This window comes from Eretmochelys imbricata, chromosome 14, assembly GCF_965152235.1.
Source record: "Eretmochelys imbricata isolate rEreImb1 chromosome 14, rEreImb1.hap1, whole genome shotgun sequence".
Classification (NCBI taxonomy): Eukaryota; Metazoa; Chordata; order Testudines; family Cheloniidae; genus Eretmochelys; species Eretmochelys imbricata.
The window spans coordinates 32,580,565-32,639,108 of NC_135585.1; the positions used below are offsets into that span (position 1 = coordinate 32,580,565).

General features: G+C 48.9%; 2 protein-coding genes across 2 annotated transcripts; both read right to left on the bottom strand.

Annotated features, from left to right (window-relative positions):
- Positions 1–16,368: 16,368 nt before the first annotated feature.
- LOC144273976 (uncharacterized) lies at positions 16,369–48,014 on the bottom strand. The gene is made up of 4 exons (XM_077832704.1): positions 47,839–48,014; positions 46,750–46,873; positions 28,714–29,733; positions 16,369–17,431 (listed from the first exon to the last, which is right to left on the bottom strand). The coding sequence occupies exons 3-4, from the start codon at positions 29,665–29,667 to the stop codon at positions 16,385–16,387; spliced, it is 2,001 nt and encodes a 666-aa protein (XP_077688830.1). The 5' UTR covers positions 29,668–29,733; positions 46,750–46,873; positions 47,839–48,014; the 3' UTR covers positions 16,369–16,384.
- Positions 43,252–46,711, bottom strand: LOC144274250 (uncharacterized). Its single transcript, XM_077832910.1, has one exon. It carries the CDS (start codon positions 44,573–44,575, stop codon positions 43,559–43,561), a length of 1,017 nt encoding a protein of 338 aa, XP_077689036.1. The 5' UTR covers positions 44,576–46,711; the 3' UTR covers positions 43,252–43,558.
- Positions 48,015–58,544: the final 10,530 nt, after the last annotated feature.

Sequence of the window (58,544 nt, forward strand, 5' to 3'; positions counted from 1 at the left end):
ACCAAGGGGCTTTGATTGTTTCTACACACACTGAGCTGGGCTTCCTTAGGGTGGCAGCTGTTCATGAGATGTCAACACACCAAGGGTGTCCTAAGATGACACTGAAGGAGGTCTATGGCAGGAGGGTCGGAGGGTATTTGGGGGTCTGTGCCAGGGGGCTAAGAGCTAGGGGAAGGGATTATTTGGGATCTATGATGGGGGGTTAGGGGCTGTAGGAGGGGGTTACTTGGGGTCTATGGCAGGGGGTTATTTGGAGTTTATGGCAGGGGGCTAGAGGCTGTGGGAGGGGGTTATTTGGGGGTCTATGGCAAGGGTTAGAGGCTGTTGGAGGGGGTTATTTGGCATGTGTGGTGGGTGGGGTTAGAGGCTGTGGGAAGGGGTTATTTGGGGGTCTATAGTGGAGGGTTGGTGGCTAGGGGAGGGGGTTACTTGGGGGACTATGACAGGGGGGTTTAAGGGCTGTGGGTGGGGGGTTATTTGGGGTCTATGGTGGGGGGTTGGAGGGTGATGGGAGAGGGGCTGGGACTGCAGAGATCCGTTGGCTGCAGCTGGCTCTGCCTGTGTCTGTGTCTGTCTCCCTCCACCACAGCCCCCTTTCTCCTCTCTTCCCTCGCACTGCTCAGTCCTCGCCCGCCCTCCCTCCCTTGCAGGCACCAGCAGGGTGGACCAGAGCTGACTCGCTGGGCGCTGGCTGCACTGGGGATGGACTCTGCCTGCAGCACCATGCCAGGGCCTCATGGCCTCACCTCACTGCTGTGGCCATGTTCCAGGGACTCTCCATGCTTCTCTTGTAGCTCTCGGCTATGCACAAGGGCAGTGGTGGTGGTGGTGGTGGGGGGGGGGAGCTCAGATCTGGGGGTTGGGGGGTGGTGGGTCCCCTTTAGCCCAATGCACCCAAGATCCTGCCAACCAACATAGTTTTATGGAATTGGGCCAGATTCAGCATCCCTGCGCCTGACAGCCTGGGTGGTGGCTGGTTAACATCTACCACCAGAAGCTGCTCAGCTGATGTTCCAATATTTTAGACAAACCCTAGGGCTCCAATCCTGCACCCTCTTTAAGCACATACATATCTTGACTCTTGTGAGAAGCCCCATGGGATAAACTGGCCTACTCCCCTGTGTAAAGTGACTTGTGTTACAGAGAATTCACCATTTACATTAGTTTAAACTTGCATGTCACCCATGCTTCAGAGGAAGGCAAAAAAACCCCAGGGTCTTTGCCAATCTGACTCAGGGGAAAATTCCTTCATGACTCCAAATACAGTGATCAGTTAGACCCTGAGCTTGTGAGACGACCAGCAGGAGGCCCCGCTGGTGAGTCTACACCTGGTTACAAAGTGGTGGAGAATGCAGGCATGAGCGGTCCACCCCGATACAAAGGGCAAGGACACAGACTGTGGGACGATTGCCCGAATCAGAATGCATCCGATGAAGTGAGCTGTAGCTCACAAAAGCTTATGCTCAAATAAATCTGTTAGTCTTTAAGATGCCACAAGTACTCCTTTTCTTTTTGCGAATCAGAAAGGAGAACTTGAAGGTGGAGAAGCAGGGACAATGTATCCCAGGTCTTCTACGGGGAGTCCCCGGCTGTTGTCCCTGGGTGGGGCCCGGTGTCAGCAGCCCAGTGGAAGGGGGCTGACAGCCTGAAGGAGGACCGGGAGACCCAGGATTGTTTATGGGAGGTGCAGTGGGCCCTCCAAGGACAGATGGCCCAGCTGGAGGGTGAACAATGGGCCTTGCGGAAGCTCCTCCGGCACGTGTTCAGGAGGAACCGCCAAGGCCAGAGGGAGGAGCCCGGCGCTAGGGCCTGGTGCAGAAACAAGGACTTGTTACGCCTGTGCCAGGCGCGGGCACATAGGACAGGACTGTCCCGATGGGGCTGGATGCCTCAACCTGGGACAGGAATGCAGCAGTTCCCTCAAGCCGTCCGCTGGGTAAAGGAACCCAGGCAGCTCCGGGCATGATGTTACCGTGGGCAGTGGGGACACCTTTGGTGAGAGTGCCCTGGCCAAAGGAACACGACCCAGGGCAACCCAGGAAGGGCTGGTCCAGTGAGGGACAACGGGAAGAAGCAGGAGGCCCGGGCAACACAGAGGCGGGGAACCTGTTTGTGTTGCCGGGAGCAGGGACACCTACGGAAAGACTGCCCACTAGGGCAAATGCAGCTGGAGGTGGCTGAGAGAGTGGCTAACCAGCCAGTGGGCCACCCAGGGGAGGTGGCGAAGATTGAATCATAGAATCATAGAATATCAGGGTTGGAAGGGACCTCAGGAGGTCATCTAGTCCAACCCCCTGCTCAAAGCAGGACCAATCCCCAATTATTGCCCCTGATCCCTAAATGGCCCTTCAAGGATTGAACTCACAACCCTAGGTTTAGCAGGCCAATGCTCAAACCACTGAGCTATCCCTCCCCACCCCGACTGCAACCAGGACGGCGGGGATCCTGCGACCAGGTGGGACCCAGACCGTCACCGGGGAGGTCTGTGACAGGGAAACCCAAACGGACTGGGCCCAGCAGGAGGCCGGGACCCAGGTTGGGGTAGGACAGGGAATAGCGGAGACTCAGACAGATAGAGAAGAGACTCTGGGGGACCCGGACCTAAGGGCACGACTTGGGGCTGCGGAACGGGCCCGCCAGAGGGCGGAGACCCAGGTCCGGGAGATGGCCTGGGCCTGGGAGGCCTCAGAGAGAATCATAGAATCATAGAATATCAGAGTTGGAAGGGACCTCTGGAGGTCATCTAGTCCAACCCCCTGCCCAGAGCAGGACCAATCCCCAACTAAATCATCCCAGTCAGGGCTTTGTCAAGCCTGACCTTAAAAACTTCTAAGGAAGGGGATTCCACCACCTCCCTAGGTAGCGCATTCCAGTGTTTCACCACCCTCCTAGTGAAAAAGTTTTTCCTAATATCCATCCTAAATCTCCCCCACTGCAACTTGAGACCATTACTCCTTGTTCTGTCATCTGCTACTACTGAGAACAGTCTAGAGCCATCCTCTTTGGAACCCCATTTCAGGTAGTTGAAAGCAACTATCAAATCCCCCCCGCATTCTTCTCTTCCGTAGACTAAACAATCTCAGTTCCCTCAGCCTCTCCTCATAAAGTCATGTGTTCCAGACCCCTAATCATTTTTGTTGCCCTTCGCTGGACTCTCTCCAATTTTTCCACATCCTCCTTGTAGTGTGAGGCCCAAAACTGGACACAGTACTCCACATGAGGCCTCACCAATGTTGAATAGAGGGGAACGATCACGTCCCTTGATCTGCTGGCAATGCCCCTACTTATACACCCCAAAATGCCATTGGCCTTCTTGGAAACAAGGGCACACTGTTGACTCATATCCAGCTTCTCGTCCACTGTCACCCCTAGGTCCTTCTCTGCAGAACTGCTGCCTAGCCATTCGGTCCCTACTCTGTAGCGGTGCATTGGATTCTTCCGTCTTAAGTGCAGGACTCTGCACTTGCCCTTGTTGAACCTCATCAGATTTCTTTTGGCCCAATCCTCCAATTTGTCTAGGTCCCTCTGTATCCTATCCCTACCCTCCAGCATATCTACCACTCCTCCCAGTTTAGTGTCATCCGCAAACTTGCTGAGGGTGCAATCCACATCATCCTCCAGATCGTTAATGAAGACATTGAACAAAACTGGCCCCAGGACTGACCCTTGGGGCACTCCGCTAGATACCAGCTGCCAACTAGACATGGAGCCATTGATCACTACCACTTTCCCTTGGTGAATCCATGCTGACTGTTCCTGATCACTTTCCTCTCCTCTAAGTGCTTCAGAATTGATTCCTTGAGGACATGCTCCAGGATTTTTCCGGGGACTGAGGTGAGGCTGACTGGCCTGTAGTTCCCAGGATCCTCCTTCTTCCCTTTTTTAAAGATTGGCACTACATTAGCCTTTTTCCAGTCTTCCGGGACTTCCCCTGATCGCCAGGAGTTTTCAAAGATAATGGCCAATGGCTCTGCAATCACATCCGCCAATTCCTTCAGCACTCTCAGATGCAACGCATCCGGCCCCATGGACTTGTGCACGTCCAGCTTTTCTAAATAGTCCCAAACCACGTCTTCCTTCACACAGGGCTGGCCACCTCCTCCCCATGTTGTGCTGCCCAGTGCAGTTGTCTGGGAGCTGACCTTGTTCGTGAAGACAGAGGCAAAAAAAGCATTGAGTTCATTAGCTTTTTCCACATCCTCTGTCACTAGGTTGCCTCCCTCATTCAGTAAGGGGCCCACACTTTCCTTGGTTTTCTTCTTGTTGCCAACATACCTGAAGAAACCCTGCTTGTTACTCTTAACATCTCTCGCTAGCTGCAACTCCAGGTGTGATTTAGCCTTCCTGATTTCACTCCTACATGCCCAAGCAATATTTTTATACTCATCCCTGGTCATTTGTCCAATCTTCCACTTCTTGTAAGCCTCTTTTTTGTGTTTAAGATCAGCAAGGATTTCACTGTTAAGCCAAGCTGGTCACCTGCCATATTTACTATTCTTTCTACACATCGGGATGGTTTGTCCCTGTAACCACAATAAGGATTCTTTAAAATACAGCCAGCTCTCCTGGACTCCTTTCCCCGTCATGTTATTCTCCCAGGGGATCCTGCCCATCAGTTCCCGGAGGGAGTCAAAGTCTGCTTTTCTGAAGTCCAGGGTCCGTATTCTGCTGCTTTCCTTTCTTCCTTGTGTCAGGATCCTGAACTTGACCATCTCATGGTCACTGCCTCCCAGATTCCCATCCACTTTTGCTTCCCCTACTAATTCTTCCTGATTTGTGAGCAGCAGGTCAAGAAGAGCTCCACCCCTAGTTGGTTCCTCCAGCACTTGCACCAGGAAACTGTCCCCTACATTTTCCAAAAACTTCCTGGATTGTCTGTGCACCGCTGTATTGCTCTCCCAGCAGATATCAGGGTGCTTGAAGTCTCCCATGAGAACTAGGGCGTGCGATCTAGTAGCTTCTGCGAGTTGCCGGAAGAAAGCCTCGTCCACCTCATCCCCCTGGTCTGGTGGTCTATAGCAGACTCCCACCACGACATCACCCTTGTTGCTCACGCTTCTAAACTTAATCTAGAGATTCTCAGGTTTTTCTGTAATTTCATACTTGAGCTCTGAGCAGTCATACTCCTCCCTTACATACAGTGCAACTCCCCCACCTTTTCTGGCTTCCCTGTCCTTCCTGAACAGTTTATACCCATCCGTGACAGTACTCCAATCATGCAAGTTATCTCACCAACTCTCTGTTATTCCAATCCCATCATAATTCCCTGACTTTGCCAGGACCTCCAGTTCTCCCTGCTTGTTTCCCAGGCTTTGTGCATGTGTATATAGGCACTTGAGATAACCCGCTGATTGCCCCTCATTCTCAGTATGAGGCAGGAGCCCTCCCCTCTCACACGCTACTGCTCTTGCTTCCTCCCGGTATCCCGCTTCCCCACCTACCTCAGGGCTTTGGTCTCCTTTCCCCGGTGAACCTAGTTTAAAGCCCTCCTCACTAGGTTAGCCAGCCTGCTCGCGAAGATGCTCTTCCCTCTCTTTGTTAGGTGGAGCCCGTCTCTGCTCAGCACTCCTCCTTCTTGGAACACCATCTCATGGTCAAAGAATCCAAAGCCTTCTCTCCAACATCACCTGCGTAGCCTTTCATTGACTTCCACGGTTTGACGATCTCTACCCTGGGCTTTTCCCTCCACAGAGAAGGTGTGCGAGCCTGGCGGGGCGACCAGGCTGAGAGGCCCCCCTTCCCCCAGGCATGGGGGTTTTGAGGTGGGGGGTGTAGCGGGGTGGACACCCGCTTGGGCACAGAAGGGTTTAAGATAGCCCTGGGAGAGGGCTGGGGCAGGGGAAGAGCTGGGCTGATTGGCAGAGCAGCCGCAGCTCGGGGCCACGCCCCAAACATACCCAGTGGGCCTTATGAAGAAAGCCAGGAGCAGAAGAGACACTCTCTCTAGCTTCTGAGAGGGCGGGACCTGGCTACAGGGACCTAAGCAGAGTACCTAGATTGGAGCAGGGCTGGCGAAGGGCCTGAGGAGCTCCAGCCAGGAAAGCCCCAGGCTGCGGCCTAGCATTAGGCCCAGCAGGTACAGGGGTTGCAGGGGACAGCCCAAGGTTAGACAGAGGCAGCAGGTCCAAACCCAACCTTGCCTGTGATGAGTGGCTCATACTGCAGTCTGCCCCAGGGCATGGGGGCTAGCTGGTGACTGGCAGGAGCCTATGACTAAGGCAAGGTAGGGACAGTGGGTGGGGGGTTCCCCTGGGAGCAGGAGACCCAGAACTGTGGGGTATTGCCAGGGGGCAGCACCCAGTGAAAGGGGCACCGGGGTCCTGGGAGGGACATGGGAGCCAGCAGCAAGGCAAGATGCTGGCCTGAAGAGGGCGCTCCGGAGGCTGGAATGCTAATTCCCTGAGACGACCAGCAGGAGGTGCCGCTGGTGAGTCTCCAGTTACACTCCCCTTCAACTAATTTCTTATCCACCTTTCAGTTCTCATATTGATCCCCATCTTCTCCAATTTAACTAGTAATTTCCCATGTGAAACTGTATCAAATGCCTTACTGACATCCTGATATATTAGATCTACTGCATTTTCTTTGTCTAAAAAATCAGTTATCTTCTCAAAGAAATCAGGTTGGTCTGGCAACAGCATTACCTGTGTTACAGATGGAGATGCTGCGGCACCAGGTAGAGAGGTGAACTGGCTGGTTCAGCAAGCACTGAGGTGAAGCCTGAGTTCTAACTTGGCATCTTGCACTCAAGCGACTGTAGCGCTCTGCTTGCTTGGCTGAAAATCAGGGGTGATGCTTCAGAGCGGAACTTTGAGGCTCAGCTAAACAGCTTGTAAGGTTTTATTACAGCCCGTCAGAAGTAGGGAGGAGCTAATCACCTCAGGGCCTCTGCCTATCCATTGGCCACACAGCATTCAACAGCATCAGGAGCCGTTTAAAAAGAAGTCCTTTGCATGTCCCCATGAACTCAACTGAGCAGTGTAACCTGCGTTCATTCTGTTACATATCTTCTGCTGTGCCCGAGCCCACAGGCAATGGGTCTACGACAGGGTGGTGTTAGGCCCATAGCTCACGCTGTGTATGGTCATATTTTTAGCTCTGGAGGCCCACGGTTCAATCCCTGGTGGCGACCAAGATGGCTCTGTTTACAAAATGTACAATCTGCCTCAGAAAAATCCTCCATATCTTTTGGCCCAGAACAATCTCAAACCAAGATCTATTGACACAGTGCAGCCAAGAGGATCTGAGTACCATCATTGCCAGGAGGCATTGGACATGGATCGGTCACATGCTTCGGATGGAAACTGATTCCATCACCAGAGTAGCAATAAGATGGACACCTGAAGGCAAGTGAAAATGAGGCCGCCCAAAAACAACATGGCGAAGAGCTGTGGAAGCCGAGCTGAAAAACCTGGGGTACAGCTGGGGAGCCACTGAAAGGCTTGCCAGAAAGAGACCAGAAGTGGAGGTGCGTCATCACTGCCCTATATGCCAGAGGCGTAAAAGGAACATGATGATGATGCATCCAACTACTCATGCCAATGCACTGACCTGGTGCATAGGACTGTAGCTAGTTCCAGATAATTGATGGGGCCAGGTTCATTGTATACTTGGTTTTAATGCAATGTTCTGCAAAATAAGAAAAGTGTGGGGAAACTAGCCACATTTCATATTGGAGCTGGGCACCATTTTTTTTCAAATGGATTTTTTTTCATACAAAAATTGCCTTTTTTCTCAACTGAAATTTTTCATGAAAAATTTTCAACATCAACGTTTTTCATTTTCTATGCAAAAAATGAAACACGTTGATATTTTTATTGAAAATACTACTGAAAACATAATGTTAAGGCTTTTTTTTTAAAATGAAAACGCAGTTTTCGGTAAACAAAACATTTCAATAAATTTTTGCTAAAAAAAGTATTAAAAAAATTGCAAAAAAATTCACTAAAAGAAAAAAAAATCAATTTTAAGTCCTTTAAAATGAAAACAACATAGACATTTAGTCATTTTTGACAAAACTAGTTTTCCTTTTCTTGGCCAACTCTGTTTCAGATGTTCGTTGGTTCTCCCTCTGTCTCTCTCCTTTTAGTTGTCCCACATTAACAAAAAGCCACAACAATTGTTTTTGAAACAGTGGGGAAAATGTATTTTTTTTTCACTCTTGCATAACTCCAAAGTAGTTGAACGGATCCAGCTAAAACTTAAAAAAAAAAAAAAAAACCCAAACCAAAAAAACCCAGGGAGATGCAAAGCTTTGAAAATGTCAAAAGCTACTTGTGTTGCAGTGGTTATAATGGAAACTTAATAAAGGATTACAATCCTAACTACAGTGGCTGCAGCCAGACTTCACAATTATTAACTACTATCATTAATAATAAACATTTATATAGCACCATAACACAGCATGGTGCTTTAGAGATTAAAAACTCTATATGCTTCCTGCCCCAAAGAGTTTACAATCTATGGGCTTGATTTTAACAGTCCCATTGACTTTTTAACAGCACAGGATTAGGACCTATTTGAGCCATACCTAGGACATGAAGATAGTCACAGTAAGAAGGCAGGGAACGGAAGGATGGGCATTAAGACAAATATAAAAGAATAACATGATCACATAATAACAATACCCACTCGTATACACGCTGATATTTCTAAATAGAGACCAGGGCAGGAAAGAACAGCTCAGGGTGTAGCAGTTGCTAGTTTGACATGTGGTGGTGACATCAACACGATACACTGAATTTATTGTGCATTCTGCCCACAAATCCATCTAACAGTCGAACCCCCGGATGCCTCAGGATGCCAGAGAAACATGTCCCTCTTTCCTCCCGGAGCTGAATTTCCTCGCAGTTTCACTGAATGGGCAATAGTCTCCTCCTGTACCGAGGAGACTGGGGAAGGAGCTCGTTGACTTTGGACTTTGTTTCACTTTGCTAACAACTGTTCCTGGCCAGAATTCAGAGCTTCCTAGTGGTTCTAGCCCTGAACTGTTCCCATTATTACTCTTCATAATTGAGCCCCAGCAATGGCCCAGGACCCCATCTTGCTAGGTGCTCTACAGACACAGAACAAAGAGACAGTCTCTGACCCACGTGAACTGACAATATGAGCTATCCCAAGGAATTGGACTTTAAAATCATGGCAGTAGGATGTAGGAACAAGCTGTTTACAGAGAGTTTTAAAAGTAAGATGTATTAACGCAGCTTTCCTGTCCTAGTGAGCCTTGCACAGTTACTCTCAAGGTACTAAGGCAGCCTAGTTTTAAAGGCAGAGGGATATGAAAAATAGCATTCATACAATCGTTTAAAAGACTGTTTTTAAGAGCAATATAAGTCAAAAGACCGGTCTTTTGTGTTACAATTAAGATATTATTTACAAAAACATAAGAACTGGAGACTGATAAAAGTAGATTTCTCCCCAGTAGAAAATCCATATAAGGAAATTACAAGATAATCAGATCTCTGGTTAAATGAAAACAAAATCAAATAGCGACATTGTCTGAACTAGTTTCTACATAGTTACAGGGACATGATAATGGAAGATTAGGTTGGGGAAAGGAAATGACCTAGCAAATTTCCCTAGATAATTGGAAGGCTATAATGCTGTGCTACTAGAAATAGAGCGTGCTTCTCCTTTTGTAGAAATGATATTTTCACACAAAACAATACAAAACAAAACAGAGACAGAGTTCTGATCCAAATGCTGGAGGGGACACCAGAATGCAGGGGAGTGTCTCTGTATCATCTGGGATCGCCTCAAGTCAAAAAGCTTCTGGTCCGATGTTGGAGAATTGATGCACAAGTTATTTCAGAAACACATTCCCAAAATCTTGAACACTCTGGTGTCAAGGAAAGGTTCAGGGTTACTGAAATGACACAAAGGCAGGACCCTGTTTAAGATTCTTGTCACTGCTGCCAAGGGGTGCAGAACAAAATGGTGTCTGTGGAAAGAGGAATGATCAGAAGAGCCATGGAGAGTCTCACTATCCGTGTGAGATTATCCGTGATCTCTCCAAGGGAAGATGGGGCAAATGGGTTGAACTGATGAAAAAGGAAAATTGATATAACTTTTACCAAAGCAATTTGTCTGCCTACTGAAATGCAGAATGTGTTCTGTCTCTGCTCGGCTGTATTCCTTCCCCTTTTGTATCAGTCACCCTAAAACAGTGCCCCTTTGGAAAGCCCAGCCATGACATGTATCCCACACCACTGCATTGTATGTTCTGCACTCTCTCTCTCTCGGTGAGAGGAACCTACTTCTAACAAAACCGTATTTTCCACAGCTTGATTTCCTTATGAGCAGTTTCATTATCACTCGCCCTGAGAGAGAGCCAAAGAAGTCTGCACCGAGAAGATGCTTCTGCAGACAGTGATGTGAACTCCGCTGGCTCCCAGAGAAAACCTCTCCTATGGGCAGGCTATTCCATAACTGCCCACTGCACAGTTTCTGGCACCTTCCTGTTAAGTGTCTAGTTCTGGCCACTGTTGGAGATGGGAGACTGAGCTGGAGGGACCATGTGTAAGAGCCAGTCTGACAATTACTGTTCTGATGTCTTCAGCTCAGTAGCTCTTGCAGCCCCCACAAGCTGGAGTTTTGTTGCAATACAGGCAGAGTTTCATTAGACACATGTGCCTTTCCAGTGCATTCAACTATACTTCACCTGTGTATTTTATTTTGACCCAAAATAATGAATAGCATCTTTAATTAGACTAAAGCAGACTGAGTAGTGTAAAAACCAGGCGAACAGTTCCTCGAACTTTGAAGACCAGCTTTCAAATTGTTTTGTTCATGCCCTGTTATTTGTGAACAGTTCTCCAAATAGAGCTTTGCCCAAACCAGTGTTCATGGCCAGAAGCCTTTAGCTGAGATTTGTTCAAGGAACGAACAAAATTTGTTTTGCAATGAAAGAAAATGAATGGTGGATGGAAGCACTTTATAAAAGTCAAGTCAGTCTGCCAATCAGGGAGCAGAATCTATACCATGGGATATTCCATACCTCTATATTGAAACACTGTGGAGGTACTCATACACTATGGTGACAAGGGCCATAGATAGATAGATGATCCAGACAGACAAATGGCACAGCTCAAAGCAGGAAATCACAACTACTGAATAACCGATGGAAAACTTCTACATTTTGCGAACAATCCCAATTTCAAATATGTTCATAAAAACTACTCTAACCATTTCAAATAATAAACATTTTCTTATAAATTGTCACCCGGTGGCAGATAATTTGCTCACAGAGAAAACAGCTAACTCTGCAGAACCGCTGCTTTCAGCCAGTTCTGTGAAGTATCAGCCTCCTTCCCGCACTGCTGGCCAGCAGTTCTGCTAAACGCTGCACAGCCACGAAGCCCAGCACTTTGGACAGGACACAAAGGAGAGCCCTGTATCCACCTGGAAACGCTGCAGGCGTTTTCGGGGGACAGAAGCTGATAGTGCCAATCCTTCCAAGAGTGCTGCTCACCAGGGTCATTCTGCAGCCCAGTGAGCTCCAGATGCATAGCGCCCCTTCCTGCATGCTGAGGTTCTAGGCGCCACACAGTCTCAGCAAATGGACTCCCTGCAGCTCTGCCCTCCTCAGACTGGCCCTGCCATGTGTCGGTGGATCTGCTTAGGCTGAAAGGAGCTCTGCTGTAGCTGCTCCTAGCCTAGGCCAACAGAGATGTGCTGGGCAAGCCCAGAGAGGGAGCTTCACAGGTACTGTCTGATTGGGCAGCTGCCACCACTCATCTTGCATCACTGCAGGTTTCTTATGAAGAAAAGCAAATGCTCCCAAAGGGGCTACAAATGCCCAGTCAAAAGTCAGGGCCAGAGTCTGGCTAGGACATGCCCAGGCCTCTATGGCTGCATGATGTCAGGGAAGCCTTGATTTGTCTTTGTCCCTCTGCTCTGGAGACACTGCCAAGGAGGAGACATGCAGCCCAGCCGGGAGGGTCCATGCACCCAGCCTCCCTGGGAGAAGTTGCTCTACCTCTGAGCAGCCTCCCACACACCCCTTGGGCTCCAGGACTCTGCTGGTGCAGCTGTGAGTCCCCTGAACTGACCCAAGCTCCAGGGGAGGAACAAACTCTGGAGACTGAGGCCCTGGTAGTCGGAACCAGGGGAGCAGAACCACGGCAGCACCCAGCTCTCCATTCTGGGGCAGAGATGTCAATTAACGGGCTGGTTGTGATGTGGGGAGCAGGGTAACAATGGATGGACTGAAGGGAATGTAACCCACCCCTGGGCACTTTGCCTCCAGCTGCAGAACCAGGGAATCGCCAGCCCCTGGCTCTTGCCTCTCATCAGCTCAGCTCTGACACCAAGACAAACTGAGCTGGAGGTGATGTTTGGTTCAAAGGTTTTGTTAATGACAATCCATGTCCTGTGTGTCACGGATGAGCTGGGGGGGGGCCAGCACAGAGAGACAGTGACATTAACTGGGGGGAGGGGCTATTTACACAGGAAAGCAGGAGCGACAACCCCCCTTTTCTAAATGTATCAGCCCATGGGGATCTGCTGGATCCGTGTCGGATCCAACCAACTGTATGAGAGAGAGACGGGGATCAGTGCTGGGGAGAGGAGCCAGGCTCAGCAGAGTCCTGTGTGATGCACAGCACTGGCAGTGCAGTCCAAACTGTGCGTGCACGCACACACACACACACACACACCTGCATGCTCTCTCGCTCTCATCCACACACCTGCACACTCCCAAGCAGACACACAACTCACACTCATTCACACACGTGCACTGCACATACACATGTATATGCACACACGCATGCATATACACACACAAACCACTCTCACACACATGCATACACGTACACACACACACTTACGCTCACACACACAACCACTCATTCTCTTTCTCTCTCTCACACACACACACACACACACACACACACACACACTCTCTCTCTCTCTCTCTCTCTCTCTCTCTTCTCTCCTGGTCTGCAGGAATCGGTTCCAGGAAGAAGACAGAAGTTCAGTTTCTTCCCCATAAAAGACTTCACCTCCCAGATGACACTGTCCCCAGGGGACCAGCTAGTTCTGATCTTGATGCTGGTGGTGTTTTTTTGATGTAAATACCTGAGCTGCTAGAGACAGGGCTGAGACCCTGGAACTCATATCATACAGGCGTTAAAACAAAAGGTCTGAGTCTCACAGACACCAAAGCCTCTGTTCATAGCTCAGGCAATGGGAAGGAGCTTTAAAAGCTAACAGAATGTTAGGAACCATCAGGAAAGGGATAGATAAGACAGAAAATATCATAATGCCACTATATGAATCCATGGTATGCCCGCACCTTCAATACCCTGTGCAGGTCAGATCACCCCATCTCAAAAAAGATTATTGAAAAAATTACAGAGAAGGGCAACAAAAATGATTAGGGGAATGGAACAGCTTCCATCCGAGGAGAGATTAAAAAGACTGGGATAGTGCAGCTTGGAAAAGAGACAACTGAGGGGAGATGTGATAGATATAAATAAAATGATGACTGGTGTAGAGAAAATGAATAGGGAAGTATTTTTTACTTGTTCACATAACACAAGAACCAGGGGTCACCCAATGAAATTAATAGGCAACAGGTTGAAAACAACATAAGGAAGTACTTCAACATGCTCCGTGTGCATTGTGTGAAGAACTCTTTTCCAGACGATGTTGTGAAGGCCAGAACTATAACTGGGTTCAATAAAGAACTAGATAAGTTCATGGAAGATAGGTCCATCAATGGCTATTAGCCAAGATGGGCAGGGATGGAAACCCCATGCTCTGGGTGTCCCTAAAAGTAACTGCTAGATGCTGTGGCTGGATGATGGGGGTGGATCCCTTGAAAACTGCCCTGTTCATTCCCTCTGAAGCATCTGGCACAGGCCACTGTCAGAAGACAAAATACTAGGCTAGATGGACCATTGGCCTGACCTCATATGGCCATTCTTATGTTTTTATGTTCAGGGAGGAACTGGTTAGAATCTGAAGGTGGAAGGCAACTTGTGTGAAAGTGAACATGACATATTTTATGATTCTAGGGGCACGAAGGAGTGAGAGCTACAGAACACAGACAATGCACTTCAAAAAAAGCAAATTTCAATAACTCAGAGAATTGATAGGTAAGGTCCCACTGGAAGGAAATCTAAGGGAAAAAGGAGTTATAGAGGCAGTTTCTAAAACAGACAATATTAAAGACTCAACAGCAACCTCTAGGTAGAATAGTAAGATACCAACATAGCTGCATCAGGAGTTATTTAATAACCTGAAAATCAAAAAGGAATGGTACAAAAAGTAGAAACAAGGACAAATTGCTACAGATTAGTACAAAAGAATAGCATAAGCATGTAGGGACAAAATCAGAAAGACTAAGACACAAAATGAGTTACACCTAGCAAGAGACATAAAGGGCAATAAGAAGAAGTTCTGTAAATACATTAGAAGAGTAAGAAGGTAGAAAGGGCAGGTCCAGTATTCGACGGGAAAAAAGAGCAATAATGGATGACACATAAAAGGCTGAAGTGTTTAATGCCATTTTTGCTTCAGTCTTCCTTAAAATGGTGGACTGTGACCAGGTGATTAACACTGTTAATATTTACAAGGGGGAAGGAACATGAGCCAGAATAGGGGAAAATGGGTTAAAGAACATTTAGATAAGATAGATGAAGTATTCAAGTTGCCAGGGTCTGGTGAAATTCACCCTAGGGTACTTAAGGAAATAGCTGAAGTAATTTAAGGAACAAGCTGAAGCAATCTCTGAACTGTTAGAATTATCTTTGAGAACTCACGGAGAATGGGTGCGGTCCCAGAAGACTGGAGAAGGGTGAACATAGCACTTATCTTTAAAAAGGGGGGAAAGACTAATCAGCCTAACTTCAATATCCAGAAAGATATGGAACAAATTATTAAACAAACAATTTGTAAGCACCTAGAGGATAATAGGATGATAAGTGACAGCCAGCATGGATTTGTCAACAACAAATCATGCCAAACCAACTTAATTTCCCTTTTTGATAGGGTTACTGGCCTAGTGGCTGGGGGGAGAAAGTAGACATAATAAATCTTGACTAGCAAAGCTTTTGATGCATTGCCACATGACATTCTCATAAGCAAACTAGGAAAATGGGGTCTAGATGAAATTACTACAAAATGAGTGCACAACTGGTTAAAGACGTATTCAAAGAGTAGTTATCAATAATTTGATATCAGACTAGGAATATGTATCAAGTGGGGTCCCACAGGTCTGTCCTCAGTCCAGTACTATTCAATGTTTCTGTTAATGACTTGCATGATGACTTATAAAATCTATGGATGATACCAAGCTGGGAGGGGTTGCAAGCACTACGGAGGAAAGAATTAGACTTCAAATGACCTTGACAAATTTGAGAATTGGTCCAAAATCAATAAGATGAAACTCAATAAAAACAAGTGCAAAGAACTACACTTCGGAAGAAAAAAATGAAATGCACAAAGACAAAATGAGGAATAACTGTCTAGGCAACCGTACAGCAAGAAAAGATCTGGAGCTCAGGCTGGATCACAAATTGAATAAGAGTCAACGTGATGCAGTTGAAAAAAAAGGAAATTTCACTCTGGGATGTATTAATAGAAGGATCATACCAAAGACAGAGGAGGTGTTTGTCCTTCTCTATTCGGCACTGGTGAGGCCTCAGCTGGAATACTGTGTCCAGTTTTGGGTACCACACTTTGAAAAGGAGGTGATCAAATTGGAGAGAGTTGAGAGGAGAGCAACAAAAGTGGTAAGAGGCTTAGAAAACTTGGCCTGTGAAGATAGGTTGCAAGAACTGGGCATGTTTAACCCAGAGATCAGAGGACCAAGGGGGAACCTGATAAGTCTTCAGATATGTTAATGACTGTTTTAAAGAGGAAGGCCATCCATTGTTCTCCATTCCCTCTGCAGGTGGGATAAGAATAGGCTGTTTGCAGCAATGGAGATTTAGGTCCGATATTAGGAAAAACTTTGCAACTATAAGGCTAGTTTAGCACTGGAACAGGTTATTAAGAGACTGTGGAGTTCCCGTCACTGGAAGTTTTAAAGAAGAGGTCAGACAAACACCTGTCAGGGATGGTCTAGGCCTCGGCACAGGGAGATAGACTAGATGGCCTCTTGAGATCCCTTCCAACCCTACATTGTTATGATTCTATAAAGCACACATGAAGCACATACACAAAACACACAGTCACAGATGCGCACACACACACCTCTTTCTTAAGCCACCAAATTTCCATGTCCCCAGGGTCCTGAACAATCAGTTCTCCTACGAGCCAGCTGTACCCCGACAAGCAAGCCAGTCCGCTCCCTCCCCTGTCCCCATAACCCAGACAATCATACAGCCCTCCCCACCCCACCCCTGTCTCTGGGGCCCTGCCAGAGGGGTCGGCAACTCTAGAAGTTCTGGCTGGGGTAGTGCCACAAGGGCAGGAAGGTGTCAGGATTCTCGCCAGAGTGGGTTCTCTCATGTCTCTTGTGGTGGGAGCTGCGGCTGAAGCTCTTCCCACAGTAGATGCAGATGTAGGGCTTCTCGCCCGTGTGGATGCGCTGGTGCTGGGTCAGGGTGGATTTGTCAGTGAAGCTCTTCCCGCAATCGGGGCACTTGTAGGGTTTCTCCCCGGTGTGGATGCGCTGGTGCCGGGTCAGGTTGGAGCTGACGCTGAAGCGCTTCCCGCAGTGGGTGCATTTGAAGGGTTTCTCTCCCGTGTGGATCCGCATGTGTTTGACCAGGTCCGAGTTCTGGCTGAAGCTCTGCCAGCACTCAGCGCACGTGTTGGGAATCTCGATGGTCGGCGTCCTCTTCTTGACCTTGATCTCCTTGGCCTTGGCCACGGTGGCTTCCCCGCTCCGGTGGGAGCACTTGCCCCGGCCTTTGGCGGGCGGGTTCCGCAGGTGCCGCTTGCGGTGTGAGCTGCGGCTGAAGCTCTTCCCACAGTCAGCACATTTGTATGGCTTCTCGCCAGTGTGGGTGCGCTGGTGCTGGGTCAGAGTCGACTTGTCTGTGAAGCTCTTCCCGCAGATGGGGCACTTGTAGGGCTTCTCGCCCGTGTGGATGCGCTGGTGCCGCACAAAGTTGGAGCTGACGCGGAAGCTCTTCCCGCAGTAGCTGCACTCGTAGGGGGTCTCACCGGTGTGGATGCGCTGGTGGGTGATGAGTGTGGAGCTCTGCCGGAAGCTCTTGCCACAGTCAGTGCAGATGAAAGGCTTGTCACCCGTGTGGATGCGCTGGTGGTTCACCAGATCCGAGCTGTGCAGGAAGCTCTTCCCACACTCGGAGCACAGGTTGGGCCTGTCACCCTTGGGCAGTGGCTGGTAGACCAGGGTCTCCTCCTCTGGGGGGCTGCGCTTTGGCTTCTCCAACTTACGCTTGTTCTTGGGCTTCTTCTTCTCCAGGGTCTTGGCCACATTCCCTTTGGACTTTTTGGGTGACATTTCGGGTGGCTACTTGCACTCAACCCCTGGGGCCAGCAGGAGAAATATTCACTTCCTTGTGCTCCCTCACAGCGCTGTCATCTGCTGGAACAGAGAGAGAGAGCCCAGGCATGGGCCATTACTTCAGGGCAGGGACTGTCTACTACTTTGTGTTCGTACAGCACCCAGCATCATGGGGCCCACTCTTGGTTGGTCCTGAGGCCCTGTGTAATAAACCCCTGATTAATAAAAATAATTCATATCCCAGCAGGGCCTAGAGATTTTTGCTGAGATCAGGGCCCCATTGTGCCAGGTACTCCACAGACACACAGCGAGAGAGAGTCCCTGTCCCAAAAAGCTTCATCTAAATAGACAAGACAAAAGCGGTGTGGGGGGGGAAACAGAGGCAAAGGGATCAGCCCCCATGCCACCGGTTTGTGTTGCCTCCGGCTGTTTAGCTAGGTATTTATATGGCCCGCATCACTGCAGTATCTCAGCACCTCATACTCTTTAATGTATTTCCCCTCACATAACCCCGTGAGGCAGGCCCCTGCCACTGCCCCCACAGTACAGGTGGGAACAGAGACTCCGATGCCCAGGGTCACACAGGGAGTCGTCCATGCTGGAAACTTAAATCAAGAATGAGTGTCGCTTTCAAAAATTCCTGCTGTGGTTCAACCACGAGTCACTGAGCTTGATTACCGGGGAGGGTCCCTGGCCTGCATGGTGCAGGAGGTCAGACTAGATCAGTGGTCTCCAACCTTTTTATGCCCAAGATCACTTTTTGACTCTAAGGGCAACCCGGGATCTAACCTGCCCCTTCCCCAAGGCCCCATCCCTTCCCCAAAGCCCTGCCCCACTCACTCCATCCCCCGCTCTCTCCGTCGCTCCCTTTCCCCCACCCTCACTCACTTTCACTGGGCTGGGTTAGGGGTTCGGGAGGGGGTGTGGGCTCTGGGCTGAGCCTGGGGCAGGGGGTTGGGGTGCAGGAGGGGGTGAGGGGTGCAAGCTCTGGGAGGGAGTTTGGGTGCAGGAGGGGGCTCTGGGCTGGGGCAGAGTGTTGGGGTGAAGGAGGGGGTACGGGGTGCTGGCTCTGGGTGGTGGGTCAGGGCTGGGGGTGCAGCCTCCCACTGAGCAGCACTGGTCACTCCTGGTTAGTGGTGCAGCATGGCGGCCACTAAGTCAGGCTCCCTGCCTACCCTGGCCCCACGCCGCTCCCACAAGGGCCCAATGCGCCCCTGCAGCCCCGGGGGGGCAGGGGGGGCATGCAGCTCCCATTGGCCACAGCTCCCTGTTCCCAGCCAATGGGAGCTGCGGGGGTGGTGCTTGCAGGCAGGATCAGCGTGTGGAGGGAGATCCCTGCCCCCGGGGCCACGGCAGACAGCCGGGGCAGGCAGGGAGCCTGCCTTAGCGACAGCCCACTACAACACTAGAGGTCACAATCAACTGGGAGATCCTCTAGGATCGACCAGTCAATCGCGATCGACCAGTTAGTGACCACTGGACTAGATGAACACAGTGGTCCTTTCTGCCTTAACATCAATAAGCTGAACACAGTCTATTCCCAGTCCACAGCCCTCCACTAGTCTGGCCCCTCTACCCAGAACTGGAGGACAGGAATCTGAGAGAGAGGAATGGGAAATGTAAAAACAAATTATAATAATTTGTTTTAGCATTTCCTATGGTTTTCCCAGCATCCAGCACAAGATAGAAAATCACCAAGAAATTTTTAACACCCCTTCTCCCCCGAATAAGGGAGTCTGAATCAAAGGAGCACTTTGGGGGATTCCTCTGACACTGTCCTCAGGACAGCACACTCCCACAACAGCGCAGGGACTAGGCAGAGGCAGGACCAATTAAACCTATCTGTTTGAGCTGAGCAAGTCATTTACAGTTTCTCATTTCACAGGGCTTGGATACCACACTGATGGGTGCAATCCACGAACCTGAACAGAACAGTGTATTTTCCCAGTTTTTATGTTCACAAATTGTCCTTGGACAGGCACAAAAATTCTCAAACCTGATTGTTCTTCAGATTTAGGAGCACACTGCAGATCGGACCAATGGGCCCATCTAGAATGGTATACCACCCTTTGTGCTGCACCAGTTCAGACTAGTGGTCCCTCTGGAGCAGTATCCCCATCTCCCAACTACCTCACCTCAGACCAGGATCATGTCAGTGTCAAGTACCAGATAGTTCGGAGGAAGGTGTGAGGAATCCAGTCTTGGGCAATTACAGAATAACCTGCACATACAAATACAGTCTCACTAAGCCCAGGCAGTCAGAGGTTGATTTATGCCTTAAAGCAAGAGCACAGATAGCCCTTATATACTCTAGCTAATTATGCGTGTTCTTCAGTGAGTAGCTCTGGACCAATGGATTGTTTTGAATAGTGAGTAATGTCCGTGCAAGTCATACCAATTTTGGTTACTTTGATAAAAATAATAATTAAAAAATGCTTACCTCTTAGAGCACACAAGTCACATGGTGTTGCTTCAATTTTTTGATTGGATGATAAGGCTTTTCAAAGCAGGGACCATGTATTTCTCTGTGTGTGTACAGCACCCAGCAGATTCCAGCAGAATATTATGGCCAATGCTATGAGATGAAATTGACGTGGTGTAGGTTAGATTCATGAATCGTCCAATCAGAGAGAAGAGACAATACTACCTGACCCCTGTAAGTAACCAGTTATGAACTGCACAATGCACAGTTACCTTTGTGATGGCCCTCTCTATCTAAGTACCTCTACAGCACCTATCAGCAAAGAATGTGAGCGCCCCAATGTAGCCTGCCACTCCTGCTGAGGTAGGGAAATGTTATTGTCTCTGCTTTACAGATGGAGAAACTGAGGCACAGAGAAATGTAAGGCCAGTAATTTCTAAGGTGATGAATGACTTTGGGTGGCCAACTTGAGACCCCTTTAAGGGGCCTGATTTTCATACAGTGCTGAGCACCCACCTCCTGAAAATCAGGCCCTTTTGTGGGGTCGCAAGCTGGGTACTCAAAAATCACTAGTCACCTCCAAAACTCTTGGTGTAAGTGAAGTGCCATGGTAGTAGGGCGAACCTCGGACAGAGCTGGACCCAGCCCATCTGAGAGCCCTCCAGAGTCTTAACCCATCCCTCCTCCAACTATACAACAGAACAAAACTGCAAATTACACAGTCAAACAAACCTTTCCCAAACGCGCTCGGGTTAATACCCAGACTGAGAACTCGCCTTTCAGAAGCACTGAGCACTCCCTGAGCGCCGGGGAGGGCGGACACCGGGGACCAGTACAGCTGAGCCGCAATTCGGTACTAGACTGTCAGTAATGTGGCTGGTAATTAACTCAGCAGCTCCAATGCCTCTGGATGAAATTCACCCCAGGGCAAGGGGTAGCAGGACGCCTGGCACCACTTCAATCCTGCGCCAGGCACCGGGGAGACTGGGGGTGAGGGAGGGCAGCAACTCAGACCCCCGGGAGCAAAGGAGGGGCCGTTGGTGCAGAGTCACTTTCCTGCCCGGCCCCAGCCCTTCCCCCGGGTCTCTCCCCTCACCTGCAGGCTCCGGCTCAGGGGCTGGTGTCGGCAGAGCCCGGGGCTGGTTCCAGCCCCCGGAGAAAGTCCCCCCGGCTGGGCACAGAGGGGCGCTAGGGAAGGGCTCTCCCCGCACAGACCCCGCTGGGGAGCAGCAGTAGCTCAGCCTGGAAAGGAATCCAGGCTCACAATGGAGGCAGCAGCAGCAGCCTCTGACCCAGGAAGCTCAACCCTGATATCCTGAGCGGAGAAATACAGAGAGAGCCGCCTCCCCTCCCCTAGCAATAACCAGAGACCTCTAGCGACAAACTCTAGGGGCACCGGCTCCCTGCGCTCCCCCAGGGACAGAAACTCAGCGCAGGGGGACCGCCCAGAATCCTGCGCCCTCCTTCCTGACCAGAGAGCCCACAGGAATAGTCCTGCTGGACCAGACCCCAGAGCCAGGTGGAGACCAGTGGCCTGGCTCCGGCACTGGCAGAACCAGATGCTCCAGGAAGGTGGAAGAGCCCTGCAGTAGCAGATGTGTGAAAACCTGCCCCCCCCTTCAGTATTGGTCTCATGCTGGGCTCTAATAGCTAGAGATTTGCTCGCGCCCTACACTAGGGGGTTCAATATCCCTTCAGAAATGTTTGTTGTCGTTGATTAGGGGACCTCTGGATAGTCTTGCTGTCCATAGAAATGTCCAATCCCTTTTAAATCTTGCTAAGTCTGTGGCCCTCAACCACTTCCTGTGGCAATGAGTTCCCTAGGTTAATTAAATATAGTGTGAAAAGTATTTCCTGTTAACTGGTTTTGAATTTGTCACCTTTTAACTTTGTGGTGTGTCCCTTGTTCTTGTGTTATAAGACAGGGAGAACAGAAACTCCTGATCTCCCATCTCTAGACCATTTATTATTTTTTACTCCCCTTTTACTCATCTCCTTTCTAAGGTAACAATCCCAGTCTTTTCAGTCCATCTTCATATGAAGATTCTTCTGGGTCCTTGATCATTCTTCCTGTCCTTCTCTGTCCCCCCCCCCCAACCACTGCCACCACCACCACCGATTTTGCAGTAACCTGTGAAAACTGGGGTGCCCACTACTGCCCGTGGTCTTCAGATGAGGTCACACCATTGATTTACATAAAGGCATTAGAATATTCTCTGTATTGTTCACCATCCCATTCCTTATGCATGCTGACATCTTGTTAGCTTCTTTGGCCTCAGCTGTGCATTAAACCAAGCTTTTCATAGAGCTGCCCACAATGGTCCCTTTCTTGGGTTGATACAGTTCATTCAGAATTCTGATTTAGAAGAGTTTAAAATGTGTCCCTCCAATGTGCATTACTTCACAATTGTCAGAAAGAACTTAATTGTCCATCATGTTGCCCATTCCCCTTGCTTAGTTAGGTCCCCAGAAACCTCCAGAGCAAAGAGATCAGAGACAGAGTCCCAGAAAAAGGTGTCCCTTGGTGCCATTCAGGGGCCCAGGCAGCCCCCTGTCAGGACTTGTGGTTTCTGTTCACAGCTCTGGAAAGGGAGTGTTGTTTAGTGGTTAAAGCAGGGAAGGAGACTGAAAAACAGAACTTCTGGGCTTTTTTCCTGGCTTTGGGAGGGGAGTGTGGTCAAGCTGTTCCAGCAGTGGCTACAAATGGCATATCCAAGCACAAAGAATCAGCACATTCATTCTGAAGGGCAGCGTGGCTACATTTCCACGCACTGGTATTAGGAACTTGGTTCTTCTCTGTGCTGCTGGAACTACCTCATCTCTAAAGTCAGAGGCGAAATGATGCTTGTTTGCCTTTTGGGGCAGAGGTAGGAAACCTTGCTCTCCAATAAGACCTGGGAAGCACACAGCTTCGTTGATACCAGTGTGTGGAAGAGCTGAGACTTGAGCTCACAGCCTCCTGGCTCCCAACCATGATCATGATGGAGCGGCCTGGCGACATTCCTCCTGGTAAGAACTGGGGCTTCAGGTCCATGCCAAGAGACCTGAGACACTCAGAGGGTCTCCCACAAATTCTGGGAGCTGCAGCCCCACAGCATCCCTCTCTGCCCCTCTAGCTCCTGCTGTCCCCCACAGTCATTTGCCCCACAAGTGTTCTCCTGAGTCTCCACCTTCCCCTGCCCCCACCATCTCCATCCCTGCTCCCTCAGTCCCTCTTTGTCTCATAATGACATGGTGGACAGCTGCTTTTCCTGCAGGTGGCCGGCTTCCACCCCACTGGGAACAATGGAAGCCACTGGCCCTCTTGCTAGCTAAACATCCATAACCCCTGCAAGGGCTGGGGAAGTGGCAATCATCTTGATGAGGGCAGCCAGTGGCTTCTGTTCCACTGAGAACAATGGGGAGGTGGTGAGTGGTCTGAAAGCGGGCAGTACTCTGTGAGTTTGTTCTTAGTTATCCTCAGACAATGAGAAGGTTTAAAAAGACAAAGACGTGATATTGTGAGTCACCATAACTTCACAATTCTTCAGACAATCCCCCACACCCTGGAGCCAGATTGGAGCCAATGCCCCTAGAGGGGAAAGCCCCTATGTCCCACTCCCCCACCCAGGGCCAGACAGTTCCTCCACCCTGGGACTCAATTGGAGCCAGTGCCCCTTACAGCGGGAAGTCCCCGTGTCCCATTCCCCTGCCCAGGGCCAACCTGTTTCCCCACCCTGGGACTGGATTGGAGCCAGTGTCCCTTAGAGGGTGAAGTCCTCGTGTCCCATTCCCCAATCTCCTGTGCCATCTCCTGAAGAAATAAGGAAGCTTAAAAGAGAACAACCCAGTGTGATTAAATGCCAAGGTAGAAGAGTTTATTTGCACTCAGCATGAATCATTCACACCGTGTAAAGTCAGCCCGTGGGCAGCCAACAGAAAGGAACATAAACAGTGAGGGGGGAATTAGGAGGGAGAAGAGGCAATCTGGGAAGTCAAAGACATAAAGACACTTAACTGGAAATTCTTCACTAACCCCAGAAGTAGGAAGGTTGCACAAGTCAGTGGGCCCATTAGACCTCGGCCCCTCAAATCTTTTTACCCCTCTTAACAGATTGTCTTGTGTCCTGTTTCCTATCCTGGTCCCCATTGCCCAGGCCCCACCGCCTCTCCCATTGCCTGACACCATTCCCATTTCCTCTCCCTTCATGTACAGGGGCAGCTAGTCTGGCTCCTCCTCCTTATTCCGAGCTACTTTTCAAGGCTGTCAGGCTTGCCATGAAGCACCAAAAACAACTGGAGTAGCCGCTGGCAGGCCAGAGGGAGAGACAGGCATGGGAGCAGCCAGCTGTCTGGACCAAAGGCCAGAGTCCCTTGAGCCACACTTGGGGAATGGCTGTTCCATCACCTGGGTGAAACAGAAGCTATCTCGGCGGGCAAGGACATTTCCGGGAAGCTATGGGGTTTCTCTGCCTCAGGCTCCATCCCAGAGAGTGTTGTGGAGAAACCTACCCCAGGCTCTCTGTGCAGGTAGCAAAGATAAGGCACTGTCAGAGACTGAGGTGTCAAAAGAGGAGGTTCTGGAACAAACATCGTTTACACTACACTAGCTCTGCCTCCCAAACTCCTGAGGATGCAGCTGAGCCAAAATATTTAAATATAATTTAAAACCATTCAAGTTACCTACTATAAAGGAGGAGCTGAAGACTGTTGTATTAAAAGAGATGCTAGGGAAGAGTCAGAGATTACAGACCAGCTTCCATACCAGCTACATGGATTGAAACGGGCACTAAAATAATCTGAACCTAAATGAGGATGATATGAAGGGATCTAACCAAAGGAACCTACTGGGATTCTCTAGAGCACCTCAGCAGAACAGTGGATGAAGACGATCCAGGTGACATCCTTTATTCCAACTTCCAGAAAGCCGTTGGCAAAGCTCCTCCAAGAAGCCATGAAGGGAACCAAGACATCGTGGGGTGAGTGGTGAAGCGTTGTCATGGATTGTATACTGGGAAGGGAAAGGGCACAAAGAGCAGAGCTCAGTGGTCAGTTTTCCAGCCCAGAAGATTGGCAGTGGACTGACAGTGGGAAAGAGCTGCTGAGTGAGTCGTGGGAAGCAGCGTGGGCTGAGGAATGGAGCACTGGCCTAGGAGCCACCAAATGAAGGGTCTGCTTCTGACCTGCTCTGTGAGCTTGGACAAGTCGTTTCCCCTCCCATGTCTATTTGGATAATAAGCTCTATATACAGACAAGAATATTCAGAGTAAATACTAAACATCTCCAAACAGGTTTTGGAGGGATATGAAGCCTCAGGCTTTGGAACTTAACGATTCAGGGTTAAGAGAAAAGTTTTCCTGGAGATAGATAAGCCTATAACTGCTCACTGCAGAGCTTCTTCACTTTCCTCTGAAGCATCTGGGCTGGCCACTGTTGGAGGCTAGACTAGATGGACCATGATCTAATCCAGTCTGGCAATTCCTATATCCTCATGTTCTTTGGGGCAGGGACTGTCTCTCACTATGTGTCAGCGCCCAGAACAAAGGGGCCTAATCTTGGCTGGGGTCTCAAGGCGCTGATCTAATACCAATAACATATAATATGGAATAGAGTTATATTATGAAGGTCTATCAGCTACATTCATAAATGCAGAAAGAGAGATGTTTAATGGATCTGACCCAAGTTAACCATTTGGAAGGAGGTTAATTAGCATCCCTAATGAATGGGTAACAAACACCTCTTGTGGATTTGCTCACAAAGGACTATGAGGCTGGGGACAGGAGCTGTCTGTCATGCAAACAAACCACAAGAAATTCGCAAGAAATCGCCTTTGTGAGGGGTATCAATGGCTGAGGATCACTAACCCAGGCATATCAAAAGAACTGAAACACTGACAAGGATCTTGAAACACAGATCACAGAGGAAAAGACCCTCTTTAAAGGGGGTTAAAGGAGATGGATGGCGGATAGCTGGGCTCTGACAAACAGAATGTCAGGCCTCATCTATACAGGAAAGATTTTTTTGGTATAGGCTAGTGTGAATTTAAACCAGCGTATATATCTCACCATGTGGACAGCTACTCCAGTTAAAGCAGCTTTTTTCTGGTATAGCTTATGTCGCTTGGGACAGGGTTTAAAATAAGCTGAAAAAAGTCACTCCTATACTGCAATAAAACTGTCCACATGGGGATTTAACTGGTATAATAGTAAAACGTTTATAACTGGTAAAACTTTCCTGTTTAGAGAAATTTCCTGATGTCTAGAAATTTAACATATTTTCCTTTTAGTCTTCTGTAACTAAGCTGAGAGTACATCATCTAGTGTAGTTTACAAGCAGTTTACATCTAGATATGTCATGCAATTCATTTCTTTGAGTTTACTAGAATAGTTTCTCTATTTTGAATATATCTGGTTTGTTTTTAAGGAGACGATAGGAGTAAGACTAAGTAAGGACGAGACTCTGGGTAATTTCACTCTGGACAACCCAAGAGAGCAAAAGCATTCTATTCCCAGTCCTGCCACTGGCCAGGTGGGTGACCTCAGGCAAGTCCCTTACCCCTCTCTGGGTCTCTGGCCAGGTCTACACTATAAACTTACAATCGGTATAACTACGTCACTCAGGGGTGTGAAAAATCTCATGGAGGTGGATTAAATATGCCAAGGAGAGAAGCTCTCCCGTCGGCATAATAGCGTCTTCACTGAAACTGCTGCAGTGCAACTGTGCCGCTGCAGCATTTTAAGTGTAGACCTGCCCTCTGTTCCCCTCCCCTATTTGTCTGTCTTGTCCATTTAGCCTGTGAGCTCTTTGGGGGAGGCACTGTCTCTCAACATGTGCATGTGCAGCTCCCGCACAATGCGGCCCTGATCTCAGTTAGGGACTCTAGGCTGGACTGTAATGCAAATAAAAAGTTGAGAATGCTATTGGCTGCCTAGAGCTCACCCCCAACTCAGGACAAAGGATAGGACAAAGGGGACTCTGAAGAGGAGTAGTGTGTCAGAACAAGGCACAGAGAGATGCTGACACAGCAAAGAGGAGATAGGTAGGGCGCCCTGTGGTTTAATGTATTTATTACTGATCCAAGGAACAGGGTGAGCAGCGAGGTGACAACATTTGCAGATGACACAAAATTATTTTAGTTTAGTCACATATAAAGGAGGCTGAGTGCAGAGGGATCTAGCAAAGCTGAGGCAATGTGATGGCAGAGTGAATGCACTGCAGACAAGTGTGTGGTAATGCATCAGACAACAGCATGCCTTCATATTTTTTAATGAAGATTCAATTTATCTAGGAAGTGCTTAGATACTGTGGTGATGGGTGCTATCAAAACCGTACTATAGATAGATACGAGATTTTTTTATAACTCTCCATTCACTTGATTAGGGAGAGCTGCTTAAAAATTAATGGCACTACATGGCCTATGAAAAGGAACAAGATGAACTACTCATACACAATGCTAGTAACATCTCAGGAAAAAGGCCTACAAGGCTTGGTGGACAACTGAATGAAAAGCTCTGCACAATGTGCAGCAGTGGCTAACAAAGAAACACACACACACAAGACATATAAACAGTTGGATAGAAAATAATACTGAGAATATTCTAATGCCACTATATAAATCAATGGTGTGTGTAGTTCTGGTCACCCCATCTCAGAGAGGACATAGGAGAAACGGAAGGTATTCAGAGATGGGTGACAAGAATAATTACAGGCCCAGAAGAGACTTTTGTATGACGAGAGAATGAAAAGATTGGAACCGTGTCAGAGACGAGATTAATGAGAAGACATAGTAGAGGTGTATAAAACAATGAATGGGATAGAGAAGGTGCTCCTATTTGCCCTCTCTCTCCATACAAGAAAAAGGGTACAGTCAATGAAACTGAGACAGAAAATGTAAAACTGATAGACATGCTATTCTACACAATGCATAAATAACCTGTGGAAATCTCTGCCACAAGGTGTATGGAGGCAAACAGTAGCATTGACATTAGACATTGATGTGAAGGACAGGAATACCGTCCCTAGTTACAATGGCTAGGAGGAACATTTATAAGGGGTGCTTATGTAAAGAGCAGAAGCGATCCATCCATTTCCTGGATAGATGGGACAGCTTTTCCACATGAGTAGGCTACTGGAAAACTTTTCATTAGGGGAGTTTCACACCTTCCTTCGAGGGAGGTGGTAATAGCCACTTTTGGATACAGGTGATGGCAGCAGAAGGACAATTGCTCTGATCCTATGGATGAGAGACCATTCTGGAGTGCTGTGTCAGTTCCAGTGTCCACACTTTAAAAAGGCTGTTGCAAAACTGCAGGGGATTCAGAGAAGGACTACACAGAATGATTTGTAACATGCCTTACAGTGAAAGGAAACTTACGGAGCTCTAGCTATTGAAGGGTAGGTTAAGAGGGGATCTAATCACAGCCTGTAGGTACCTACATGAGGATCATATTGCTGATACCAGAGGGCTCATTACTCTAGCAAAGTTCCAGTGGCTGGGAGCTGAAGTCAGCAGTGTTCAAACTGAAAATAAGAGGTAAGATTTTATGGGATTGTAGTGAACCCTGGGAACAGATCCCAAAGGCTGTGGTGGATTCTCCATAACTTGGAGCATTTAAACTGATTTTGGATTCCTCCTTCTAAAACACACTTTCTCACTCAACCACAAGTTACTGGGCTGGATGCAGGAATCACTGGGTGAGATTCTCAGGCATGTGATGTGCAGGAAGTCAGACTAGATGATCTAATGGTCCCTTCTATTCTGAACATCTATGCAATCTCTGTGGCCGTTCCTAATCTCCAGAAGACAAATCCCCACCATGCAGACAGCTCCCCACAGCGGAGCCCACACTGATCCCTGCATGATCCTCAAACCTCGAGCTGTTCAGAATGTCTGGGTGGGGAAGGTCAGTAGCGGGTTCTCGCCCTTGTGGATTTTCTCGTGTCTCTTGTGGTGGGAGCTGTGGCTGAAGCCCTTCCCACAGAAGGTGCAGATGTAGGGCTTCTCGCCCGTGTGGATGCGCTGGTGCTGGGTCAGGGTGGACTTGTCAGTGAAGCTTTTCCCACAGTCAGAGCATGTGTAGGGCTTCTCCCCGGTGTGGATGCGCTGGTGCCGGAAGAGGTTGGAGCTGACACTGAAGCTCTTCCCGCAGTCAGTACATTTGAAGGGCTTCTCGCCCGTGTGGATCCTCATGTGCTTGATGAGATCGGCATTCTGGCTGAAGCTCTGCCAGCACTCGGTGCACGTGTTCAGCACCTCCACCTTCCTCCTGGCCTTGGCCTTCCCCACGGCACCCTCACGCTGCTGCGGTGACGAGCACTTGCCTGGCCTCTTGCCCATCAGGTGCCGCAGGTGCTTCTTCTTGTGGGAGCTGCGGCTGAAGCTCTTCCCGCAGTCAATACACTTGTAGGGCTTCTCACCTGTGTGGACACGCTGGTGCTGGGTTAGGTTGGACTTGTCGCTGAAGCTCTTCCCGCAGTCAGGGCAGGCATAGGGCTTCTCACCCGTGTGGATGCGCTGGTGCCTGCTGAGGCTGGAGCTGACGCCGAAGCATTTTCCACAGTCAGGGCATTTATAGGGCTTCTCATCCGTGTGGGTTCTACGGTGGTTGATGAGGCTGGAGTTCTGGGTAAAGCTTTTCCCACACTCGATGCAGATGTTGGGGCTCTCCTCTGTCTGGGTTCCCTGGTGCACCACAAAGTCCTTTCGCTTCTTAATTCCTTGGATGAGTTTCACTGGTCTCTTCTTCATGGGCTCTGGCTCCTCTGGCCTGCACTGGCTCTCACAGGGTTTGTCCTGCTCAGGGCTCTGGCTCACATTCCTCTTGGATTTCCTGGGCGACATCTTCGGTGTATTGGCTTCCCTGGATAACGATTCAGCTCCTTACATTCAGTTGTACCCCATTGCAAGCTGCAAAATCAAAACAACTCTTCAATTAATTTCCTTCAGAATGTATTAGTATTTATGGGGCATCCATCAGAAATACCCACTCAGAGAATATTAAATTCTTAGTCACTTTATTATGGTGCAAAGCCATCACCTAGCACCAAGACTAAACCAACTGAGACATTTTTAACACCCCAGCAATAGATTCTCTGAACCAAACACTAGAAAAGAGCATAATCCAAGGAGCTGCTTTGGGAGATCCCAATGACTTTGTCCCCAGGACAGTGCAACCCCCCAGCAGCGCGGGGACCAGGCAGAGGCAGGAACTGGCTTTTCCTCTCCCTGCTCCTCACCCTGTCTCAGGAAAGTCAATGTGCCCGGGGTGCTGCAGGGAATGGGGCTGGGCAGGGCTGGGAGCCTGGAACCTCCTTCCCCACTGATTGCTCCTGCTGCCCCTGCCAGCCTCTGCCCCTGTCTCCCTCCTGCCCCCTCGGCCTGGGAGACTCGGTCCTCGGCCCGGTCCTGGGGCGGTCGCTCTCCCGGCGCTGGCTCGGCTCCTGCAGGCGCTCAGGGGGGCAGAGCCGGGGGGGGGGGGGAGAGGGAGGGCAGCAGCTCCGGGACTCGCAGAAACCTCCCCCTGGGAGCAGAGATGGGGCGAAGAGGGGCCGTTGGTGCAGAGTCACTTTCCTGCCCGGCCCCAGCCCTTTCCCCGGGTCTCTCCCCTCACCTGCAGGCTCCGGCTCAGGGGCTGGTGTCGGCAGAGGCCGGGGCTGCCCAGGGGCTGGTTCCAGCCCCCGAAGAAAGTCCCCCCGACTGGGCCCGGAGGGGCGCTAGGGAAGGGCTCTCCCCGCACAGACCCCGCTGGGCAGCAGCAGCAGCGGCTCAGCCCCGGCTCCCGGCTCACAATGGAGGCGGTGGCAGAATCTGACCCAGGAAGCTCAACCCCCGATGTGCGGAACAGACAGGCAGACAGCAGCAGCCTCCCGCCCTTAGCAACAACCAGGGCCCTCTAGCGACAACACTGACTGAAAGCACGTTCCCTGCCCCCACACCCAGCACAGAAATGTGTCACAATGGGGATTCGGCCAGAATCCTTCTCTCTCTCCTGAGCAGAGAGAAACCTCCAGAGGTAAAGGAGCAGAGACAGAGCCACAGAGAAACCTGCCCCTGCTGCCAGCCAGGTATTCTGAGAACCCCTGGGGCCTTTATTTCAGGGATGCCTCAGAAAATTCCTGACTGGAGTTCCTGGACTCTCCTCCTTCCTGTCCCCACCACATGTGTTCATCACAGGTGGATGCGTGCCACGCCAAGCCATCTCTTTGCCTGTCTCTTCCACCCAAGTCAATTGTGCCAAGAACTCTGGCCTGATGATCTGGGATGGGTCCCTCCCACCTGCTCTCCGTGCCATGGAAGGGTGGGGTGGAGGCAAGGTGCACTGGTTCATGTTAGGGTGGCTGCTCATGCATACCCAGAATACCGGACATTCTGGTACCTCCAAGAATGGCGTGGACCTGCCCCTGCTGGCATGACCTTGGACACATGGTGGATGTGAAATCACACCTCATGTGCCCCCTTGCTCCTCCTGTGTGACCTTGCATGCGAGGTCACACCCAGCAGGGGCGGAGTGACATGCGCTTCACAATGGTGTCCCCTGTTCCACACTGGAAAAAAAACACATCTGGTTTTGTCTGAGTATTGAATGGGACACAAACCCTAGAAAAGCAGGACTGTCGCTTGTGGCCTGCCTATCTGGGCATATACCTTTCTGCCACCAATCCCTCCCCACTGGAGAATTGGATTGATCTAGACGCCAGGGTGTCTGACTGGATGTGGAGGTATACAGGGCTGCTCTAGTGCCTTTCCCTTCAGAGGAGGGTGCTGGTGATCAACCTGTTGGTCTAGTTCATACTCTGGCACTAGTTCAACATCCTGAGCCCCTCCCCGGGCACCCTGGCTAGCCTCCAGAAGATCCTGAAGTTTTTCTGGCCAGGGCTGCACTGGGTCTCTGTGGGTGTCCTGATCCTCCCCCTGGGTGAGGGCAGACAGGGCCTGGTTTGCATCCACAGCCAGGTCCATGCCATCCACCTTCAGGATCTGTAGAGACTCCATTTACAGCGTGCTGGCACATGCCTTACTCTGCCGCCTCTGAGGGTCCCACACAACTCTTTTATCTCCATCCAAGAGGTCTCTCAAGAGAGCTCTGTAAGCGCCGGTCTTTTACCAGGACTGCCTCAGAACCAGGAAGCTAGTTTCAGAGACCAGGTTGTAAGTGCTGCTGAGTGGGAGAACCTCTGCACAGAACCCCTGCTGCACAATCCACACCTCACTGTGAAGTGGTGGAGTCCCCGCTGGTGCACTGGATGATGGTTCTGGCTCGTGCCACCAGACTCAGAGACCTGCACTACGATCATAGAATCATAGAATATTAGGGTTGGAAAAGACCTCAGGAGGTCATCTAGTCTAATCCCCTGCTCAAAGCAGGACCAATACCAACTAAATCATCCCGGCCAGGGCTTTGTCAAGCCAGGCCTTAAAAACTTCTAAGGATGGGAGATTCCACCACCTCCCTAGGTAACCTATTCCAGTGCTTCACCACCTCCTAGTGAAACAGTGTTTCCTAATATCCAACTTAGACCTCCCCACTGCAACTTGAGACCACTGCTTCTTGTTCTGTCATCTGCCACCACTGAGAACAGCCTAGCTCCATCCTCCTTGCAACCCCCCTTCAAGTAGTTGAAGGCTGCTATCAAATCCCCCCTCACTCTTCTGCAGACTAAATAATCCCAGTTCCCTAGGCCTCTCCTCATAAGTCATGTGCCCCAGCCCTCTAATCATTTTCGTAACCCTTCGCTGGACTCTCTCCAATTTGTCCACATCCTTTCTGTAGGGGGAGGACCAAAACTGGATGCAATACTCCAAGTGTGGCCTCACCAGTGCCGAATAGAGGGGAATAATCACTTCCCTCGATCTGCTGGCAATGCTCCTACTAATACAGCCCAATATGCCGTTGGCCTTCTTGGCAACCAGGGCACACTGCTGACTCATATCCAGCTTCTCATCCACTGTAATCCCCAGATCCTTTTCTGCAGAACTGCCATTTAGCCAGTCAGTCCCTAGCCTGTAACAGTGCATGGGATTCTTCCTTCCTAAGTGCAGGACTCTGCTCTTGTCCTTGTTGAACCTCATCAGATTTCTTTTGGCCCAATCCTCCAATTTGTCTAGGTCACTCTGGACCCTATTCCTACCCTCCAGTGTATCTACCTCTCCCTGCATCTTACTGTCATCTGCGAACTTGCTGAGGGTGCAATTCATCCCATCATCCAGATAATTAATAATGATGTTGAACAAAACCAGCCCCAGGACCGACCCCTGGGGCACTCCGCTTGATACCAGCTGCCAACTAGACATCGAGCCGTTGATGATTACCCGTTGAGCCCGACAATCTAGCCAGCTTTCTATCCACCTTATAGTCCATTCATCCTATCCGTACTTCTTTAACTTGCTGGCAAGAATACCGTGGGAGACCGTATCAAAAGTTTTGCTAAAGTCAAGATATATCACATCTACCACTTTCCTCATATCCACAAAGCCAGTTATCCCATCATAGAAGGCAATCAGGTTGGTTAGGCATGATTTGCCCTTGGTGAATCCATGTTGACTGTTCCTGATCACCTTCCTCTCCTCCAAGTGCTTCAGAATGGATTCCTTGAGGATCTGCTCCATGATTTTGCTGGGGACTGAAGTGAGGCTGACTGCTCTGTAGTTCCTTGGGTTCTCTTTCTTCTCTTTTTTAAATATGGGCACCATATTTGCCTTTATCCTATTGTCCGGGACATCCCCCGATTGCCACAATTTTTCAGAGATAATGGCCAATGGCTCTGCAATCACGTCAGCCAACTCCCTCAGCACCCTTGGATGCATTAGATCTGGATCCATGGACTTGTGCATGTCCAGCTTTTCTAAATAGTCCTTAACCTGTTCTTTCACCACTCAGGGCTTCTCACCTCCTCCCCATACTGTGTTGCCTAGTGCAGCAGCAAAGGGAGGGGATGGACCCGACAGCATTCAGCCAGTGTATGGGGCTGCCCACCCTGTGTCCCTGTCATGTGCTCTAGGAAGTGAGGGCAGCCTTGCCTCGTGCTTCTCTGGCTTTTCTTGAGCAGGTCCTGTGGGAGAGTGCCTCCTGTCCATCTCTCACCCCTGGCCCTCTGGAACTCGTCATTGGTCTCCGACAGCCTCACTGGCTGCTCCCAACATGCCACCTGAGTCAGCTGCATGACATTCAGCCAATCCGTGTCCGAACCGCACCCAGAAAATACCAGTACATGCTCATGCGTCACATCCTCCACTTCCTCACAAGCCTGTCCCACCCCAACACCACATGGTGGAACCTGCTGCCACTTGAGGAGGGGGAGGAATGCCAGCCTCTACTCTCCTATGGTTCTACAGCCTGCCAGGGATATTAATTGGCAGCCCCTCCATGGAGCCATAAGCATAGGCATGTACCTGGCATGGTTCATGAACTCACGTAATTCCTGTCCCTTCTGCAGAGATGGAGACCCTGGTGCACATCTATGTAAGATGCATCAAGGTGCTTTTCCTCTTCCAGAAACTCTTACTGAGGTTCTGACTGCACTTCCCTGCGCATCCTAATTCATGCACACCCCATCTGCAGGCCCACAAAGTCATGAGATCTTGTCAACCTCCTTCTGGCACTGGCCAAGACAGCCATCCATCACTTCAGGAGGAGGACGCTGGACAAGGGGTTCTCTGAGGCCTATTTCCACTCCCTCATCTGATCATGCCACGGGGCAGAGTTCCTCTGGGTGCTGTCCACTGACTCCTTAGACACCTTTGAAGCAGTGGGTGCTGTCAGGGATTCTCTGCACAGTGTCCCTCTTTGGATCCCTCATTTCCAACCTTTAATCTTCACTCCTGTCCCTGTTTTTTCATTTGTTGTCCCCAGAATTCACTTGTGGCCTGGGTCCAATGACTGGGCCTAGATCTGTCTGCCCCAGCATTCTTAGTACCTGTTGTGCCAAGGAGATGCAGGCCAATGCCAATAAGGCTACCGCATTTGACAACTGGATGCTGGCAGGGGTTGTTTTGTGTAAATAAATAATCACAGAAATAGCCACTTTCTTCTAACACTGAATTGTAAGTGTTGGAATGATGGAAGCAGAATTAACCCTGGAGCTGCTCTGCATCTATCTGTCTCACTGCAGAGCTTCTGCCCAGAGCCCTTCCCAGCCCCCTCCTGCTGCAGTCCATGACCCACAAATGGCCTTGGTGGGTGGGGATGGACATTGCTTGTGAGATCTTCGGATCTGACCTGCTACAAGTCCAGCTCTTAGCCAGAAATTCTGGCATTGTTTGCTCTCTGGTCTGTCTCCAACTCTGTGGGGGGGGCAGACTTGCAGCTTGGGATAGCTCTATGGGGCTACACAGTGTAGGAATGTGGGGGAAGCGGGAAAAGAGCAGATGAGGAACCTATTTAGCAGGAGCTGTCCTGAGACTTGCAAAGAGGTACTGAGTAGGGGGATTCACACAGGGTGATTAGGGAGAATTGATCATGGAGGGCACTGATTAATTATTGCAAGGGGGTAGGAGAGTTAATTGCTGTCAGGGAGTTGAATGATTTTAGGGAAGCAGCAGAGAATTGATCTTTAGAAGGGGAAATTGATAATGTCTGAGCAGGGGAATATAGAGTAGGTATCTCAGAAAAGAGCTACAAGAACAATTCAATCTTGGGAAAACCTGCCTTGCAGTGAGAGACGAAGGTAAGGCCTGGTCTACACATAAAATGTAGGTCAACATAGCTATGTCCCTCAGAGGTGTGAAATATCCACACCCGTGAGCAGCTGCTTAGCTTTGCCAACCTAACTACAGGTGTAGACTCAGCTAGGTTGATGGAAGATGCTACTGTCAATCTAGCTACGATCACTCAGGGAGGTGGTTGTCCTACAGCGAAGAAAAAAATCCTTCCCTAGCCTGCATCTGCACTACAGAGTAATGCTGGCATAGCTAAGGCACTGTAGCTATGCTGTTATTGTCCATGTAGTGTAGACAAGGCTTTAAAGAGCTCAATCTATTTAGCACCGTGTTGCCACCTGTGGTAATTTTGCCACCATCCACAACAGTAAATGCTTTTTAATGTTCTGTGTGATCGCAGACACTTTACTGGTGTCAAACATGTGTGTTTGCCTGAACCATCTATCTACAGTACATATATGGTCCTCTTTCCCTTAGGGCCTTACCCTCCTTAATGTACATAGCCACAAAGCACCCCTAGGAGGTAGGACAGTGCTATTATCCACATCCTTCCAAGAAGGGACTAAGTGACTGGCCCCAGGTAATACAGGAGACCTGTGGCAGAACAGGAAATTGAACCCAGGTCTCCCATAGCCTAGTGACCTAACCACTGGGCCATTCTTCCATTAGGCCTCCCCCCTGGGGCTCAGGTAAGACTGCTCTCCTTCAAAGTGGCTGCCCTTTCCCTGCAGACTCAGCGTGTGGGACTGAGGCTGTTCCCAGTAAAACGTCTGCCACCTCCCCAGATTTTCAGTTACACTGAGCCCAGGCTGTCTTCAGGAAGGATGTCCATTGCTTTATGGTTAGGGGAGTGGACAGGACTATGTGAGGAGACAGGGAAATTTGGGAAACAGGACAGATGCTGAGGGGTCACCAGGGAATGTGGAGTGAATAGGGGAGGCAGAGAAAAAAATGTCAGTGTGTGTGTGTGGGGGGGGGGGGGTGGAGCAGGGAGATATTGTAACAGAAAAGGGAGGGAAATTGTGGATGACAGATTAATGCAGGGGTGGGCTGGGGAGCACAGAGGGAGAATATGAGTGGGGGAGGAGACTGGGTAGAGTTTGGAGGGAGACAGAACAGTGACAGGGAGGAGATGGAGGAGTAGGAGGACAGCTCCCAGAGCACAGGAGTAAGGGAAGTCCTTCTGAGCAGCCAGTGGGGAGGTTACCTCTCCCCATATGTATTTCAGGTTAAATTTTGCACGCAAATTTCTCACGTCTTGAGGGACATAGCTTTACCCTGAAGGCTGAAGGCAAATGAAAATAGAAATAAATGAATTAAATAAATCCAATTAAAAATCTGATGATTTTTTAAGCCAATCTTGTGGTTTGGGGATCTGACTCATGACTTTTGAATGCTTGGGCACTACTGTTAGCTTATCTGAGAGAAGGCTGAGAAGTTACTTGATCACAGTATGGAAATACCTACATGCGGAGGAGATCTCTGATTGCAGAAGGATCTTTGATCTGGCAAAGAAAGGCAGAATGAGATCCAAAGTTAGAAGCTGATGCTAGGTGAAAATCAGTCTGGAAATAAGAGGCAGTTTTTTAGCAGTGCGGGTAATTAACCACAGGAACTTACCTAGAGACGTGATGGATTTTCCAGGACATGGAGGGGCGCATCCTTTACTGGTATAAAGCATCATAGCTCCAGACAATTTACACCAATGGAGGATCTAACCAGCAGCCTTTAAATCAGGACTGGCAGGCTTTTTAAAAAAGATTTGCTCTGGTTCAACCACAAGTTATTGAGCTGGATGGAGGAATCACTGGGTGAGGCTCTCTGGCCTGTGCTAGGAAGGATGTAAGTCTAGATGATCAGAGTTGTTTCTTCTGGCTTTAAAATCTGCACATATCTGGGGGTTGTTGAGGTTTATGGATTAAGCAGGAGTTAGTGCAGCTCAAAACTGGGACAAAAACTTCAGAGATGGAATCCTGTTCCTTATGGCGTCAATTACACAACTTCAATTGTCTCCCAAAGGGCCATGTGTCTATCCAGCTACTTTCTAACACTCTAAGGCTTTAGCTCAGGGGTGGCCAACCTGTGGCTCCGGAGCCACATGTGGCTCTTCAGAAGTTAATATGCGGCTCCTTGTACAGGCACCAACTCCGGGGCTGGAGCTACAGGTGCCAACTTTCCAATGTGCTGGGGAGTGCTCACTGCTCAACCCCTGGCTCTGCTACAGGCCCTGCCCCCTTCCCACCCCCTCCCCTGAGCCTGCCATGCCCTCATTCCTCTGCCCTCTCCCCCCCCCCACCCCAGCCTCCCGCACTCTAAAAACAGCTGATCAGGAGGTGTGAGGAGGGATGGGGAGGCACTGATCTGCGGGGCTTCTGGTGGGTAGGAGGCGCTGGGAGCGGGGCGTGGGGAGCTGCTGATGTATTACAGTGGCTGTTTGGCAATGTATATTGGTAAATTCTGGCTCCTTCTCAGGCTCAGGTTGGCCACCCCTGCTTTAGCTCATGAGTTATTGCACATGATGAAAACCTATCTGAAAGTTAAATCCGCTGGGGAAGAACGGCAGCGTTTCTCAGCTAAAGCTGGAAGTGTTTGCAGGATTTCAGCCAGAGTGTTCTCAGCTTACTCACAAAGTTGTTGGGTCAGTCCAGCTTTCCCCAGCACACACAAACAAGCACAGACAGATGAGAAGGCAGGAGAGAGAAATACAAGAACTGATATTCCATTTCTGCTCCAGTGGAAGGTGTGTGGTACAGAGCTACCAACTTTTGTGCAGATCCATGTATGATGTTTTAGGTAAATTATTTAATGAGCTAATTTGCATATTTATAATTACAACTCCTGAGTGGCAAAGTATTGTGTATAGCCCATTATTTTTGTTACCTCAGTTCCGTCTCTTTGTTCCTCTTATCCACCTGTTACATGCTAAGCCAGGGTAGCCAACCTGAGCCTGAGGAGCCAGAATTTACCAATGTACATTGCAAAGAGCCACAGTAATATGTCAGCAGCCCCCATCAGCTTCCTCCCCCCTGCTCCCAGTGTCTCCTGCCCACCAGCAGCCCCACCAATCAGCATCTCCCCCTCCCTCCCTGCACTTCCCAATCAGCTGTTTCGCGTGCAAGAGGCTCTGGGGGGGGGAGGAGAGGGAGTGAGGGCATGGCAGGCTCAGGGGAGGGGGTGGGCAGGGGGCAGGGCCTGTGGCAGAGCCAGGGGTTGAGCAGTGAGCACCCCAAGGCACATTGGAAAGTTGGCACCTGTAGCTCCAGTCTCGGAGTCGGTGCCTGTACAAGGAGCCGCCTATTAACTTCTGAAGAGCCGCATGTGGCTCCGGAGCTACAGGTTGGCCACCCCTGTGCTAAGCTCTTTGGGACAGGGACTGTCACTAGCTTTATGTTTGTACCCCACCCAGCACAGTGGAAATCGGACCTGGATGCAGCTTCTAGGCTCTATCGCAATCTAAATGTTAAATAAATAATGTAACTGTAAACTTATGAGAGGTTTGAAAGAGAACTGGATAAATTCATGGAGGTTAAGTCCATTAATGGCTGCTAGCCAGGATGGGTAAGGAATGGTGTCCCTAGCCTCTGTTTGTCAGCGGGTAGAGATGGATGGCAGGAGAGATCACTAGATCATTACCTGTTAGGTTCACTCCCTCTGGGGCACCTGGCATTAGCTGCTGTTGGCAGACAGGATACTGGGCTGGATGGGCCTTTGGTCTGACCCAATCTGGCTGTTCTTATGTTCACCCTGCCCCTTGTGCATTATAATACATTCTGTCACTGCAAGATCACAGACTGTGTTTTCCCTCAGGAGGATTTGGGCTGAGGCCATGCAGACCCACACCCTGGATTTCTTCTTGAGCTAACGGAGCAATTGGTAGCAGAAGCAGGCTGCTAGGCACCTACGTCCCAAGTTTAGGCTCCCCTGTGATCCACAAACCCCACTCCACTGCCTGCAAGCACCCCAACTTACCCCATCTAAGTTTTCAGGGTAAAAGTTCCCTAGGTCCCTATGTTTCTGCCTCTGAGCATGCACACTGTTGCCTGCCTCTAGGCATCCAGACACATATCTCCACCTAAGGCCCAGAACAATCCATGAACTGGAGAAGACAGGTGGGTGAACCCCTATCTTGCTTGTAGGGCCAGGTCTGGTAGGTTTGCTCAGAGGCCACCTACCAGACCAGGAACCATTCAAAATGTGGACATCCAGCTTAACTCAGTGGTTAGAGTACTCAGCCGAGATGTGGGAGACCCAGGTTCACTTACCCCGTCTGTCTGTGGGGGAGAAATAATTTGAACAAGGGTCTCCCAGGTAATAACCATGGCCCTGGCACTAACATGTGGTGCAGCAGCATAAAATGATGTCCTGAAGAGAGGGACAGACAAGAAGAGGGCAGCTCAAGTGGGGAGGAGGCTCAGGATCTACCAGTAAAAAGGCAGAGAAGGCACCAAAAAGAGGATGTGTTGGGTAAAAATGTGATTTGCTGGAAAGGGGAAAGCTGGCCCTTGAAGGGCTTTGTGCAAGGAGCCTGGCGGTGAGGGGCACAGAGCATATGATTGGTGAGGTTGATCACTGGGACACTGACAGAGGGAATATACTTTGGTGCCAAGGTGTGGATCGCTGGGTGAGAAGCTGACATTCATTAGAAAGAGGTGCAGTCATCAAAGGAGCAACACACGCTGCAGAGAGGCAAAGGTGGGACAGCTGGATAAAGCTGGACTTTGCAGCCAGAGACAGGAGGAACTAATTCCCTCCTGGGGTCACACAGCATGTTGTTGAAAAACTTCTTTTATTGTGAATGGTGATTTACAGTTTAATATTTTCCTAAGTGAGTATTTGATGTTACTTTCTATTTGATTGTTTTGCCTTTATAAAGTTTAAAATGTAAGGTTATCTCCATGGTGTTGTTTTGCCTCCACCTTTTCTCACAGTAGGCATAGCCTAGCCAAGCTCTGGGTCACAGTATTTACCTCTCAGGAGAGCACTAACCACTGAGCTCTGGGATATTCTGGTGTGGGGCTCCCTCAATTTCTCCTGTTCCACTGTGTATAAATAATTAAAGAGTCATGGGGCCATAGCAAGAGAGAGAGAATGACTCTGTAGCCTGGTGTTTTTGAGGTGGGTGACCGAGGATCAAGTACCCTTGCTCCTTTGTGAATCCACGCTTTACCCTCTAGGAGGTGGTCCATATAGAGAGAGATGCAACATACACTTTGCCATTGGATTATACAACTATTTGTGATACAACAGTGGAATGTTGAGAATCAGGGCTCCTGGATTTGGCAGAGAAGTGTATTCAGAACTGGGGTTAGAGACAGGGTAGCCACGTACATAGATATGGCATATATATTCTGAAAGACATCACTGGTAAAGATATGAAACTTGGATCTGGCATTGTAGGGATCTTGGATCTATTTCCAGCTAGAGACCTAGCTTAGTCAATCAGATTGTGAACTACAGAAATAATAATATTACTCTGCAACAGAAATGAGCATAGAATGTAGTCACCTGGCTCACAAGTGCACCTTCTCCTAGGCCAAGTGGTGTTTTATGCGCAAGTCCCACTAACACATATCATGCATGAGATTTTATTTGAGATGCAGGAAGACCTGCCAGGGCTGCAAATGCATGAGATGGCAGGTTGGGGCAACTTGTCCACTTCAGGCCAAACTCTAAAGACAGAGAGTCATAAAACACCCCATGTTTGGGACTAACCTGCACAGCTTCTGCAAAGGAAAAATCATGTCTCCCTGATCTAGAGGAATTCTTTGATCATTTATTAACAAAAACTAATATACAAACTGGTTCTCATTTATCTAATTTATTTAGACTTTCAAAAAAACCTTTTGACAAAGTCCCTCAGCAGAGGCTCTTAAGGCAGCCAAGTAGTCACAGGATGAACGAGAAATGTACTGTTATGGATTGGACACTGGCTAAGAGGCAGAAAACAAAAAGGATAAATAATCAGTTTTTCAATATGGTAAGAGGTTAACAGTGAGGTGCCTTCACAGTCCTGTATTAGGACTAGTTAGGGTGACCAGATAGCAAATGTGAAAAATCAGGACAAGGGAGTGGTAATGGGGGAGTGAGGGAGTAAATAGGATCCTACATAAGACAAAGCCCATAATAATCAGGATAGTCCTGATAAAATGAGGACATCTGGTCACAGTTTGACTTTTATATTTGGGGGGCAGCTCCAGTCAGGCCAATGGGGCTGTGCTTGGGAGGGCAAATTCCACACTTGCCCAAGGCTTGCAGTTTTGGGGGCAACACCCCCTCTGCCCCATCCAAACTTTGCCCATGCCTAGGGCCAGTGTTTAATATGAGAACTGAGGTGGCAAAATTTGCATTACTTTGTGTATAAAGAAGGCTAAGTTACTTCAGAGGGGACCTAACAATGTTGGATGAACTAGACAACATGACAGCAGATGGAATTCAGCGCAGGTAAGTGCAACACAATGCACTTTGAGCCAGATCATGCCATCAGTTTAAAATCAGATTTCATTTTCCTGGGAAGTGTTTAAATAGTACGGTGATGGGTTCTATGAAAAAACCCTATGATTGACAGAGGTCAGCTGAGATTTTTCAAAACCATCTAAATGGATTTGGACACCCAGCTCTGGAAATTGGGGGTAAAATTTTCAAAAGTGCCTAAGGGCTAGATTTTTAAAATTATTTAGGCACCTAAAGGGATTTTCACAATTGCCTACATGCCTAACATCCATTGATTTGAGCGGGTATTTCAATGAGAGTTAGGCACTTAGGCACTTTTGAAAATCCCACTAGACATCTATCTGCATCTCTAAGTACCTAAATACCTTTGAAAATCTGGCCTTAAGTGATATAGCAGAACAACTTTTCTTGACTTTTAGTGGGAATTAGGGTCCTAAGTGCTTAAGTCAACTTTGAAAATGAGACTTAAGTGTTGCAATGCTGAGCAGAACAATGCCTAAATACCATTACAAATCACTTAGGAGCTTTTGAAAATTACACCCTGGGCATCCAAACTCCTTAGGCTGCTTTGAAAGTCTCTACCAATATAGATATATATTTAATCTCCCTATTCAAAGAGAGAGTTTTGCTTGGAAATTGCTGGCACCATGTGGCCCATTAAAAGGGACAATATCATCTACTCATACACACAGCTAGGATCTAAATTAAGTGCAACAACTAAGGAAAGAGATGCCGGAGTCATACTAGACATTAGTGAAAACCTCTCCACAATGCGCAATAGTGGATAAAAAATAAAGTATGGATAAACATTTGGATAGAAAATAATACTGAATATTCTAATGCCACTATATAAATTGATGGGACACCCAAACCAGGAATACTGCATTCAGATCTGGTCATCCCATTTCAAAAAGGATATAGCAGAATTAGAGGGGGTTCAGAGACAGGGAACAACAATTGTTAGTGGGCAGGAGAGACTTCTGTATGAGAAGGGGATGAAAAGACTGGAACTATTTAGTCTAGTGAGATGATGAAAAAGAGGGCACGTGATTTAGGTGTATAAACAGCAGAGAGAAAGTACCAGTAAATCGGGTTCCCCACTAGCCCTCTCTCATAGTACAAGAAAAAGGAGATGCCCAGTGAAATAATGGGTACTAATTTAAAACTGACAAGAAATACTATTTACACAATACATGGCTAGCATGTTGAACTCACCGTCACAAGATGTTATGGAGAACAAGAGTAGGATTCCAAAAAAAGGGAATTAGACACATCTATGGGAATGATAAAAAATATAATCAACAGTTACCATGGCTAAGATAAAGTTTTCTAAGGGATCTTTATATTGAGGATATAAGCCAACCAATTAACAGCCTGGGAACAGGTAGCCACTTTCCCCCCATGGACAGGTTATTGCAAAATTGTCCCTTATGGGAGTTTCACACCTTCCTTTGAGGTATGTGGTTAATAGCAACTTTTGGAAATGGGACTGGAGTGGTTTGACTGCCGGTCTGATGACATGTAGCAGTTCCTACTCTCCAGGTCACACTCTCCAGGGTGCTCACTTTCTCTCTCTGTGTATTTCACCCCAATCCGCCTTCTGGCTCTTTAGTATGCACCCCATTCTTTAGAACGTTTGAGTGGGGTAGGGCCACAATGGTAGGAAGGACACCGAGTTCCTTCCCTTGTGGATTTTCTCATGTCTTTTGTGGTGGGAGCTGTGACTAAAGCTTTTCCCGCAGTAAGTGCATATGTAGGGTTTCTCTCCCGTGTGGATCCGGTGATGCTGGGTCAGGGTAGATTTGTCAGTGAAGCTTTTACCGCAGTCAGTGCATGTGTAGGGCTTCTCTCCCGTGTGGATCCTCTGGTGCCTGATCAGGTTTGAGCTGACATTGAATCTTTTTCCACAGTCGGGACACTCGTAGGGTTTCTCTCCTGTGTGGATCCTCATGTGTTTGACCAGGTCCGAGTTCTGGCTGAAGCTTTGCCAGCATTCAGCGCAAGTGTTGGGGATCTCGATTGTTGAGGTTCTCTTCTTTGACGCTTTGGTTTCTTTGACCTTCCCAACAGTAGTGCTTTCCCGGTGGGTGCATTTACCCTGCCTCTTCCCTGGAGGACTCCTCAGATGCCTCTTGTGGTGGGAGCTGCGGCTGAAGCTCTTCCCACAGTCGATGCATTTATAGGGCTTCTCACCCGTGTGGACGCGCTGGTGCTGGGTCAGGGTCGACTTGTCCGTGAAGTTTTTCCCACAGTCAGGGCAGTTATAGGGTTTCTCTCCCGTGTGGGTTCTCTGGTGTCGGATAAGGTTTGAGCTGACACTGAAGCTCTTCCCGCAGTCAATGCATTTATAGGGTTTCTCCCCCGTGTGGATTCGCCGATGGTTAATAAGGTCTGAGCTCTGAAGGAAGCTTTTCCCGCACTCAATGCAGATGTTGGGCCTCTCCCCCATGAATGTTCTCCGGCGGACGATGGTACCTTTGCGTTTCCTCACACCTCGCCCACTGTGAGCAGATTTACTTTCCTCTGGAGTGTTTTGCTGCTGTGCTTCTGATTCGCCTGGGCTCCTAGGGGTTTTTTCCTGCTCAGGGCTCTCAGAAACATTGCCTTTGGATCTTGTCAGAGACATCTTGTATGGTTCCTCCATCTCAGACTGTTCTCCTTCTTGTCACTCACAGCTGGGATAGAGAAAGAATCCAGAGATGAGTCATTCCCTGTGCTGTGGGGGAAAGGGAACCTCAGAAGGGGAACAGAAAATCAACACCTGTTGACAGAATATCTTCGAATTTACCACAATAAAAAACCCTCACCTTTCATGAGCCCTAAATTCATGACAACATCATGGACCTAGCAAAGCCACTACACTGTCCCTCTTCCAATACTCTCCTTTGCCATCATGCCTATAAACATCTCAGTAACGATGAGCTATGACCACTCTTTATCACACTGATTACAATTGCATAACTGTTCCTTTGTGCATCCCATCAGTTTGTTGCATTTGCGAATTGTACTTTAGATTGTATAAGCTCCTAGGAACAGCAACTGTCTTTGTACAAAGCTCAGCACAACAGAACTGGACTCTAGGCTCTCCCACAGGACAAATAATAATGCTACAAGGAGTGGGTGCTCAGCACCCCTGAAAATCAGTCCTTCTATTTACAGAGGGGAACATTTTAAGCACTGAAATAAATTATCTAGGGAGGTTGAGGAATCTCCATCACTGGAGGTTTTTAAGAACAGGTTAGACAAATACCTGTCAGGGATGATGTAGATAATACTTAGTCCTGCCTCAGTGCAGGGGACTGGACTAGATGACCTCTCAAGGTCCCTCCCGTCCCACATTTCTACGATTCTATGATTTTCCAGAGGGCCTAACTCCAATTTTCAAAAGCATCTAAGGGACAGATTTTCAAAGGTATTTGGGAGCCTAAAGATGCCAATAGATGCTTTTGAAAAGTTCACTGGATAAAAAGGTTAGATGCATAACTCCCATTGAAAGGCTCCTAAATGCCTACGGTGCTTTTGAAAATTGTATCCTTTCTTTAGGAATTAAAAATAAACTGATACAATAATCACCAAGATGCACCCATACCTTACTGAGTCATCCCCAGAACTCATTACAGTTCCACTTGTCCCTTCTGTCCCCCATTGCTTCTGCCATGACCCTCATTTGTGTTAGGTCTGAACACTGGACCCAATCCTGCATTCAGTTAAGCTGGCAAAAACATTAACTTATAGGATTGTTGTTATTATTCTCATGAGCAATTATTCACACACAAAAAAGTTTGCAAGATTGGGCAAATGGGTTGTCTTGGATAATGATAGCCCTGTTGGTAACAGAATGGAATGAATACAGGACCCACTGAGTAAAAAATTAGAAGAGGGTAATATAATGCCAATCAACATGGTTTTATGGAAAACAGCTCTTGTCAAACAAACCTGATATCATTTTTGAGGAGATTACAAGTTGGGTGATAAAGGAAGTCATTATAAAGTCATTGCTGGTAAAGTATGACTCAAAAATTATTAGAGTAGTAAAAATGATAAGGATAGGTCAGTATTGTAGAGCAAATGGGAGCTTTTGGTAAGATGAGCTTATCAGAAATACATTTGTTTTAATACAGTCAAAGGTAAGGTTATACATCTAAGAACAAATGTAGGTCATGCTTACAGAATGAGGGACTGTACCCTGGAAGGGAGTAACTCTGAAAAGGACTTTGGGGTCATGGTGGAACCCAGCTAAACATGAGCTCCCAGTGTGATGCTGTGGCTAAGAGATCCAGTATGATCCTTGGACGTATGAGCAGGGGAATATAGAGTAGGGAGGTGGTATATTGTCTGTATAAAACATTGGTGAAACCATTAGAGGAATTCTGTATCTGATTCTGGTATCCACACTTTTTAAAAGGATATTGGGAACCTGGAGAATTCAGAGAAGAATGATTTGAGGCCTGGAAAACCTGACTTCAGAAACTCAATCTATTTAACACATCCAAAAGAAGGTTAAGCAGCAACGTGATCACTGTCTTTAAGTATCTATAAACAAAGACATTTTTGATAGAGTAAGAATCTTTCAGTTAGCAAATAAAGACAGAACAAGATCCAATGGCTAGAAGCTGGAGCTAGACAAACTCAGGGGAAAAGGTGGAAACTTTTAAAACTGAGGATAATTAAGCATTGGAACAGCTCATTGGATGGATGTGGTGAATTCTCTATCACTTGGAGTCTTTCAACTAAGATTAGATGTCTCACTCTCCTGCTCTAAGCTTAGCCACAAGTTATTGGGCTTGATGCAGGAAACACTAGGTGAAATTCTCTGACCTGTGAGTTGAAAGATCAGCCTAGATGATCAAAATGGTCCCTTCCGGCCGTAGAATATATGAATTGGCTGTGGACTATATACATATACTTCTTTCTGCAAGGCGCCCAGGCCACTTTTGTGTGCCTGAAAAGAACAATAATCATCATCATAAAAAGCAGAATCAAAGGAGCAGCTTTGGGGGATACTCCTTGGCATTATCAGGAGCTGGCTTTCCCTCTCTCTGCTCCTTGCCCTGTTCCCAGGAAAATGAATCTGCCCAGGGATGCTGCAGGAAAGGGATCTAGGCAGGTCTGGGAGCTGGGAACCTCCCCACCTCCTGCTGCCTTTGGTAGGCTGTCTCTACTGCCAGAAGAGGGGTTTTGTTTTAGTTTTTTACAAGATAACAAATGACAGCCAATTCTTGGTAAAATGCCAGTGGAGAAATGGTGCAGCCAGATTTTTACCGCATGGGGAGGTCAACACTATACCCCCCTCGCCACTCCTGGGTTTGTTCTTGAGCAGCTACATCATGGTAAAAATTCAAGTAATTTCTCCACTAAGATTTTACAGCAGGAAAACAAAAGGGTGTTAGCTATCTCCTGCTGTAAAAACGCCCCCTTTGTTGGCAGCAAAGACAGCCTCAGACTTTCTATCCTTTCTTCAGTTCTCTGTAAGATTTTCAAGAGCTCAGCCCTCAGCAACTCCCACGATTTTCCATCGGGAGGGGGCACTCGCCATTGTTCTCCATGGGGGGCATTCTCCATTGTTCTCTGTGGGGAGGTGTTGGGAGCTGAGCACTTTTGAAAATCTTGCCCTGCATGGGAGTATTGATCCCTCCCGAAATGTTGTTCTCTCTCTCCTGCTCCCTCTCCACTCCCCTCTGCCCGTGAGACTCGGTCCCTGGCCGGCCCGGGCCATTCGCTCTCCTGGAGCTGGCTCGGCTCCTGCAGGCGCTCAGGGGGGCAGAGCCGGGGGGTCAGGGGGGGCAGCAGCTCCGGGACTCGCAGACCCCCGCCCCCCCGGGAGCAGAGCTGGGGCGAGGAGGGGCCTTTGGTGCAGAGTCACTTTCCTGCCCGGCCCCGGCCCTTTCCCCGGGTCTCTCCCCTCACCTGCAGGCTCCGGCTCAGGGGCTGGTGTCGGCAGAGCCCGGGGCTGCCCCAGGGGCTGGTTCCAGCCCCCGGAGAAAGTCCCGCCGTCTGGGCCGCGAGGGGCGCTGGGGAAGGGCTCTCCCCGCACAGACCCCGCTGGGCAGCGGCAGCTGATCAGCGCGGGCTCCTGGCTCACAATGGAGGCGACAGCAGCAGAGTCTGACCCAGGAAGTTCAACCCCAGTATCCTTAGCAGACAGACATAGAGCAGCCTCCCCTCCAAGCAACAGCCAGAGCCCTCTTGTGGTAGAATCTGAGGAAAGCTCCTCCCTGTGCTCTCCCAGAAAGGGATCCAGAAAGAATCCTTCTCTGCTTCCAGAACAATGAGAAATCCGTCCAGATCGAATGAATCAGAGATAGAGAGAGCCCTAGAGCAGTAGCTCTCAGCCTTTCCAGGCGACTGTACCCTTTCAGTCGTCTGATTTGCCTTGCGTACCCCGAGGTTTCAAAATACGGTAAGGTGACCACCACATTTTGTAAACCAAATCCAGGGACACACAGAGGTGGGAGCACAGCAAAGAAGCCAAGACTGAAAATGTAAGTTGCAGAGCATAGCGAGGCAAATTTATTTAGCAGCTTATATTTTAACAGTTGAACATATACACTACAAATACAAAACAAATATGCATGTAATCAGTGTGGATGTGATGTCACACTAAAGAAGCGCATTCAAACACTGGTTACAAACAATACAAAAACATTGTTCAACAACATCAGTTTTCTGTACCCACTGTCCAGATGGCCTATTTAAAGAATCTCTTTCTTTGCACCACTGCCAATGTCATTTATTTTTGACAGGCTTATCAATGAATGCTGTGTTATCTCTGTTTTGCAAGAAAACCATCATGACAACTTATTGCTTCTGCTAGTGGAATCCACCTAGAGATTAACCTCCAGGTTAAAGTGAAGTTTGTTTTGACAATAACTTGAGAATGGCTTTCACAGTTTCAACCTTGTCTCTGGATTTTTCTCCTGTCCACAGGTCATTCATAACACAAAATACCATTTCAACTGAAGCATTACTGCCAGGCAGGCACCGGATCAGTTCTGCCAGTTTTTTTATATTTGCATGTGGTACTGAGGATTCCCTATGATGCTTGATTACTTCATCCCATCTGCCACACACTGTGATCACTGTAGTTGTGTCATTGCATTCACATAGTTTCCCTGTCACAAACTCATTTAACAGAGTCACTTCATCAAACATCAGAGGGGTAGCCGTGTTAGTCTGTATCTACAAAAACAACTAGGAGTCCGGTGGCACCTTAAAGACTAACAGATTTATTTGGGCATAAGCTTTCGTGGGTAAAAAAACCCCACTTTTTGATAAATGCATCTGAAGAAGTGGGGTCTTTTACCCACGAAAGCTTATGCCCGAATAAATCTGTTAGTCTTAAAGGTGCCACCGGACTCCTCATTGTTTTCATCAAACAGTTCATCCTTGTTAATTGTCACATTGGGGTATTTCTTCTGCAGTAACTCGACTGCTTTTTCAATCTTGGATCTTAAAGGAGCTTTCTTTAAAAGCAGACACTTCAAATCTCTCAAATCATCTGTATGCTTTTGTCAAGGTTCCTTCCCCACTCTGAACTTTAGGGTACAGATGAGGGGACCTGCATGAAAAACCCCCTAAGCTTATTTTTACCAGCTTAGATTAAAACTTCCCCAAGGTACAAACTATTTTATCTTTTGTCCCTGGACTTTATTGCTGCCACCACCAAGCGTCTAACAAATATAACCAGGAGAGAGCCCACTTGGAAACGTCTTTCCCCCCAAAATCCCCCCCAAACCCTACACCCCCTTTCCTGGGGAAGGCTTGATAAAAATCCTAACCAATTTGCATAGGTGAACACAGACCCAAACCCTTGGATCTTAAGAACAATGAAAAAAGCAATCAGGTTCTTAAAAGAAGAATTTTAATAGAAGAAAAAGTAAAAGAATCACCTCTGTAAAATCAGGATGGTAAATACCTTACAGGGTAATCAGATTCAAAACATAGAGAATCCCTCTAGGCAAACCCTTAAGTTACAAAAAGACACAAAAACAGGAATATCCATTCCATTCAGCACAACTTATTTTATCAGCCATTTAAACGAAACAGAATCTAACGCATATCTAACTAGATTGCTTATTAACCCTGTTATTCTTTATTCTTTAGCACCAAGAAACACAATTTTCCATAGTATTCACTCGATTCTTAACCATCTACCTGCAACATGTGTTAAAATGACCTTTTGACATGTATCAACTCACGATCTCTCTGCTCTAGATGAATTTCCGGCTATGCGACCTTGCTGTATAGTCGAATTAGGTGTCACTAGCATTGCAGCTATTGTCATTGGTGGATGTGTTTTATTGTGGCTGAGTTATTGCTTATCAAAATTGCAGAGTGGGTCATCTTGACCCTACGTCGCAAATTGAAAGAAATAAAAAGCTAAAATATTATTTATTTTTTCAGTAAATAAAATATTTGACATATTAATAAATTCTCAGAAATATAGAGAAATGAATTATAATTCATATTCCCACCATATGTGCACGGGAATTGAAATAATTACATCTTCATTATGTTATTTGTATTTTTTTTCATCTTTTTCTTTTTTTTTCCATTTTCTTTTTTTTAAAATTTGATTTAGTTTCCTTCAATTTGGCGCCCCATTTAATTGGCACCTTAGGCGGCCTCCTAGTTCACCTATATGGAAGGGCCACCCCTGCTGGCAGACGACTGTATCTGCTGGGCTGAGCTGGCAGTGCAGCCAAGGCTGGTCCCAGCTCGGGGAATTGCTCCGGCCTCTCAGGAGTGGCACAATCAACCAGGCCAGGGCCTGCCCCGGCCAGGCTCCCTCAGGACCCACTTGCCTGGAGGGGCCCATCCAAGCCCCCAACACTGTCCCCCCTGCAACTGGCTGAGACGGGCCAGGCTTCTGCACCAATCCCAGGCAGCTCAGTTCCAGGGAGACAGGTGGGGCCCCACAGGTGGTGGGAAGCAGAAACTGCCCGGAGTCAGAGGTGCACTGGGGTCTGGCCAGGAGGCATAGAGAAGCCAGCGAGTGGGGCAGGGGGGCAGAGAGGAGCTCTTGGCTGGCTGGCTGACTGGCAGACCGAGAGGAGCAAGTGGTGGGCGGGGGTGAGCCAGTGGGCTGACGGGGTCTCAGGGAGCAGTGCAAGCGGAACGGGCCAGGGCCCCTTCTGAGCATGGGCCCAGATCCATGGCACCACTGGCGCCATTGTAAACCTGGTACTGCCAGTCCAGGCAGCATGGCAATGAGGGGAGAGGTTCCTTTTGGAGTTCTTATGGTTGTCTGGGTGGGGCAAGCCTCATTGGCATAGCTATTCTGCTTTCGATGTGGGTGTGATTCTGGAATCACAATTATTTCATTCCTGAAGAGTTACTCTGTTTTGGAATAGTGCCCCTGGGGGATTAGTGTAGGGTAAAATAGCTTGGATCAAGTGCTTGGGGGGCCCAGTGTCAACACCAGCTTTTGTAAGTGGGGTCACTGAGTAATCAGTTACAAATGAGGACAGGTGCAATCAGGTACAAAAGTGTAGTGAAGACAAGACCTTGAGCTTGTCAGAGGCCCAATGAACGGCCATTAAAGGTGACTGGGTGGGGTTACAGTCTGTTCCTGAAACCTAGGAGGGGATGAGGCTTCCAAGGACTCAAGCCAATCTCTGTATATATAGTAATCAGATCCCCTAAGCATTCCCTCAGGCTGCTTAGGGGCTGCTGGCAGAGATGTTTGCAAACACTCCTAACAAAAACAGTGCAGACAGGGAACCAACCCCCAGTCTCATGGTTGGCTGTAATAACTCTGCAGCGTACCCTTCCCCTAGGGTCACTTTATACCCATTGGGGGTGCTATTTCACCTCATGTCACAGACTCCCAGCAACCTTCTCCTCTGTACAATTCCCAGCTCCAAATACTCATCTTTCTCCACAATCATCCCCGCAGGGAGAGAAAGGAAAACACAAGAGGATTCAGCATGGAGCTTGGGGTGTTTAACAGAAGCCATTGGTAAGGGAACAGCTAATAGCTCCTGTCCCGACACTCAGACTGTGGGGAGCTTTCCTGCAGGACCCCTCCCGCACTTCTCCGGCAGGTGCTGCAGACTCTGATGGGTTTGCTCCTGGGGAAGGTAAGGGATGTTGGTGTTGAGCTGGGCTGAGTGTTTTTAGCAGATACCAAAATTCAACCTGTCCAGAGGCAGACACTGTCTGAGCCCTTTCCACGGTGACAGGCACAGTGCCCTGTGTGTGGGGATCACCTGGGCCAGAGCTGAGGATCTGAGCAATGTCTGCCCTCTTGCTATCGGTACAGTTGTGGGAAATGACAAAAGACCCAGCACCAGACCTTGCAGTGATATAGAAACACTTGAAAATGTGCCATGAAGGCCCCTCAATCCCCCACACCCCCAAAAAACCAAGACAGAGAACAAACCCCCTCAAGATTGCTTTAAAATCTCAGGATTTTTTCACGCAATCTCATGATTTCCCCACCTGCCCTTGGGGCGTGATCTTTGGGCGTTTGGGGTTTGGCAAAGCTGTCCCAGTGATTAACACTACCAGGCTCGGAAAGCGGGGCTGTAGCGCAAGGCAGAATCAGGTCCCTTTGCCACTTGGGAGCAAAGGGCAGAGCGAATGGGTGACATTGCATTCAGCCAACCATTCAAAAAGGTTGGTCTTGTTTCTCCCCAGAGGTAAGCTAGGAAAAGCCGGTGACAAGCCATTAAGTAGGTGACCAGGGACAGGGTGTCCAGCTGTCCTGATAGGAGGCACTTTGGCTTAAATAGGCAACTACCCTGCTGTCCCCCACAAAAAGGAAAGTGTCCCAATTTTTCACACTAGCCAGGGCTCAGCGCCCCTGGGGGACCCTGCACAGCTCGGCGGGAACAGCTCCCATCCTAGCGCCTTATTCTGGGACACAGACGCTGTCAGCCACAAGGAATCAGGCCACTTTGGAAGGGAATTAGCGAATTAGAGCCACTTATTCCCCACGAGGATGGCCACGAGGGGGCTGGAGTCACCTGGGTTGATCCGGGTTTGGAGCATGGCTGAGGGGACTTGCCAGAGAGTAGCCAGGGGGTCGGATTAGTCAGCACAGTCCTTTTGAAACTGACACCCCAAACCGGACCCCAAACTGGCATTTTGGTGTGTGTGGGGGGGTTGCTTGTTATTTCTTCCCCCTCTCCCCCTGCTTCCCATTCTTCGTGGAGAGACAAGGGTGACAAAGCTGGAAAACTGTTGGTGAATTTTGAAGGAAACTGTTTTTTTGGTGGGGGGAATTTTTTGTTGTTTAAAGTTATTTTTCAGCCCACCAAAATGACTCCACATATTTGAGCAGTTCTAACAAAAGATGTCGTATTTGGGGGGTGTTTAGGAGCCTCCATGTCCCATTTTCTGCACTGCTCCCAGGGCTAGTGTCGTGTCTTTTGTTTTCTCCACCACTGCACCCGTGGTGAGAGACCACACAGGTCTCAACTTCGCTAATTGTACCCCTGCTTCTCGGGCTGGGTCTGAGCCCAGTGAACGCCCCCAGTCAGCCTGCATCCCTAGGAGGCTGGCCTGTTCGCCATGATTAGCAGGGGGTTCCTCTCACTGGGCTGGGGGATCTGTACCGGGCTACTTCCAGACAAGTCGTGTAAACAAATTCCTGACTGCCAAGTGGCCAGAAAGAGTCAGGGGCTGGGTGTTAACAGCTGCAGGTCCTGGGCCAGGTACTTTTGGGGGGAGGGGGAGGGTGATGTGCCTGAGCCATGAGGGTGCTTTTCACTGAAGGGACAGTCTCTGTGTCCATGCAGCATCCCATGATCTCAGCTGGGGCAGGGACGGTCTCTCACAGTGTCTGTCCAAGTGAAGGCACTCCTTCCTCATCACAGATTCCTCAGTCACTCCATGCTTATGGAGACACTGCAATCCAGCCCCCAAATTTCAGGCAGACACTGCCACCAGCTCCTGTGGGCACATTGGTCACACTACACATGAGATGCCTCCAAGTGTGGTTCGGTTCGATTTACAAGCCAAACAGAGACAGCATAAACAAACTACTATTGATGCCCAGCAAGACCAAACAATCTTTGGATTGTTGGAAAGACCCAGCCAACGCCTGCACGGGAATCTCCCATCGCTTCTCCTGACCACCGACGCATCCCTCACAGGATGGGGTGCGCATCTCAATGGTCTCACAGGGCAGGGCAAATGGTCCCCATCCAAGATGTACCTGCACATCAACCTCAGAGTGGTCAGGAACGCATGCACTCACTTCCTCCTGCTGATCAGAGGCACACACAGGTCGTGAGAGACAGTATAGCCCGTATGTATTACATAATCCGGCAACGGGGCACCAGATTGACCTCCCTGAGCATGGAAGCACTAAAGCTGTGAAACTGGTACATTTCCCACAGCAGGACAGTGGGGTGGGAGGAGGTATTGTTTCATATTCTCTGTGTGTATATAAAGTCTGCTGCAGTTTCCACGATATGCATCCGATGAAGTGAGCTGTAGCTCACGAAAGCTCATGCTCAAATAAATGGGTTAGTCTCTAAGGTGCCACAAGTCCTCCTTTTCTTTTTGCGAATACAGACTAACACGGCTGTTACTCTGAAACATTTCCCACAGTGTCACAATATCCGCGGCCTACCTACCACAAGAGCTTAACACGACAGCACCCAGTCTCAGCTGCGAGCTCCCACATGACCGAGAATAGGAGATAGATTCGGTGATACGCCACAACAAATTCTGGCAATAGGGGACATCCTCAACAGAGCTGTTTGCTACTTACCAGAACAAGAAATGTACTGGTCCAGAGCAGAGATCAGCCAGCGCTCCATGGGGGATGCTCTCCGCCTCTCATGGGACAAGGGCCACCTTCACATGTTTCCTCCATTCCCTCTATTGCTGAAAGCCCTATTGAAAATATAAAGGGAGAAAAACATCATACTTATTGCTCCCACCTGGCCTAGACAGATGTAGTACCCTAACCTGTTGCAGCTAGTCCACCAGTGACTCTTCCAACCTCTCCTTACCTCCTCTCACAGAACGAGACATGCACTCTCCATCCCAACCTGTGGATACTGTGGCTCAAAGCCTGGCTGGCGCCTTCATGATTCCAGCAAATAGAAATATCCTGCTCTGATGTGGTACAGGAAATGTTATTACTCAGTAGGAAAGGGGCTCCCCATCATATCTACCTACAAAAGTGGACTAGATTTCAAATCTGGTGCCAGTCCAAAGGAATCACCCTGGATACAGCCACAATACCTGTAGTCCTAAAATATTTGATGACTGTCAAGAAATGTCAAGATTCTCTATTAGCTTGCTGAAAGTACACTTAGCAGCAATAGCAACCTTCTACCAGCAAGTAGCAGGATACTCAATTTTTCCCTACCCAACTACAAAGAGCTTTCTCAAACACCTAGCAATCTGTTTACCCCACCCCAGGCTTCCTACTTCACAATGGGAGCTCAATCTCACATTAAAAGGATTGACTAGACCTGACCGCCCTTTGACCCCATGGCCACTTGTTCTTTCACTCACCTTTGATCGCCATCTCCTCAGCAAGAAGGACAGAGGGGATACCAGCTCTGATGGCGCATCTGCTCTTCACAGTGTTCTTCCCTCACAAAGTCACTCTCAGACCACATCCAAAGTTCACCCTGAAAGTGACTTCTGCGTTTCGTATGGACCAACTCATTCGCCTTCCAACCTTTTATCCCAAACCTCCATATGCTCGACATGAGGAGAGCCTTGGCCTTCTATTTGCTCAGGGCAAAAGTTTTTAGAAAATCTCCAAGACTCTTCTTCTCCATTGAAGATAGGTTGAAAGGCACAGCGATTTCAGCTTGAAGACTCTCCAAATGGGTCTCAAACAGTGTCAGGCTCTGTTACCAGAGTCACAATTTAGCACCCCAATCCACAATATGCACACTCTATGAGGTCAGTCTCCTTGTCCATCGCCTTCTCCAAGGGTATCCCTGTACCCAAGATCTGCAGAGCAGCTACCTGGGCATCTGCTCACACTTTTGCTGAAAACTATGCCATTTTGGAGAACTCTGCTAGAACCATCCTCCTGAGCTGCAGCCAAGCCCCATGCTCAGGCAAGGTGTGACTCTGCTCCACGCGGTGTCAGACACACCCAGGGGCTGTGTGAGTGCAGTGCACCCCTGACGCTGTAGTCCCACATGCTGATAGTGATTCCTTACTGGGCAGCCTCCTCCATGGTGAGCACAGTGTGTGTGGTGAGCATGGGCTCCTTGCACACCAGGCAGGTGGGGGGGGCGATCCTCCTCGCAGAACAGTTTCAGAGCCTCCTGGTGTCTCACACATTCTCTCCCCATCGGGCTCGTTCGCTGCCTGCAGCCCTAGTCGTTTCACTAACTTGACCATGTTCCCCAGCTCCCTGTTGGGCTGCAGGTCTCTCTGCTGGGTGGTCTCTCTGCACTGGGGGCAGGAGCAGTTTGGCTCCAACTCCCCCCAGCACTGGCTGATGTGCCCACAGTCAATAACCACCAGGTCTTTGAAATCCTCCCAGCAGACACAGTACATCTCTTTGGCATGAATGCACAAAAGAAGTCAGTGTTGTGAGTTATCGGTGCTTGGAAAAATCACTGTGATGCACAAAGCCTACGCTAGGCTCCTCAGCGCCTGTGCACTGAGTGGGGAGAGATAGGTGCCTTGGATTATGTCTACACTGCGATTGGGAGTGAGCATCTCAGCCCAGCTAGAGCGACTCAGGCTAGCACACTAAAAATAACAGTGTGGATGATGTGGCAGCCTGGCCTCTCAAGCCCACCTGGCCCCGTCGGTCTGATTTCAGATGGCTAAGGCCGAAACCTGCACCAGAGCCATCATGGCCACACTGTGGCTTTTAATACACTAGCTCCATCCCAGCTAGCACAACTGTGTCCATGTGGGCTGGAAGGCTCACAGCCAGCTGCAGGGTGTACATACCCTATCCGATAAACTGCTTCCAGCACAGAGGTTACTCAGTGGCATATGGGGGGTTGTGTTTAATGCATCTCCAATTTCACTTCAGCCTCCAGAACTGAGTAAATTATGAAAAGAAGCCAAAACTTTAACAATCCCCCCTAAAGCCCGTGCCACTGAATTTGGCATGGACAAATTTGACGTTGACGGCAATGTCATTCTGTACAGTATACAGTAAGGCTACAGATTACAAATTGCAATGCTATTACTTGTATTTTATTATAATGATTGATGGGACTGGCAGGCTTCGAACCTTGCTTAAAACCTGTAAATATATCAATAAAACATTGTGCTCAACCGATACCTACAGATATTGTGGCTAGTGAAACTGAATTTCAGTGTTCGATTTTAACAGCAGAAAAACATGGATTTTTAAATCCGATAATTTGGAGGGGGGGTTATCATGGAAAAGTAGAACCTCTGGTTATTACTAACCAGATCCCTAGTGGGCAAGGCTTCATACCTCATTCCCTGTGCCAGCCAGTCCCCCCACCCCGGGGCTGGACTGGAACTGGTGCCCCCTAGGGGGAAAGACTCCCTGTCCCAAGCAATGTAGTGTCCTAGTCTTGCTCCCTGCTGATGCCTCCGCATATGCAGCGTCCCCCGTGGGGGCTTACGCTGCTGCACGCCGTGCTGGCCTGGCCCTGCTGAGCGCTAGAGGGCTCCAGGTGATGCTTTGTCTCTTCCTTGTTCAGCTTCCCGGCTCAGAGCCTGCTGCTGTCGCCTCCATTGTGAGCCGGGAGTCCTGACTGAACCGCTGCTGCGCCCCAGCGGGGTGTGTGCGGGGAGAGCCCTTCCCTAGCGCCCCTCGGGGCCCAGCCGGGGGGACTTTCTCCGGGGGCTGGAACCAGCTCCAGGCTCTGCCGACACCAGCCCCTGAGCCGGAGCCTGCAGGTGAGGGGAGAGACCCGGGGGAAGGGCTGGGGCCGGGGGGGAAAGTGACTCTGCACCAACGGCCCCTCCTCGCCCCAGCTCTGCTCCCGGGGGGGCGGGGGTCTGCGAATCCCAGAGCTGCTGCCCCCCCTGACCCCCCCCGGCTCTGACCCCCTGAGCGCCTGCAAGAAGCCGAGCCAGCTCCGGGGGCTATAACACCAGGAACGCCCCTGTATGCGTGTATGTTTGTTTCTTATCATTCGACTGCCTGAAAGCAGCCCCTTGGGCTGTAGTTAATCTAAAATAAAGTGGGTTTGGGGAATAATCCGATTGTTGTTTCAAACGAGCTCTGCTATTCAGATGCATGACTGGGGGGTTTATTAATGAGCCATAAATTACTCTTTAATATGTGTACAGCAAAGCTCAGTCTGTCATTAGATAATAATGACTAATTGTTCACATTACTGAATGCACTAAGGTCCTTGCTTGGAAGGCCCCTTAGAAATGCAACGTGTTATTATTTAATTAATAAACTGGAGCTAATTTCAGTGCCTGCAGTTTCATTGGACAGTCTGCTTGTTTTCCTGTTAATTCTATGTAATGAAGGCAGAAGAGTCAGACACAGAAGTTAGAATTGTAGAAAGGCAGTTTGTGCTGGGCAGGGTAGCCAGGGCCTGTCCAGCAGCACAGGCCCTTGTCTGAGAAGAGAGGTTTTGGAAAGGGGATGAGGTTTCTTTGGGAATGGGGGAGCTTGTGTAACATGAACATGGAGTCGCTGTGCTTCTTTGCTATGGATGGCTTTAATCCTGTGC

What these genes read in the sequence shown, in the direction of transcription:
- LOC144273976 (XM_077832704.1), bottom strand. Translation starts at nt 29,667, where the DNA reads ATGTCGCCCAGGAAATCCAAGAGGAATGTGAGCCAGAGCCCTGAGCAG. An exon ending in TGACCTTCCCCACCCAGACA is followed by an intron (nt 17,432 to 28,713) that starts TTCTGAACAGCT and finishes GAGTGCAAGTAG; the next exon opens with CCACCCGAAATGTCACCCAA.
- LOC144274250 (XM_077832910.1), bottom strand. Translation starts at nt 44,575, where the DNA reads ATGGAGGAACCATACAAGATGTCTCTGACAAGATCCAAAGGCAATGTT.